The sequence below is a fragment of the Suricata suricatta genome, chromosome 2 (assembly GCF_006229205.1).
Source record: "Suricata suricatta isolate VVHF042 chromosome 2, meerkat_22Aug2017_6uvM2_HiC, whole genome shotgun sequence".
Classification (NCBI taxonomy): domain Eukaryota; kingdom Metazoa; phylum Chordata; class Mammalia; order Carnivora; family Herpestidae; genus Suricata; species Suricata suricatta.
In genome coordinates, this window is record NC_043701.1 from 11,850,422 (window position 1) to 11,917,894 (window position 67,473).

The window sequence follows — 67,473 nt, forward strand, 5'->3', positions numbered from 1 at the left end:
TAACTCCTACAATTTGGTCATGGGAATGGAGGGAATAATAATAATAATAATAATAATAATAGGAATTATTATGAAACTTCACAGTTAAGCAGTTCTTGCTAGTATCAAGATCACTCTGAAAAGGTAAATTGTTTAATAGCTTTAGAGTGGATGTTTTAAAATCCTGTTAAGTCTTTGTTTTCAAAATTCATCAGCTGACAGGAGGAAATATATATTCTTTCAAGTTGTATCCAAGATAATTTTAAAAAAGCGAGATTGTCTGTCTCCTACTAACTGTCCTTAACCTCACCCCATCCTATCACCTCTGGAATATGGTTTGTACCCAGGGAGCAGCAGACTCTAGGGGCTGTGTCTCCTACTGGTCCATGACTATACCAGCCTTCTTGGGGAAATGACTGATCTGAAGGTATCGATGAACATGGTATGGACAAAGTAAAGCATCTTAGATCCATCCCATTCCTGATGATTTCTTTACTATTGTCTAAGGACATTAGTTCCAATGAGGGCTAGTGTTCATCACACCACATTTCAGGGTTGTAAATTCTATTTGTAGGTTAGTGTCCCTTTTTTATTTCTGTTTCCTCTGTATTTTTGGCCTCTGTGTGAGTCAAGATTCCACAGAATACAATGAAGAAGAAATCCAAAGCTAGCAATTCAGAAAGGAATCCAAATAAAATGCATGAAGTCTAGGCTTATATGTAATGGCCAAGACTCCCCTACATTTTCACAAAAATTGCTTATCCTGGGAAATACAGGGCCATACAAGAGAACAGACTGAGGTTCTTAATTCCTTCCAAGAATTAAAAATATATTTAATCCAGCATTTTTAGTTATATGCAGTGGAAGGGATAGTCTGAAAAATACAAGCTGCATTCATTTCTGCAAGTAGAATTATGCAATCAAATAAATATTTGTAAACAAATGGAGTCCTAAGAACTAACACCATTTGCCTTTTAATTTGATAGATAGGTGTCAGACCACAGAGGAAGAAAACCATACACACAACATAAAGAGCATTTGTAAATTAATACTGATCTCCTGTCTGATGATTAATCATGCAAATATTTCTCTCGAGCCCCACTGTCTCTCTCAAGTGCCAAGTGTACATTTATACAGGCTTACTAGGTATTTCTATGCAGGTGTCCAAGGAAGGTCCACTAGAAATAGGAACTCAATTCTGTTCAAAACCCTCCACTCATTCTTCCAAATCCTCTCCTGTCGCCATATTCCGGGGGTAGATCTTAGTTTGTCACTCCCTCCTGCCAGTCCCTAAGCCTGTATCACTGTTGGTGTTTGTCTACCTCACGAAACTCTACTCATCATTTAAGTTTCATCTCATGGTTTGGCATTCTCTTTGAAGCCCTTGCTGATGTCACCAGACAAGACCGTGTTACTTCCTAGAGCCCACTCACATCTCTGATTAAAGCACACATGATATGAAACTTGATGACAGTGTTTGTCTTCTATTCCTTTTTCTCCCTGCTTGGATTTTATTATTCTTGATGGAAGGGACCATTTTCTGTTCATTTGTGTTTTCTAGTATTTGGTAAGAAGAGCTAGGATGTAAAAATAACATCTTTTTTTCTTTTGTGTATTTTCTTTCCTCCTCCTCTTCCTCCTCCCCCTCCTCCCCCTCCTCCTCTTCCCCCTCTTCCTCCTTCGACTTTCTCTCCCTCTCTCTGTCCTGTCCCTCACTGATATAAATATAGATAGAGATGACATAGATGTGGATCGCTGAGATGTCTCGCCATTCCCCGAAGCACATTGATGGCAGCAGTTGCTTTGAGTGTCTGGTGAAAGGGGAAGAGAGCAGGCAGATGAGGGCACTGAACCCAGAAAAGCCTGCCATCTGGTGGGGAAGCAGGGCTTGAGACACATTTCTGCATAGAGAGGACGTGGCTGTGCTTCACTGTGTCTCTACTGCTGGCGCAGAGATACAGAGCTGTCTGGTTCTTTTTCGCCGATGTCACAGTGAGAGGAAAGAGTGGCTTCTTGTCTCGAGAGGCACTGTAGCCCTCAGGTATGTCTCCTTTCTGAACATCAGGTACTACTTGTGAGTGGTAAATCAGTCTCAGCCCTTGCCCTGGGTCCTGTCGGTACCAGTACATGGAGTCGTGATTAAAATCCTGTTCACATTCCAGAGTCACGCCTTGTCCTTCCTCTCTGATCAGGTATTTTGGGGTCTGAGTGATTTCACCATCTGCTGTGCCTATGGAAGAAAGAGAGGCTCTAGCTCAGGAGGGTGCCTAATGCTGCTTTCAGGCGTGGAAGGACTTAGCTCTGGAGCTTAGCACCTTTGGACAGGAATTTGCTCCCTGACCCCAGGACTCACCTGCTCCAAGGAGACAAAGAGCCACACAGCAGATCACCTGGTTACACATAATGGGAACGGTGGCTCCCTGGAGTGCTAAGCACCTGCTGGAAGACAAATCAGGAAAGAAACTTAGCTCTGGGGATCCCCCAGCTTAATATGCAGAACTTGTCAGAAGGCTGGAATGGATAGTTGGAAAAGATCGCAGAGGTATGCTGGACGGGCTCCCTAACTTTGCAGATGAGGAGACTGACAGGGGACTTGAGGCATTTGCACCCCTTGGGACCTCCCTCCCCAAACTGTGTTCAGCCTGCCTGAGTGGGTGGGCAGGGCCAAGGATGCGGGGCCGGTGTTTCTCTGACTGGCCCACTGCTTTCACCTTCCCAGCTATGGTACCCTTTGATTACCTGGAACAGTGTAGACACTGGCCATACAAGAACCTAGAATTCATTTTCAATCCCATTGCCGGGGCACATACTGCCTTGTTCTTGTTCTCTTTGGTGGGTTTTAGTTCCGTCTCATGTTCATTTGTTTAGACATCCCATGCCTTTCTTCAATGCCTTCACTAATTTCCCATATTCAGATAATGTTTTTTTCTTTCTTTTCTGAGTTTAACCAACTTTTTTCTTTTTCATTTCTCTTTGAACTTCTGGTTGTGGCTGGGTAATCCTATCTTTAGCTGCTTGCTTGAGTGTATTGATTCTGTTTGAAGTTGTAGACATACATTTTCTTCTGACTAGTGACCATTTTTTGGGAGGAGTTAGTGAAAGGTGTGGGGGGGGTTTCCGCTACGGATTTTACTTTTCACTGTTCTGGCAAAGCCCAGGTTGATTTAATGGTCTGGTAGGTTGATTAGTTGGCTTTCACGGTGGGGGTGGGTCAGTCCCCTTTGGTTGTGACTCTTTCCGTCTGCAGGAGAACTCCAAGTTCTCTTTGAAACCTTTTCTTCTCTTTTCCTTCCTTACCCAATTGCAAGAGGATCCTTTACCCTTTCGACTTTTTCTTCCTCCTTTAGAAATTATACATTTGGAAGACTATGCTTTAAATTACGTGCCTGGTGCTTTACATGGATTGTACTGTGGAACCTTCCTGCAGTGCTGCTCAGGGATGCTTTTGGGGTGTCTCTTCAGCTCCTTGCCGGTGCCAGCCACTGCCATCCTCTGTCCTAGCAAGGTGAGGAGGGATAACCTCAGGAAATCAAAAGGCAGAACAGGGACAGTGCAGTGAAGTGACACGGTTTATACCTCATGGTGAGGCAGACTTCTTTGGCACAGATGCATTTAAAGTGACTGCATTCACCTTTCTTTTGATTTTTTGAAATTGCCTCATCAAAGCAAGTGATAATAAACACTTTTCTGTAGGTTCTCATTGCTTGTTGAGCGATGAGAATGAAAAAAAACCCCGATTGAGGGGCACCTGGGTGGCTCAGTCGGCTAAGCGTCCGACTTCAGCTCAGGTCATGATCTCACGGTTTGTGAGTCTGAGCCCCTCATGGGCTCTGTGCTGACAGCTTAGAGCCTGGAGCCTGTCTTCAGATTCTGTGTCTCCCTCTCTCTCTGACCCTCGCCTGCTCATACTGTCTCTCTCTCTCTCTCTCTCTCAAAAAAAACCCCTTTGAGATAAAAAGTGTCGCTTGGGTGGCTCAGTTGGTTAAGTATTCAACTCTGGATTTCAGCTCAGCTCTAGTTTGTGAGTTTGAACTCTGTCTCTGACTCTCTGCTGACAATGCGGAGCCTACTTGGGATTCTCTTCCTCTCTCTCTCTCTCTATCTCTCCCATACTCCTGCTGTCTCTCTCACTCAAAATAAATAAACTTAAAAAAAATCACTGAGATAACAAAAAATTGAGGTGCTATGTTTCTTTATCTTATTTTATTTTTTATATTTTAAAGAAACAGAGGGAGCATGAGCAGGAGAGAGGGGCACAGAGAGAGAATCTTAAACAGGTTCCATGCCCAGCATGGAGCCCAACTTGGGGCTCCATCTCATGATCATGGAATCATGACTTGAGCCAAAATCAAGAGTTGGACACTCAACAGACTGAGCCACCCAAGTGCCCCTGATATGTTTCTAACTGACAATATTTTGGGGCCTCACCTTTCTTCTAAACTCCAGACAAATCTATCCAACTCTATTTCCATCACCTCTGGGTCTCCTATAGCAGGAGTTCTGAATGCTGGCACCCATATACGCCTGCACAGGCATTAGACAAGGGACAAAACCCGGATTATTCCAGACTAAGAGGCAGCACAGCATGGTATAAAAAGCCCAACTACTTGAGCCAGACAACCTGGATTTGTATCTTTCCTCTCTCTCTTTTGAGTCTGAGGAAGAGAAATGAATTCGGCAACCGCATTTGCTTTTTGCTCATGTTGCAAAAGAAAAAAATATTTCCTTTGTCTGATCATCTTAGATGATTAAATGAAATTCCCTATTTAAAGCTTGCAATAGAGAACTTGAAAAAGAGTATAAAGTGAAGAAAAGAGAGCTTTCTTCTCCATAAATATTTAACCTGAAAAATCATGTCCGGTTTCAAAAATCTTCACCTTTTTCTGGTGACGGTCTTAGTCCCTGAGCACGGGCTGGGATGTTCCATGGTGCTTCTACAAGCATCTCCTATTTCCGTGCTCTCCCTACAAAACGCTTTCCAGCTAATTCGTTCACTAATCAAACAACGCGCCACTTCCCTTCCGCAGCCCATGGCGTTTCCGGGGCGTGGCCTGGAGGGAGGGTGTTCGTGCACTGACAGGATGGGGCTCTGCATTGATGTGGATAAGGAGCTGGCACAGAGGTACACGGCAGTGTCTCCCAGCTCTGCCGGCTGGATCTTAAAGACGCTGGGGCCCTCTTTGGGAAATTCAGCAGAAAAGCGTTGCGTCTGCATTCCTGAATCATCTATGATCCTTTCCTTCTGGAGGTAAACCATGAATTTCAGACCTTGCCCCGGGAGCTGCTGATACCAGTAAACATGATTGTGTCCTTTCTCTGGGCTGCATCTCAGCGTTGCCTCTTGTCCTGTCTCTCTGACCAGGTGTCCTGGGTTCTGGGTGATGCCAGCATTCATGGGACCTCAGAGGAGAAGAGATTACATGAGACAGGGTCATAATGGCAGAGGAAGTGAGTGCCATGCAACGCAGCAACCCAAGGCGAGTGCAAATATCCTTTAAGTCTCCTGTGTTCATGTAAAAAATCACATGAATTTTGCTTTTTGTGCCACGATGCAATGATGTGTTTTCATTTAAATGTCAATACCTTTCAGAAAACCTTTGGGCAACATGAAGGTCTGGGGCATATTTAAGATACACGGTTAGAGAGCCACAGACAAAGCCCAGTGATGCTGATCCATTAGCCCAGAACTCACCTGCCTCCAGGAGCCAGATGACTGCCCAGCAGAGGAGCCTGGTGCCCATGGCAGAGGTGGCATGAAGAGGTCCCATAGGCAGGGCCCTGGGGAGGTTGCTCACTGTAGTAGCTCAGGGAGCTACGTCAAACCCCCTCCTCTGAGGCAGGTCTTCCTGTGAAGTCACCATTTCCGGGAGACCCTGTTGTGTCTAGACCTAATCTTGTACGTCACTCGAGTGTGACATCTTTTTCTCTTTACTGTAAACACATTCCAGCCTAGCATGTGTTACTATGGGAACAGTGTTGTGCAGGGATGTGAAGTGATGAATACCTTCATGATTGGTCCCCTGGCTTTCTGAAACATTAATTTTTACCATTCCCCTCTCTACTTCTTGTCTTTTGTTCCTTTATTTTCCTTTCATTGTCTTGTATCATCCTTCCATTTTCTGTTGTTGAGTAGAGGCAGTGACCAGGAGTGGTGTCTAGCTACACACATTGAGAAACATGGAAGTGGAAGCCAGGGTTGCTGGGAAAAAAATTAGAAGCAGGAAATGATTTGATTCTGTTTCTTTCTTTCTTCCTCCCCCTCAGCTAAGCAAGGGTCACAAACATCTTCAGGGTTTATAACTCAGTTTTCTTTCTTTTTTTTTTTAAATGTTTATTTATTTATTTTGCGAGAGAGTGTATGAGTAGGGGGAGAGGCAGAGAGAGAGAGGGAGAGAGAGAATCCCAAACAGACTCCATGCTGTCAGAGCCCGATATGGGGGTCGATCTCACAAACCATGAGATCATGACCTGAGCCATAAAGAAGAGCTGATGCTTAACAGGCTGAGCTACCCAAGTGCTCCACTCACTTTTCTCATCTTATTATTATATTTGTTATTCTGCCTGAATTTTGATGTAAGTAATGCAAAGAAGAGCCATTAGAAAAACTATAGGCTGTCCCCCGATTCTGTTTATCTATCTGCATTATTTAATCATGGGTGGGATACCTGTTTTTGAGGGATCTTCCTTTCTTTTTTTTTTTTTACATATATATTTTTTAATGTTTTATTTATTTTTGAGAGAGAGAGAGAGAGAGACAGCATGAGCAGGGGAGGGTCAGAGACAGGCTCCAGGCTCTGAGCTAGCTGTCAGCACAGAGCCTGATGTGGGGCTTGAACCCACGGACCACGAGATCATGACCTGAGCTGAAGCTGGACATTCAATCGACTGAGCCACCCAGGCGCCCCAAGGGATCTTCCTTTCTTCCGTCCTTCTGTCTTTCTTTCCTAACCTGCAAGGTTAAATAAAAATCAGGTGGAAGCCTACTTTGTTCTAGGCATAGTGAAAGGAAGCTACAAAAAAGAGTAGGCACAGCCCCACTCTATCAGAATGTATAGGCTCCCTGGGAAATGTAATCTGTATGCCTAGGATACTTCAGGCTTTGAGTAATAAATAAGATTATCTTAATTTTTAGTGTCCACATCATTGTGGTTTGTGACCTTCTCTTATTGACAGCAGGATCCTAAGGCCTCCCTCAATGGGAGGCCTCCATTATTTTGGGAAGTATGTAGTAGACTTCCAAAATGGACAGTTGAATCAAAATCAGCTCAGAACCACCTATTTCTCCTGGAGATACTCCCGTTGTTCACCAATGCTATTGATGAAAACTCCCGACACTGAACACCCACACCCAGTCTGAAAGGATTCTTTCTGGGTGCTGTTAGACACTAATCCTCAGTCGGTGAGGGCAGCGTTGGAGTTTACACAGATGTAGGAGAATGAGTTGTCTCCTCATTGCTGAGCTGTCCTTGTTACTTAGGGCTCAAAGGAAGCTCTGCTTATGTGCAGAATCTCACCAAGGAATTTGTGAATGGTTCCGTCAGCTGCTAGTCACCATCTCTCTCTCATCTGCCCTCTCTCTTGGCTCAAATCCAATAGAAAGGGTTAGATAAGGAGCAGGTGCCTTACCGTTCCTTTTTGTAAAAAATATAATTTATTGTCAAGTTAGCTAACATACAGTGTGCTCTTGGCTTTGGGAGTAGATTCCCATGATTCACTACTTATTTTCAACACACAGTGCTTGTTCCAAAAAGTGCCCTCTTCAATGCCCGTTATCCATTTTCCCCTCTCTCTGGCTCCCCCTGCATTAATCCTCAGTTTCTTCTCTGTACTTAAGAGTCTCTTATGGTTTGCCTCCCTATTTGAAACTATCTTTTCCCCTTCCCTTCCCCTATGGTCTTCTGTTAAGTTTCTCAAGTTCCACATACGAGTGGAAACATATGATATCTGTCTTTCTCTGACTGACTTATTTCACTCAGCACAATGTCCTCCAGTCCCATCCATGTTGTTGCAAATGGCAGGATTTCATTCTTTCTCATTGCCAAGGAGTATTCCATTGTGTATATAAACCACATGCTCTTTATCCATTCATCAGTTGATGGACATTTGGGTTCTTTACATAATTTGCTTATTGTTGAAAGTGTTACAGTAAACAGTGGGATATATGTGCCTCTGTAGATCAGCACTCCTGTATTCTTTGGATAAATTCCTAGCAATGCTATTTCTAAGTCATAGGATAATTCTATTTTTAATTTTTTGAGAAACTTCTACACTGTTTTCCAGAGTGGCTGAACCAATTTTCATTCTCACCGTCAGTGCAGGAGGGTTCCCCTTTCTCCACATCCTCACCAACATCTACTGCTTCCTGAGTTGTTGATTTTAGCCACTTTGACCTGTGCGAGGTGGTATCTCAATGTGGTTTTGATTTGTATTTCCCTGATGATGAATGATGTTGAGCATCTTTTCATGTGTCTGTTGGCTGTCTGGATGTCTTCTTTGGAAAAATGTCTATTCATGTCTTCTGCCCATTTCTTCACTGGATTTTTTTGTGTTTTGGGTGTCAAATTTGGTAAGTTCCTTATACATTTTGAATACTAACCCTTTATCTGATATGTCTATTGCAAATATCTTCTCCCATTGCGTTGGTTGCCTTTTAGTTTCATTGATTGTTTTCTTTGCAGTGCAGAAGCTTTTTATCTTGATGAGATCCCAGTAGTTCAGTTTTGCTTTTATTTCCCTTGCCTTTGGAGATGTGTAGAGTCTTCCGTTCATTACTACATGTTCCAAACCAAATCTTTCCCCTCTGATCTTCTCTACCAGTCAATCATCTCAATGAGTGTCAATAGATGCAAGCTATAAATTGGGTGTTGGAATGTGAGGAGTTAAAATTCAGTGGTCCTGGTGTCCTGAAGAGTGATGGTAAGAGTGTGGTCATCGCTGGCAGTGCCCACACCAAGCTCAGCAGCTCCGAAGTCTGTCAGATGATCACTACAATGTATGTAATTGCCTTTGGCACCTGGAACTTACCAGTCAAACTTCCAGAACTTCACATTTAGCTCTTCTGACAAAACTGTAGGTACCTTCCCTCCCCATTGTGCACACAAAGGTTAAAGATTCATCCCAGAGTCTAAAGCCTCATTTCCTCTAATTTAAAGCCCTTGTAATGTGTGCCTGCCCTTCAACTGAGAGAGCACTACTTAAGAGGTTAAAAATTGGCTAAACTACAGACAGGTCAATAATAAAAGTTAAGGCAGAATACAAAATACAATTTAAGTTCACTTATCTGTCTCCAAGCAAGTAAATTATGGGCTTAGACATGTTGTCAACACTTTTGGATTTCCTTTCCACTGTTATTAGTATTTTAAACTTCAAAGTGGCTAAGACACTGGATCTTAATTGTGTTCATCACAAAAAAGAAATAATAACTATGTGACGTGATAGAGGTGTTAAGTAGCACAACGGTAATAATCATGCTATGATATATAAATGTAGCAAATCAATACATCATGCGTTTTAAGCTTACATAATATTTTCTGTCAATTATATCCCAATTAAAAACAGCTTTATTGAGGTATAATTGACATACAGGTAAACTGCACACATTTAAAATATTTTGATGTATGTATGCAAACAGGAAACTATCATCACAATCAGGATAGTGAACATATCATCACCCCAAAAAGTTTCTTTCTATCATGTTGTAATCCTTCCCTCCCAACCCTTCCCACACCTGTCCCATCTTTAGGCAACCACTGATCTGCTTTTTGTGAATATAGGTTCCCTTGCACTTTCTAGTTGTTCATATAAATGGAATAAGATAGTATGCATTTGTTGGTGTCTGGCTTATTTCCAACACTGTAATTACATGAGATTCATCTCTAGTACTATGTACCTCATAGTCTGTTAACTTCCCGAACTTGTCATACTTAAAATTAACATGCTTTTTGTATCACCTGGATTTAACTCATTAATAACAAATTAACCAGAGTCATCATTTGGTCTGACACACTAAGGATCTTGATCCCCTTTCTCATTCCTTCTTTTTTCCTAGGTTCTCTGTATCTGGCACTACTCGTTCGTGATTGACATCTATTGGATGTCCTGGCCCCTAACTGGAGGATTCCTGTCATTGAAATCTTTGATCCATAAGGTCAAAGTGATAGGTCTCCAGCTGCCTTGTTGTTCCAGCTGACCCCCTTGGCTAAATCGAACTTTACAAGAGCACGTTGTTGAGTAAAACAGAATTAATTTGTTTTCTGTTTTCAGGATTTGTGATCTTACAAGAGAGACAGTCAGGTTGGTCCTTCCCAAAGTACCTGGAGGACTGATATCTGAATCTATAATCTTCTGCTCTATGAAGATCAAAAAACTGGAAAAGACAATTTCTACTAATGAGGAGAACAATGGGGCCAACAAGGTGGAAAAAGAAATAAGAGTTGTCAAATCAACCATGTCACGGTCCCAAAGACTTCATTCCAGTTTGTTCCTGAGAAATTCCCGTGTTCTCGTTTTGGGTTCTACAGGACACACACACATTTAGCCCTGTGATGAATTCCCATTTGGCTTCAGCTGGCTCTAGTTAGTTTCTGTTATTTCCTTCTAAGTCAGTATGCCAGCTGCTTCCCTAGCCGGGCCCAGGATGTTTGTGTAGGAAGATGAGCTAATATTTAACCCTGAGGATTCACTGCGGGCACAGATACATGCCCGAGTCCTGCAGCTCCGGAGGCTGGGCCTCTAGGCTATGGGTGAGTTGCAGGGACACGTAGCAGAAAATCTCTCCTTGTACATCCCTCTTTTATCAAAGACAATTTCATTCTGGAAAGAAATCAAGAACTTGAACTCTTTTGTGGGGATCTGCTCATACCAGAAAACGTAAGTGTGTCCTTTGATGAGGACCCAATACATTGTTGCTTTCTGTCCTTTCCCCTTGACCAGGTGTCCTGGAGTCTGGGTGACTTCTGCATGGAGGGGCCTGTGAAGAAAGCAGACAGAAGTTGGAGGCTGAGCCCCGGAGGGAGTCTGGTGACAGGAACAAAAGGCTGAGAGGCAGGGGCTGAGGAGGTCAGAGCTGGAGCTTACCTTCACTCAGGAGACGAAGGACCATGGAGCAGAGGAATATCAGGCTCATGGCAGCATTAGGATGTGAAGAGAGGTGGGTGGCTTTCCCTGAGGCTTTGTCACCCCCCATTACCAGCTACTCTGTGATGTGATCACTTCGCAGAGCCCCGTAGTCTTTGATGTGCTGCTCTGTGCAAGTAAAACACGAAGTAGAGTGTATGAAACAGCTTTACTCAGTCCCTGGAGACAAGGCAGCTCGGGTCTGGGATTGTTCTAAAGCAAGAGAGAATGGGACAATGCCTGCAGGTGTTGAGGGGGAGACACCGAGCACGGCAAACTTTCCGAGTTGAGGAGACAGAGAGTGAACGTTAGAGGGAACACCGCAAGTGGACTACCGGGAGGAGGGAGATACCCAAAGAACCCTGGAAATATTCGCAGGGATCGTAATGTGTCCTTACAGGATGACACTTTAAAAAGACACCAGACGCGAACCACAGCAATGATTCACCAGCATCCCCGGAGTGGCCATGCTTTTGCAGGAGGACAAAATTTGGCTAGAGCCAGAGGTGGTAAATGACAGCCCAGGGATGGCCCCTGTTCATGTACAGTTTTACTGGGGTGAGACGCACTTCTGGAATGGCAGCACAAGATTTGAATCCCTTCTTCCCAGAGGGGAAAAAAAACCCTAAACTCTGAAAAGTTAGAAACAATGATTTACAGGGCACTTGGGTGGCTCGGTTGGTTGAGTGTCTGACTCTTGATTTCAGCTCAGGCACGGTTCGTGAGTTTGAGCCCTGCATCAGGCTCTGTGCTGACAGCATGGAGCCTTCTGGAATTCTCTCTCTCTCTCTCTCTCTCTCTCTCTCTCTCTCTCTCTCTCTCTCTGTTACCTCCACTGGTTGTGGTCTTCCTCAAAAATAAATAAAGTTAAAAAAAACACACAACAACCTAAAGCCTCTGAACATTGTCCCAAGAGCATACGGCAAATGAAGAAACACTTACACAAGAAAATAAAAATCTCAGTAGGGCTAGTGAGACTCGGTGGCATGTGAGCCTCCCTGCTCCTGCATCACCCTAAGCTCAGTGTGACAGAAGCTCTACTCTCCGTGGATGTGGCCGGGGACACAGGGCTCCCGCAGTTTTTCCTGAGGAGGCAGAGGCTGCCAGCAACCTTCATCCCCACCAGCTCCATGATGTAGAAACTCTTTTCTTAGCAACAGCAGCCCAGGGGTCTGGGATCCCTTTCTCCCTGGCACCCACTCATAGGGTAGACCGTCAATTCCAGACATGGCAGGCCAAGACAGCTGGGCTCCAACCTTCCTCAATCTGACTTGCTCATAGCATGGGGGTGCCACACTGAGAGATGCAAGTTGAAAAGACCAGGGCTTACCGCCCCCCACCAGTGGCCCCTCAGAGGGCAAGGGTGTCATTCCAGGGGAAGTGGGCCCGGTGTCCCCAGCCCCAGCTCTGGAGGCTTGGTGCAGAGTTTCTGTCCATGGGGGGAGGCAGGCCACAGAGCTGCACAGCTCTGCTTTGAGCCTGGGACCCTCCAGCCTTGCCGAGATTTGTCTGGAATTGTATTGCACCCCGAGACCTGCTTTACTTCTGGTACTGCCATCTCCCTCCCTTTTTCTTCCTCTTTTCTTTCTTCCCTCCCTCTCTCCTTATAGGAGTCAGATCCACATCGGGACCTCACGGCCTCCTAGCCTCCTCCCTCTTTTGTCCTATTTTCTCCACTAAATCTCCTGCATGACTGACCCAGCCTTGGAATCTAATTCTTGGAGGACCTGAAATAATACTTCTTTCTTAGGGGGGTTTGGGACCTCCATAGTGGCCACAGTCAATAGTAATCTCTGCTGAAGTAATGGTCGGTTCCAGAAAATAGTTGGTGCCTGTAAATCCATCTGATGGCGCTGGACCTTCACAAGGTTCTGCTCTTACAAGATGTCCTCATTTGGCTGCTGGGAAATGAAAGCCCTGAGCATAAGAGGGAGAGATCAGAGAAGGCTGAGGCTGGGATGAGACATAAGCCCAGAAAGAAAGCCCTCCGTCCTGTATAAGTGGGATTGTGGCGCACCTGTCCTTCCGCGACTGGCTTAGTTCATTCAGCATAATGGCCTCAAGGTCATCCACATCATCATATATTGCAGGATTTTGTTCTCTTTTAAGGCTAAATAACATCCCATCTTATGCACCAATGTACACCACGTTACACACAATTTTAAGAGGGTGGATCTCATGTTAAGTGTTCTGGCCACAGTGAAGTAAAACAAAAGAAAAGAAAAGAAAACAAAATGAAATGAAATGAAATGAAATAAAATGAAATAACAACATTCACTCTTGCTCCCCAAGTCTCTTCAAACTCCTAGGGAATCCAACATCCCCTTGTGTTTGTTTTCCAGCTTTTTCTATCAGATTCTCCAAAGATTTGAATTTCTTCCTTCCCTGAGTGTGCCCTCACACTGTGAGCGACCATACCTGCTAGAAAACCAGGAGATTCTCCTCCGCTGTTTCACTGCTGCAAATCCCACTCCCTTCCACCTCTGCCGCCCTCTGGGTGTAGGGATTAGCCTAGCCTTTCACCAGGAGCAGCAGAACAGCTGCATGTTCCGCCCCGAGGCCTCCGCTGTTATCTGAACCTGGGAATGGGGTGTCTTTGCTCTTCATTTCTCTCCTCCCTTTATTCAAGAGGGTGTTGAGGATCTACATTGCTTAAAGAAGCTCTAACCTGTCCCCGCCCACCTCTGGGTTGAATTTTTTCCTGTCATTTAGCTCAAGATGCATCAATTTTTTTAAGCCTTGTCATGGAGCCACAAATGAGGGAAGAGATCTGACCCCAACATCTCATTTTACAGAAGAAAATTTGAAATGTAGGCAGAAGCATAGAGATACAAGCTTCCATCACTTGTGAGAAACAGGGTATGGACGGTGGTGAGGAAAAGCAGAACACTTGTGATGGTTGGTGGCCCGGATGACAGTGTTTAACTTCTCTGAATTTTACTTAGTTATCAAGGCAGGTACTGGGTAGTACTTCTTGGCCTCTTGATTAAGGAGTTGGATGCATGTGGCATTGTTGATGACTATAGGAGGACATGTCATAAGTCGCTGCTTGGCAGGAATATCTTTGTGTTCTTCAGAATTAAAATGAGGACATCGTTCTGTCCTCTGAGGCAGGCATCGCCCAGCTAGCAGATGCTGGTTCTTTCTTGCACTGAGGATACACATATTTATTGGATCGGTTTTCATAAATATTTCAGTCTCTTAAAGGCATAAGATACATACTGGCTTTTAGAAAGCTATTCAGATACATTCCAGAAAAATCCCTTTTGCTTCAAACAAACTGCAGCACTTGATATTTTTTTATTAATATTAAAAACGTAGGGTAAATGTGGTGATTTTAATATATCTTTTAAAGCAGAGCTGCTAGTTTTTGATATGTGTCCTATCTATGTGCCACTTAAGTGGCTCACAGGCAAATCTATATCATGCAAAATAGCTAAACACATTGTGAATAATTCATGCTCCAGGCAATTCATTCATCTTCATATCTGGCGCAAGTTTTTAGCAGTTCTAATTTTCCCTACTCAAAAAGAAAACCATGAGATTGCAGCAGTGCCTCTGAGAGCACGTTCTTCCCCTTAGGGCAAGGATTCATGAGAGTGCCCATGCCTGCCCTTGATCATATTTCTAAGTCTCCAACTTATATTTAATTTAATTTATTTATTTATTTAAGTTTATTTATTTATTGAGAGAGAGAGAGAGAGAGAGAGAGAGAGAGAGAGAGCGCACATGACCAAATAGGGGAGGGGCAGAGAGAGAAGAGAGAGAATCCCAAGCAGGCTCTGAGTTGTCAGTGTAGAGCCTGACACAGGGTTTGATCTCATGAACCATGAGCCAAAATCAAAAGTTGGACGCTCAACTGACTGAGCCACCCAGGTGCCCCTCCAACTTATATTTTTTAAAAAATGGGGCCCACAAAGAAACTAAAGAAAAGTCCCTTTTTATCTACTGAAGAGAACAGAATGGGAGACTAAGGTGATCCCGGGAAAATACCACAAACTGAATGTTGGGTTAATGTAACCACTTTTCCACTCTTGGCATAACTGTCAGTGGTTTTTGTAGGTTTCTGCCCAACTTCTGTGTACAAATGGTGACAGCCATAAACCCACATCCTACCATTGCTGTAGGGTGGGAGGGTGGTCTGTGGAAGGATCTTGGACCTGGGAAACAGGTTTATGATCAGGGGAGAGGTAACACTCTAGCTCTGTGTCTTTACTGCTGGCACAGAAATACACTGCAGAATCCTCTAAGCCAGCCAAGCTGATGTCAAGAGAACAGAAAGAAGTGTTAGGTCGGCTGGATTTGAAGTTGTCAGACGTGTCTTCTTCCTTGTTAAGATTTGTATCATAGTAGTAGAGCAGCAGCTTTGGTGCTTGGCTCGGCTTCTGTTGGTACCAGTACATGGCATCATGATTCATATTCTGAGAACAGCCCAGAGACACTGCTTTTCCGATCTTGGTAACCTGGTATCTTGGGTTCTGGATAACCCTGGCACCCATGTGACCTGCAGAGAGAGAAAGAAAAGTTAGAGATAGAGTCAAGGAGACTGTTACTGTTCCCATAAAATAAAGGTATAAAACTGAGGACAAGATCGCTTTGTCAAAGATTTCTTTTCTGTCCAGGACTCACCTGCCCCAAGGAGGCAAAAGGCTACACAGTAGAGCAGCTGGGGACCCATGGCAGGGCCACAAGAGGCATGGGACCTCTGTGTCTTCTAGACTCTGACTCTGGGTGGAGAGAAAGGAGTTCAGAGTACCTGGTCCCTGATAGGTAGATCTGCCAGTGATGACAGTCTGCCGTTGGCTTCACCAAGACAAGGGTCACTCTTTGTTCTGATATTACACACAGCTTCCTGCTTGGCAGCGGAACTTGGGCTTGGCTGGATCACGTATGGGGCAGATGCCGTGTTAACCTCATTTGCCCCTTTTCCTACATCTGCCCCATGTTCATCCAGGCTTCTCTATCTCACTCCTCATTTCTTACACCCCATAAGCAGTTCAGAGTTTCCTCAACATAAGAACAGTTTTTGTTAAAGTATCATTTATAAACCTGTTGAGATAACGTCTTTGTGTCTTGCTGTCTCCATCACAGATGGGACTGATGGCTGTGAGCTATCCTCACCTTAATACAGAAGTGGAGCCCTGCAGTCCTCTGTTTACATCCACACTTTAGAGAGTACCAAAGACATTCTCTGCAGCTTTTGGCTATCAGTGGCACCATAATGCCTCCTTGTGGCCAGTAGAAAAGTATCTACAAGCATCCATCTTTCACTTCTTTTATTTCCAACTTGAACTTTGAAGGCAGGGAGCTCACCACACTCTGCCTGGGTCTTCTCTCCTGGGCCCCATCGTGACCTCTTTCCAGGTAGTGAGGTGGGTGGCCATCGTGCTCATATTGGTTGTTTCTCATCTCTTGGGCATCTTTTGTTGCCTGATTTATAATGCTTTGAAAACTGTTGTTTCATGTATTATGTTTGTTTTTTAGCTGTTTTGAGCAGGTTTAATCAGATTCCTGTTAATCCATCTGAGTTGGAAGCAAAAGTCCACTCCAAGGCCATAATGAGTTTCTTACTCTTTGGCCCCCAAGAGTTTCAATGGTTATAGACCTTTTTATTCAGTTTATGAGTGTGTGGTTTATATTTCACACAACAAAGGTAACGATTTATTCCGAAACATGTAAGACACAGTCTGCAATTTCAATTTCTCTGCTCACTTTTCCCTTTTGTCTAGCACTCAAAGTTCTGACCAAACGCACAATTCTCTAACTGCATTTCTGGGTCTTTGGGTTGCAATGCTTTTAGTCTGTGAAGGCTGTTTTGAGGCTCCAGGATTAATGTAGAAGATGTTATTAGGGGCCCTGTGTCATCTCTATTATATAAGCATTGAAAACCTAGATCTGGTGTGAAACCTGCTAAGTCCCTATATACTTTTAGCTCTTCCTTGCTCTGCCTATAAGTTCTCTCTTTTTTCTTCTAGCTGGTAAATTTCTTTTTCTTTTTAGATTACCTATGTATTGTGTAGAGGTGAAGGGTATTTCAAATTTAGAAAGGAAAATGGACTTAGAGAAGGGTAATGATCTTTTTTCTTCTCTTCCTCTGTAGCTTTGTCCTAAATAATCAATGGTACATTTTCACCACTTCTGCCTTCCTTGTACAAACATGCAAGCATATCTAAACTTAAATAAGGAGTTTTATTGATTTAATTTTTTTAAGTTAGCCTTATATACTATACATTATTCTACAAATTATTTCACCCTTGACAGTTTGCCTTGATCATTTATGCAAAATAAATAAACATCCTATTTGATTTTCTTTTAACTTCTTTGTGCCTATGAGGTGAAGCACATAGACATAAATGAGATCAGATTCTAGATAAACATATACTTTCTTAGTGTTTTTGTAGTCATCGAAAGTTTATGATTGGGGCACCTGGGTGGCTCAGTTGGTTAATTCTCAATTTTGGCTGAGGTCATGATCTCACAGTTTGTGAGATCGAGCCCCGTGATGGGCTCTGCACTGACAGCTCAGAGCCTGTTTGGGATTTTCTCTCTCCTTCTTCCTCTGCTCCTCCCCTGCTCATGCTCTTTATCCGAAGATAAATAAATAAAGTTACAAAATAGTTTAACTATGAATGAAACTAACAAGCAATAAAAAAGGACAATTCTTTTAATAAAAGTCTACAGGCCCCCTCTGTTCAGGTAGCTTTACAGACCTCAAGACACAGTCTAAAATTGTAATGCTTCTTGGTGAGCATAAGGAACCTTTTAGATTCTCTGTGACACTCAAAGAGACAGAGCAGACACCACCCCCAACTCCAGGGATAAAAAGTATTAATATGGTAGAAGGAGAAGAAGAAAAGTAAAACATAAAGTATTACAGTTCCTAATGGGATTAAAGAGTTGCCGTAGGGTAGAGCCAATGATGGGATAGAGGAGGTTGTGGGAAATAATAAGATGTTTGAGAGAGTGATTTTGGAGGCAATTCATCAAACCATTTGTAATAACAAGACTAGAATATGAAGAATGGAAGTGAGTGTCTGAGATACACTGGACGAGATGATTATTGAGGCAAGCAAATGAAGAAACTGAGTATCATCCGGGTGTGGTAAGACACCTGAGATGTTGGGAATTTTAAGGTAGGAGACACAAGAAATGGTTGAGAAGCAACAATAGGTAGCAAAAGAGATCTGAGTACTAATGAGGGTCACTACAGAAACCAATCATACCACTAATTATTACCAGTAAGAGAAACTAATTTCCCTAACACTCCATTTGCATTGGGAGGTTAGGATCTGGGAATGGCAAATCTCAGACTATGACAATAGATTTGTGGTCACAGGACAGTATTCACGTAATCCTAAATTTCCAGTGAAACTTCAAACAGATTTCTTAAAGCCAAATGCCGCCAAAACATTGCTGACTACATTACAATCATATGTGTACTGGGCTGCCATTGGAATAGCTGTAAAAAATAAAACTATGGAACTGGACAATTAGCACAACCAGAATGAATTGCAAGTCATGTCTATGAATATCAAGCAAAATCCAGAGAAGGGTATGTGGTCTTGGATCTGACAAGAACATGTCCAGAGAAGTCAGGGTGTACGTTTGGAACTGGTGGAACTAAGTATGTTGGAGGTGACATCATTGGGAACTTGATGCTTTTATGAATCCGGTGGCTGGCAGTGGATCCACAGCCCTCTGAACAGCTGACACCACATCACACAGCAGCAACAAGTAAGAACTATATTGAAGAAGCAGATGCCCAGTGGGATAAGGATACAAATAACTCAAATATTTTTAAAGAGAAGCATACAAAACCATTCAAAGAAAAGTATCTGAATGCACCGTGTTTGATTTTCTATTCTTTTGGTTCTTTGCACATGTGTCATGGAAATGATAAAGTGGAACTCCCCATGGTAATTGAAATCAGTAGATTAAAAGTGAATCCCTAGGAGTATCAAATAGTACAGCCACTCTGGAAAATAATTTGGGTGTGTCTTTAAAAAGTCAGAGCACTCTCGGGGTGCCTGGGTGGCTAAGTCAGTTAAGTGTCCGACTCTTGGTTTCAGCTCCCATCATGATCTCATGGCTCCCAACATTGAGCCCTTTGTCAGGCTCTGTGCTGACAGCGTGGAGCTTGTTTGGGATTCTCTCTCTCTCTCTCTCTCTCTCTCTCCCCCTCCCCCGCTCCTGCAGGCTCTCTTTCTGTCAAAATAAATAAATAAACTTTAAAAAAGTCAGAACACACTCACCATGTAATCCAGCTATCTCATTCCTGGGCATAAATGTATCCGAGAGAAACGAGAACTTACGTCCACACAGAATCCTGCACACAAATGTTTCTGTATAGCAACTTTATTTGTCATAGTCAGACACTAGACATAACCAAAATGTCCTATGATAAGTGAATGGTGAAACAAACTCTGCTACATCCACACCCACAGAATGAAACTCAGCAATAAAAGAAATAGACTATTGAGAAATGCAGCAGCTCGGGTGGCTCTCAAGGGCAGTACGCTCGGGAGAAGAGCCCATCTCAAGGGGTCACCTGCTATATGATTCCATTTGTGAAACAGTCTCAACAGTTTCAACATGACAATATTATAGATGTAGAGATTAGATAGATCAGTGGTTCCCAGGGGTTAGGGACAGGGTGTGTGTGTGTGTGTGTGTGTGTGTGTGTGTGTGTGTGTGTGTGTGAGAGAGAGAGAGAGAGAGAGAGAGAGAGAGAGAGAGAGAGAGAGAGAGAAGAGAGAGAGGGAGAGATTATAAAGGGAGATTTTGTAGCGTTGCAACAGTTCTGTATCTTGACTTCAGTGGGGGCTGCGTGAACCTACACATGTGACAGAAATGACGTAGAGCTGCTTCCACACTTGGGGCCAGTGTCAGCATTGTGGTCTTGCCAACTTTAGGATGGTTATGTAAGATCTAACCATTGGTGGAACTGGATGATGGGTCGCTGGACCGTTTTGCTCTACTTTGAATCTTCTTGTGAATCTACAGTTATTTTTATTATTTATTTCCTAAATGTTTTTTTATTTTTCAGAGAAAGAGAGAGAGAGCAGGGGAGGGGTAAAAAGAGGAGAACAGAGGATCTGAAGCGGTGTCTGTGCTGACAGCAAAGAGCCTTGATGTGCGGCTCAAACTCATGAGCCATGAGATCATGACCCGAGCTGAAGTCAGATGCTTAACCAACTTGAGCCACCCAGGTGCCCCACTACAGTTATTTTCAAATGAAAATTTACAATAAATGAGAGTGTGGAAAAGAATTTTACTACAATTAAAGACTGTTATGGGAAACTGAGAATGAGAAGGGTTGAAGAAATGGGAAGGGCCAGTAGTTCTGTGGGGATAACCACTCTGGGTCAACCATTGTGATGAAGGCGAAGGTGGTGGGTAGGGGGCCAGGGGAGCATTGATCACTAACTGAAGAGAACTCAGGCAATGTCATGGCACAGTTGTGAGTTTACTGAATCACTTGAAAGCCCAGTGGGTGACATTCACCCTCAGTCTTGGACTCAGTCATCCTCTGTGAGAATTTCTGAAGAATGTCAGAAATCAACCCCCTATTGTTTTCCTATCCAAAGTCTTCTAATGTGATCTGTTCTTGCCTTGCCCAGAGATATGTAGAACACCAGACTCATGTCCTTGTGCTGATAGCCGAGAAGCCTCGAAAGACAGTCAAGGACAGCTGGGGCTGGAGGGAGAAGGGGAAACCTGAGGGTTTCTGCACAGGGAGGGGATGACTCTGCAGCATTGTGTCTACACTGCTGGCACACAGGTACACAACTGAGTCCCCGGGTTCTGTGCGCTGGATCTCCAGGGTGGAGAACGATCTGTCAGGCATCTTTGCCAAGAAGCAGCCTTTGGGCATCCCTGAGTCATCTACAGTAGCTTGATTATTGAAGTGAATCAGCAGCTTGAGTCCCTGCACTGAGGTCTGTTTGTACCAAAAAAGTGCTACATGACCAGAAATAGGCTCACATCTCAGAGTTACTGTTTGTCCCATCATTGTCACCGTGTGCCTGGGTGTCTGGCTGACTCTGGCCTCTGTGGGCTCTGTGGAAGGGGACAGAATTTGGGGGCAGAATAAAGAACATAAATGGAATTGTAACTGGAGATATCTAAAAATGCAGATTGTTTATTTTTAGGAACTTACCTCCTCCCAGGAGACAAAGGGACAGACAGCAAAGGAGCCTGGTGGCCATGGCAGGGTGGCTAGAAGGAGGCTTCACCCAGATGAGGCCCTTGTGGGCAGGAACAGAGGGGCAGGGCATTCTAGCCCCTCTCATTCCCACACCGTGGAGAATGGCCTGACAGCGATATTGCTCTGTCTGTGTTCATGGGATCTCTTCCAAAAGTGAGCATTACTTCTCTACAGAAGATTGGCTGGACTGGACCATGACTACTGCAGGATGCGGTTGGCTCCTCCAAGGCGCCTTCTTCAATTACACCTCCCACAGCCGTAGGCCTCCACCACTCTCCCCTGCCAGAGGCCTCACATACCCACTGTCTGCTGGACATTTCTGCTTGGCTGTGCCACCAGGGCTGCAGATTCTAACATCAGTAAATAACTCTTCAGGGCTCCTGAAGAGTTCGTTGAGTGTTGAGTTGAGTGTCCAACTCTTGATTTCAGCTCGGGTCATGATTTCATGAATTAGAGCTTTGCATCCAGGTCTACACTGTCAGTGCAGAGCCTGCCTGTGATTCTCTCTCTCTCTCTCTCTCTCTCTCTCTCTTTCTCTCTGTTCCTCCATGTGAGTGTTCTCCCCCCCTCTCAAAAGTAAATAAATAAACACTAAAAAATAAATTATTTTTCAGATCTCAAGACTTTTCTTACTGCTTTCATTGGCACTCTCTATCTTGATACCAAACACAAAATCAAAATAATTCCTTGCTCAGTTAGGGCTTTCCCTCAGATCTCTCCCAGAAGCATTTTGACTTGGCCACAGTGCTCATGGGGAGGGGCTTACATGGAAGCCTTTTCCTGAGAAAAGACAGGATTGTGAAGACATATTCCCAGTGAAGACTAGAGACCAACACCCTTGTGTTGAGTGATCCTCGGCCCCCAGCCCACACCACGGTGCTTCTTGTATGTATGCATTTCCACACATAAGCAGTCCCATTTGACTTCTCTGTGGTGAAGCTCAAAATCGTGATAATCCTTCAGACACTGGTGTGGATTGTGTGTAATAAATGAGGGCTTTAGTTCTTCTTGAAGATCGACAATAAAGTAGTCCCTGATTAATCCCGATTTTTGCACACCCAGCAAAACTCCTAAAGGTTCTTCAATGATGATCACCTGTCTCTCTCCCTGCACTGAGGCAACCAATACCCACAAACCAACTCCTTTTGGGATGGGGGATGGAAATCTAGAAAATGACCTGGTTCTTGAGGTATGAATAGGAGTAAGATTTCTGTCCATGGAGAAGATGGAACACATTTGCTCCCAGATCTCTGCTGTTGGCACAGAGCTACACTCCTCCAGTTGTCCGAACTGGGAATATGTCAAGATGAGAGAGAAAGGTCTGATTAGCTACTTGGAAGTTGTGATAGTGAAACTCTCTTAACAGTAGAGAATCAGCGATGTTCATTCCCTGGTCCTGTGTTTGCTTGTTTTGGGGTGGCATCATCCTGCAGCCTGGGGGTGGAGAAGGCAGAACTGCATACAGACCATAGGAGGCAATATTAACAGAGATGCATAGAAAGCATAGCATTTCAGCAGGGATTTTCTTACTCCTGTGCAGGATCGATCTCTGGGAGACACAAGGTCATAAAACAGAGAAGCTGTGAGCATATAACAAGTTCAGAAAGTGAGTGGGCTAGTTCCTTCCTCAATGCTCTGATCTTTGGTGGAGAGAGAAGTCAGACCTAAAGTCACTCTAGGTCCTGGTGTTGTTAATATATTTGTGGGCTTCTGAAAGTCCAGAGCCCCTCAGACTCAGCACAGTGTGGCCAACCTCCTCAGGGCCCTTCCTTAACCCCTGCCCTACCCCCTCCCCAGCAGTAGGATGGGACCAAGTTGGGATTAGAGGACTGTGCATGCCAACAGCTTCTCTGATGTTCCTGACTCGGTTTTGTTTTCCTTCTAGCAGGACACACAGTTTTATCCAAACAGCCCCTCGCCCCCACATCCTGTGCTGCCTCAGAGGTGCCCACGGAGCAGAGACAGATGGCCTTGGGGACTCATTTCCTAAATCTTTTCAGTAACATAGCAGAGAGCTGGCTCAATGATTTGTACCAGCTTAGAGAACAACAAGATCCTCCGTTCTATCAAGGCACTTCTGCCACCAGGAAGGGGCTTCCGTTATTTCAGAGTCACAGGAATGTCCCCTGCCCTCCTGGCCCCATGCAGGGAAGGGGCCCACTCAATAGAAAATTGGCCATGATCTTTGCAGTCTGCCTCTGACCCACTTAAACACACACTTCTGTGGGTTCACGAGTCTTGGGTTGGGGGTGGAGGGGATGGGAATCCTATGTGCTTGTTTACTCCTCCAAAGTATTGTTTTCCCAAAACACATAAAAACTAGTTTAGTTGGGACCATATGGTGCTTCTGTGGTGAGTGCTTGTGGCCCCTTTGTATGGTGACCACTCAAAGCTTGCCTGCAATTCTATGCTCCCTATTGGTCTTAACCCATTTGCACAAGAATAGAAGTCTTTGGGTCCTTCCCTTCTTTCCAGCACTCACCTAGGGTCTGCAAATCAGGTTCAGGATTCATCTAGCAAGCCAGCACTTCTCACTGAGGACTACTACCAGGCAGTGCTCCCAGCTCCTCCCCAGAGCCGCTGAGCGGGAGTGGAACCACAGTGTCTCCTGGTGGCCAGTGGGGCAGGGTCACTAGAAACGACCCTTTTTTGGTCAGGACCCAAAGTGTCCTATACTGTGTTACATGGATACAGAAGTAGAGGGGAGTTATAGCTGTTGGTATTTTAAGGGTTCAGAAATAATTACCCCTGTTTCTAAGACTGAGAACATTTGACAGAGAGAGATTGATGTTAGATAAACTAAAATCCAAACAGCAGCTTTGGTGCAGTAGAGGTGGGATTGAAAAGTGCAGCGGCGTGGGCTAGCCAGCATTCCCCTACACTGAATGGCCAACCACTCTGGCTTCCTACTGAACGGAGTCTGCCTATTAATTTTACTATAATTTCAAGGCAGGAAAACAGGATGTGTCTTCTCCACTGGCAGACAAATATAAAGATCCAACTAAAGGCTCTGATCTGAGCCTGTTCAGTTCCTTTCTTTCAAAAGTCACCCTCGGGTAACTCTGCTCTCCTGCCACCCTCGGCTGGGACCCTGCTCTGGTGGCCCCCATAAAAGAGAGTGGTGAATAAAGGTATGTTGTATGCAAACACTTTGCTTGTGAGCAGCAAGCAATGAGCATCTTTTAGGAGAGTGTGCTCCCACCTGGAGGCAGCTCCCCCAGTCATCCCTGCCCCTTAGGAGACCCCCCTGGAACCACAGGTGTGCAATTAAGCTGGGCTTCGGAAGACAGGAAATGGTTCACAGCATTATAGTAATTAACTCCAAGTCCACAGTGGCTGAAAAACTGAGAGATAGCTTTCTATTCTCTTTTCCCTCCCCATTCCGTGCTGCCGTATTTCCCATGATGACAAAATAGAGGATCCATGCCACAATGAAATGACATGATAATGAACTACCAGTAATAAAATCCCAGAGAGGCCCTGAATCTGATATGTATTACTTTCATTATAAAACTCCTTGTAAGGGCCCAGGAAAGTCCAATCCAATTTTTTTTTTCATCAGCTGACTCTCTTTGCTCAAATATGGAATGTTCCAGACTGGAATCATATTTATTTCCATTACACTTTTTTATTGCTACAAGAATGATACAAATGTAATCATTTTATTTCCCTCTGCTCTTACCTAATCCTTTAAGAAAGATTGGGTTGAATTTCCAAGAGTTTAAAATGCTTTTGAAATTCATCCTGTGCCTTCTCAAACACAGTGATGTTAGTAATAATCACTGGAATTGAATATTTTTTAAAATTTTATGTTTGCACCCTGGTCCAAGTCATCAATCTTTCTAATATATTCTTGATGTTATCTCTGTGATCCTTCGTAGAGAAAGCTGTGACATTAACAATGTCTGGGTCTTCTAAGAGAAGCATTATTAAACAAATATTGCGTATCTTCAATTTCCTCTGCTGAGTAATCCTACCTACAAGGTACTCTCTCGTGTTTTTCTTGCTTCCCCTGTAAAATGCCCCATTTTTCCTAAGCCTTTCCTAAGATTCCTAATTTTATATTTATAATATATTTAAGAATATTTATAAATTTTACATGTAATAGGCATTTTCTTCTAGGCCAGACTATAGCTGACGCAGAATAATTTTAGTGTTTTCAACTGATCTTACAGGCATCCCTGTCAAAATTATCCACATCAAACGTAGCCATTCTTACAGGTGTGGTTCTCAAGGTCATTCTCGTCTTCTGGGGAGACATCCCAATGTGTCCTCTGAGGTCCTGTACTGTTTCCTTTATTAGGCTTCTTTGAACCCAATTATCTTATCTGCCCCAGAAACAAGAAAACATTTCTCTGATAACTCCTTTGAGAGCAACTGAACCCAAATGCTTTCCCCTTTCCCTTTAAATCTGTTTTTCCTGGCCCTCAGGACCCCCTTTTCATTTCACATGGGCATACAAAGTCTCCTAGGATTTTAGCACTTCTCCCAAGGAAATCTCTTTCTTCCTCTAGTTGAGTAAATCTGGAATTTTTATTTTGTTTGCAGTAATTTGAAAATGGTTAAAAAGACTTTGACCCCAATTTCTTGTGTTTGAATCTCCCTTCCATCATTTTTTGGCTGTATGACTTTTGGAAAATCACATTTCTTCCTCAGTCCTTGTCTATAGAATGGAGTGTACTAATTGACTGTTTTCAGCTTCTAGAAGGATGCCCAACATATAGTAAGATCCATATAAGAACTTTCTGCTATAAATCATCTTCCTTTGTTCCTATCCTGATGTCAAAGAGGAAGGACAAGATGTAATGTGTCATCCATGCTCTTAGCAAATTAAACTCCCTGAGACATTCCAGCCACAAGAGTCCTTTTAATTGTTCTGTAAGCCTTTGCAATAATTATGTTGATTGATTTGGGGTCTTTTGTATATATGTGATCTAACTTATTTCTCCCAGAGAGTCCTCCTAATTACTTTTTCTTTGAGAGAGAGGGTCTGGCCAATTATGTTTCCTATCGCATATGACAAAGTATTTCTGTCTGAGAGTTCACCAGTTACTGATAGTTCACCCTCTCTGACTTTCAAGAAGATCCTTGGAAATATAAATTATCACATGACAAGCCACCTAATGAGGCTATTTCAATAGATATCTTCTTGCTGTCTAAAAGGTTTAGTATTAGATTTGACCTTGTATTTTTAATGTCTTAACAGTAAATGGGGGAGCTTGTCATCAACCAGGATCTCAGAAACTGTCCAGACAAAAGTACTTGCCATTCTTTAGCTTTTTGTGTAATGGAGAGCCCAGGGCCTGGAGCTGTGTCATCCAAAATACATATTCTGTACTTGAATTGAAGAGTAGGGATGAGAAAAGTCCTATTACTAAACCCAAATAAATCTGTTGGATGTTGTTAATATATAAATTCAAATAATCTATATGGAAAATTAAAAGAGCATGCTTTTCTACATGTGAAGCCAAATAGTTCTTTATATTACATTTTTGGAAAAGGATTATTGTTGCATTTGTAATATGGTGTCAAAGAATTACCAGGGATAGATGAATTCAGTAAAAGCTCATGACCACACTTGGGCATGACTCAGAGGCCCTAGGAATAGTTCATAAGATTTAATACGCAAGCAGGAACTGCAGAGATCATGCTCTACTCCTTTCCTAGTGACATATGTCTCTGATCACTGACATTGGACACCTTGCAACATTTGGCTACTTCTTAGTTTTAGATTACTTAAATAGAGATAAATGATGGCAAATAAAGTGAAGCCCCTCTTTAGCACTCCCCTAGATTCCTTCTCTATCTCCACTATATAGCCATTATGGGAGGGTCAGTGAGTCTATCTCCCTGTTTTGCTTTCACACTTTTCTTGTGCATATGGGTTTTATTCAAAACCAACAGACAAAATAAACTGTTATAGGTGTAAAGCTTTTAGGTACTTTTTGTGGATTAATTTATCTCTTAAAAAACACCACGAGGCACTTATAATGATTATTCCTACTTTAAAAATGAAGACATTGAAATGATGAGACATGGAGTCATTGTGCGTGTGGTGGCATATTTATTAAATGTATAATCATGTATGTGAAGACTAAGTCACCAAGACTGATGGAAGGCTTCGTGGTAGAGAGAAGTGAAGGGGAAGGAAAGACATGATGAAAAGAAGTCAATGCAACACTCAAGGGTGATGTTCTAATGCCATATTGTGTAAAGGAGCTGGCTTTAAGGCAGACGAAGAAAATGGTCTGGGAACAGCAGGAAAGAGCCAGAAGAACAAAGAACACATGAAATCAGACATGGAAGCAGATCTGTCTTAGTGTAAACACAATAGAAACTGTATTTAATTTTTCTTTGTTTCCATCAAAAAAGTCAGGGCCTTGGAAAGGAAAAAGTGGGATAGCAGTAAGTGGAATTTGGCTGCATAGGGCAGAACTCATTCATGTAACCCTGAATTTCCTTGGGTAGTCAAAATACAGACATCTTTGCACCAGTTGCCAAAGATGCCTGCAGAAGCGGTGAGAAAGGACCAGTACATAAAATAAGACCATAGAAGAGAGTAATCATCAGCATTCTCAATGGAATGGAATTTTCTGGCATAAATCAGAAGAAAAATATAGGTGTGGGCATTTAGGATGTATGATCAGGGAGGAAAGCAGGCAAAATATGTATAGTTCTGCACACTTTTAGATACTTGGTGTGGAGTCCTTAGTTATTGCTTCAGAGCAGGCAGCTGAAGAGGCCCCATCCGGCCTCCACCTGGCACTGACCTCTGCTGTGCATCCTCTGTCATCAGGCCCAGGCTCTCCTTAGGCAGGACAGAGACAAAGAAATCCCATGATTTGGCTATTGTTGGAAGTGCTGCTATGAACATTGGGGTACCCGTGCCCCTATGTATCAGCACTTCTGTATCCCTTGGGGTAATCCCTAGCAGTGCTATTTCTGGGTCATAGGGTCGTTCTGTTGTTAATTTTTTGAGGAACCTCGACACCGTTTTCCAGAGCGGCTGCACCAGTTTACATTCCCACCAACAGTGTAGGAAGGTGCCCGTCTCTCCACATCCTTGCCAGCATCTATAGTCTCCTGGTTTATCGGGATGAGCACTTGGTGTTACATGGAAACCTACTTGACAATAAACTATAAAAGAAAAACAAACAAACAGACAAAAAGGAAACCCCAAGATTCCAGGAGTGGTGGCTTGAATTTCACAATGAAACTGTCTGCTTTACCCATATTTGCAATGTTCTTGAATGAAAAGGCCCCACGTAAATGTTAAGCTATATTAACATTAAGGAATGTCCACAATCACAGTAAAGAGGCTTCTGTTACAATCAGAACTTGTGGTGGGTGGCAAAATTCTAGAAGAATGAAGAAGCCTGAGGAGCTCTGAGGACACACATTAGCAGGAGTGCCTACCATTCAGATGGGGAAGGCCAAGGCGGGGGGTGGGCAGGGAAATCTACTGGGCAGGTAATTAAAGTTTATCTTGCATGTGTAGTGAGTTTTGAGCTCACTATCTGAGAGGAATCCCTGAAACCCATTTCCTACATAAGATTTTCTAGGTTGATACCTTATCATTTTCTGTCCTTATCATTTCTCAAACCTATTCATTTCCTTGGTGAAGGAGGAGCAGGAGAGATCGTTACTCAGGAGGGAGAAGGGGAAGCGAGGTTTCTGCACAGGGAGGGGATGGCTCTGCAGCGCTGTGTCTACGCTGCTGGCACACAGGTAAACAGCTGAGTCCCCGGGCTCTGTGCGCTGGATCTCCAGGGTGGAGAACGAACTGTTGGACATCTTTGCTGAGTAGCGGTCGTTGGGCATCCCTGACTCATCTATAGGAGCTTGATTGTTGAAGTAAGCCAGCAGCTTCGGTCCTTGCCCCGAGGTCTGTATGTACCAGTAAAGGGCAGCATGGCCTGAAATAGGCTCACATTGCAGAGTTATTGTTTGTCCTTTCCTTGTCACCTTGTGCCTGGGTATCTGGATGACTCCAGCATCTGTGGGCTCTGTGAAAGGGGACAGAATTTGGGGTCAGAATAAGAAAAATTTTGGAGTCACAATAGAGAAACCCAGAATGAGGATGCTAAATTTTCTGGGGACTCACCGAATCCTAGGAGACAAAAGACCCCAAGGAAACAGATGGCTGGAATGCTCATGGCAGGGTGACAAACACATGTGGAACAGCCCAGACCAGGACTCCTGTGAGCATGAGCGGAGCAGTGAATCTGGGGACAACCTATCTCCACAAGATGTGTCTTTGTCAGTGACGTCACTAAATAAGCCACTACCCCCAACTCAGAAGCTTGCTTGAAATGAATCAGATACACCGAGACCCAATTACAATTGATCTGAGAGACAGATTTACACATCCAGAAGCTCCTCGCAGGTTTGTTTTGAATTTATTTTCATAATGCCTTCTCTGTACTGTGTCTTCATTAGAGTCTGCCAACTATTCCCATTTGAACCAAAATTCCAAGTATTTAAAGATAACTGCATCGTCTCCCCGCAAGCCAGCTTCTCTGCAAACTCCCACACTCCTCTCACTGGTGGCTACAGGCTCCTGGTCATATACAGCCATGCTCAAAACCATCCATCAGTTACGAGTTGGGCTCTGAGCTCCCCAGGAAAAACAAGAATAGTAACTGCATCGTTAGGGCCCCAGGGGCTGAACTGATGCCCCCAGGACTGATTCAATTTGAAAGTTCTTATCCTCAGTGAAAAACCTGAGTTCATTAATCCTTGAGCTCTATTAAATTCTCAAACCCATCGGATCGAATCTCCCACGTTGCTCTGTCCCCACCATGGAATAAACGGAGGATTTTCTTGTTCTTGAAGACTTGCAGATAAAATTCCCTAGAGTTGATTTAATATATACTCTTACTTCTAGAAAAGCTCATTGTTTTTATATCACTAACACCCAAGCCTTTCCCTCCCAAAGGGGTCTGATGCCTCAATCCCACTTCCTCTCATGGTAGAGATTATGGCGAGCAGAGAGAAGCCTGTTTTCTCGGTTGGTCAATTAAGTTGTTTGTTAACCAAGAAGAAGGACCAGTTCAAGCCCATATTTATTTTGTGGTTAGCATAGAGACCTTCCGCTGAGTCCTCTGAACCTGAGGACCGTATACTAATTTTAAAGAGCAGATTGTTTACAGACTGGATTGTTACCTGAGGTATCTGTTTCCCTTGTGGGGTCTGTTGGACCCAGAACATAAAACTGTGGCCATTATTCTATTTCCAAAAAGATCATTGGTGGTTCCTTCCTTGTCACCATGTATCTCGGTGTGGTAGACACAATGATGGCCCCCAGAGATGTTGTGTCTCATCCCTGGAATTGTGGGTGTGTTATAATAAAAGAGGGAATGAAAGTTCCAAATGGAATTAAGGTTACTATCAGGTGAACTTAATATAGGGAGTGTATATTGCAATTTTCAGTTGGGCCCAATAGAATCACAAGGGTCCTAACTAGTGGGAGAAGGAGGAAGAGTCAGATCAGAGTCATGTAGTGTAAGAACAGAGTCGACCAGTCATCGCTGGCTTAAAAGATGGAAAGTGGGGGACACCTGGGTGGCTCAGTTGGTTGAGCGTCTGACTTCGGCTCAGGTCATGATCTCACGGTTTGTGGGTTTGAGCCCCGCGTAGGGCTCTGTGCTGACAGCTAGCTCGGAGCTTGGAGCCTGCTTCAAATTCTGTACATCCCTCTCTCTCTGACCCTCCCCTGCTCACACTGTTTCTCTCTATCAAAAGTAAATTTAAGTGCTCGCTTCGGCAGCACATATACAAAAATAAATTAAAAAAAATTTTTTAAAAAGATGGAAAGTGGCTCTGAGCCGAGGAATGGTAGTGGGTTAGAGGCTGAAACAGGCAAGGAAACAGTGTCCCTGGGGCCTCTGGAGCTCTGCGGACTCCTGGAGTGTAACCCAGTTAAATCCATTTTGGACTTGTGACTTTCAAAACTGTATGATAATGAACCTTTATTCTTTCAAGCTACAAAATGTGTGGTGGTTTGTTAGAGCAGCCATAGGAATGGAATACATCATAGTATCCATGAGCCTCGGGCGGAAGAGGCAGCGGCTGGATACAAGATACAGGCAGGGGAGAGGCTGATACACAGTCACATAGAAAGAACTTGAAATCAGACGGAGGGAAGTCCAGGCAAAGCCTTCTTATCTCTCATCCCCAGACATCATCTGCTTTCAAGGGACACATGGGAGTCTGGAGCAAATGGCAGAGTCAGACCTACATTGCGGCATCTTCCTGGTGAGGACAAAAGATCTTGGGGAGATATTCTGTTCTGGTTTACTCCAGTCCTTGCTTGAAAAGTGGATTTGCTGGTGGCGTCCCTGTGATTGGCAGCCCCCTGGGGCCCGGGGCCCTCTGATGTGGTGCAAAGTCGCACCTTCAGGCTTCCCTGCTTTATCGTCTGCAGACCGAAGAGCAGGTGGGCTGGCGGGGGCTGATTTGGGTCTGGCTCCCTAAGACTCCTCTGACACTCAGCTTTTCCCAGAGCCCAGAACATGCAAGCCTCACCGCCCCCAGCTCTGCCAACCTCCACCCCGTCAGCAAACCACTGCAGGCATACCTGCCACTCAGAGCCCAATTCAGAGCAAAAGCCATCTCCACAAACTAGAGGAAAAGGGCTTGGCTCTAATTCCTTCATTCTTAGCCAGCATTCAGGGCTTGTGCAGCTCCCTGAATCTAAACCCAGCTTCATGGTTTAACCCTCCTTCCAGGGAGCTTGTTCAGCCCCTCTAGACTCTAGATGGCAGTGAAGCCACAGTGTCTCCTAGCGGCCAATGGGTAGAAAAAACACCAGTTTTGCCAGGATACAAGGGGAGTTGTGCTTTGGTTCACAGAGTGCAGGAAGTATGGGTGTTATGATTTGTTTGCATTAGAGGGTCAACAAGTCTTATCGTGGCCTAAGATGGAACATCTGAAAGTTAGACATTGGAGTCAAACAGGTGGACATGACCATGTCCTTTCCGATTTGATAAATAATGGGAGTCAGATGTAAAATGGGCTGACTAACACTATACTGAATCAGAACTTAACTCATTTTCTCTCCCTTCCATGCTGCAAGCTACCGTGTATGGGAAGAAAAGTTCTCCACTAGTCCTAGTGCATGTTGAGAAAACACCAAGGAATTTACCTCTTCTCTAGGTACCAGGAGGAAGGCAAAAAGATGAAGAGATATTATAGAAAGATGAAGAAATTAAATGAGGTCATTTATTTCCCTTCCACAGAGAAAGGTTGGTAAGGAATAGGAAGATTAGAACAGGAGAATTACTTTAGGGAAGCCTCCCAAATTGGGGGATGTGGAATAAAGTGTGGTCCCAGGACACTGGTTTAAGTGGGGAAGACAGAGCCACTTACCATTTGTTCTCTCAATTCCAACCACTGGTCCTGGGTGTACTCATGAAAAACAACAGCTCAAGTGTGTCACGAAAGCACAGCAGTTAAATGAATTCCAAGTCCACTCTGTGCTCTCTTACCAAGTCTAAATATTCACTCCCTATTTTGTTTCCCATCCCACCACATGGTCCAAAGGCACGCCACAGGTTATGTGATAAAAGTAAAAAAGACTATAGAAATACTCCAATAATAAAATGACAGTTATCTAATGTCTCAACTTGATTATAAATATCCTTGATGTTCTTAAAAAATTCTCTGATTGAAATTCAAGTTTAAGTGTCACATCTTTATGCCATTTAAGTCAAATACAAAGAAATTACAGACTAAGATTCTAATATTAATGAATTTTTATTTGACATTTCAAATGAAATCCTTGACCTCAATCCTGTGATTACAAATAAGAGTGCTCAAATCAATCTGTCTGTTGTTATCTAAATAGATGAGTCAAATAACAACATCAAAAACCTCAGTTAATTAATGTTCTCCCAGTATAGTCAGGCTGGAACCTTCCAGAAGGTGAACAGCTAAAAAGAGCATAACAGCCTTTTTGCCTTTGGAGTCATTTGCTTATGAAGTGCTCACGAAGTGCTCACGAAGCTGACTCACAGGCCAGAGGGAAGTCAAGGTCCAGGATGTATCAAATGTAGAACAGAATCAATATAAAGATGAGCGAGAGAGAAATCTGTTCTCTAGGTGATCCGAGCCACCTCACGCCTTGACTTCTGAATCAGGGAGCCACAGGTTGTTTATACGCACATGCAATTGGCAGAAGCAAAATGAAATTCTCTCTGGAGAAAGATCCGTCCATCCTAGACAAGAATTTATTTCTATAAACCTAGTGTCTGGCACAGAGCCAAAGATAACCAGCTTCATAAGGAAAAATACAAACATCATGGCTGGGAAGCAGCAGAAAAAAATCAACAAAAGTAACCCAACAAAGACATTAGATGTGAAAATTATCAGATAGACTCTGGAGCAACTAGATCTCCTAGGTGTGAGCAGATAAAAAACAATCCTGGAAAATATTATTGGGGTAATAGTAACTATAAAAATAGCAAATGAAGAAAAAAATAGGCAAACAAAAACCAGACTCTCAAATATAGAGAACAACCTGGCAGTCATCAGAGAGGAGATGGGTGGCGGGATGGATGAAATAAGTACAGGGAAGTAAGATTACACTCATTAGGATTAGCACTGAGTAAAGTGTAGAATTGTTGAGTCACTAGTGCACCTGAAACAAATATAACCCAGTATGTTAATTATACTTAATTATATGTATGTATATATACACATACATACATACATATATATAATTTATGTATTTTATATATATAAATACTTGTAATATTATAAATATACATAAACATATAAACAATAAATGTATAAATATAAATATATAAAACAGACTAGGAAAAGAACCAAATAAAACCTCCAGCAAGGAGATGGTGGATAGCACCATTCCTCAATGACCAAGGTTGTGTCAGCCAAGTAAATTGGATGAAGATATGGGCAGAGGAGTTGAAGAGATATGCAGTAGATAAATGGACATAAATGATGACTTGCACCTTGGCTGAAAGAAGAAAAAAAGGGAAACCATCAAGGGCTGAGGGGCAGTGAATTTCAGGGAAATCTCGATAAGCTTATTTCCCAACCGTTCCAGCCAATGACTGAGAATGACATCTGGTATTATCTTAGAGAACCCAACAGAATTTATAGTAGAGGATATGAATCTCAACACAAAGGGCGTTAATTAGAGAGTTAATCCAAGGGCATAAGCGGATCAGGGGCAACTGATCGTTTCAAAAGTTCTTACTAAGGAATATTTAACGCCCGAGGGAGCTATTTTGATGTACTAAGGCAGACAGCTGGAAGCGCTCTCAAAACCCCTGAACTGGCCGGCTCAAGCCTGGGCACAGTGCTGAACTGTGTTGGTCGCTTTGAAGAGTTAGACCACTCTGGAGAAAGAACTCGTCTTAGAGCTACGATTTGGGACCAGATGCCAGGATATCCATTTGTGTGTATTCCTTTCAAGTTGGAAAAGGGCTGAATAGAACAGTTGAAATTATCATCCTTACCATCATCATTAACAACATCAGGAAAACAGGAAAAAATGTTTTCCAAGCACACATTGTGTTGAGACTTTGATTCAGAAAACTTCCCACAGCAGAGGAGAAGCTGCAGAGTAATTCCAATCATTTAGACGGATTTGAGAACCACACAGGGAGAGCCTGCTATTCACTACTCTCAAAGATCCACCATCTGTATTATTAAAGTTTATTGTCCGTGTTTGGTGATCACATATTTTTATAGGGGAACAACCATCATTGGCCCCTGGTGGCTGAGTGTGTGTCTAGTCACTTTTAGTTTGGGATCCTTGAGCTGTCGCCAAGAGGTGCTTCTGAATCCTGAGTCATAATATTTTCAGACAACATTTTCAGTCCTCATGTCTCAAATAATCTATGTCTTCCCTTTCTCTGAATCATAACTATCTCCGCAAACCTGCTTCTATCTTTTGCATAATGAGGAATAAGGTAAGGCCTGGGTTCAGAGCTTCCGTAAGCTGAATAGAGAGGAGAATCATAATGTTTTGCTCACAGAAGGGAAGTACCTCTGTGATGCCGTAGCGAAGGTGCTGGCACAGAAATACACACCCGAGAACCCCAGCTCAGGAGGTCAGATCTCGAGAGTAGAGTCTATCCCTTTGGGCCTCTCTGTAGAAAATCGATTCTTAGGCAACTGTGAATCATCTAACATGGCCTCATCCTCAAACTGAATCAGAAGCTCCAGGCTCTGTCCCAAGGTCTGTCGATACCAGTAAAGGCTTCTGTGGCCAGAAATAGGATCATACCACAAAGAGACGGCCTGTCTTTTGAGGGGGGACCTTATGTCTGGGAAACTGGGTGACTTCACCTTCTATGAGTTCTGTGGGGAGAAAAGACCTAATTTGAAAATGGGAAAAAGAAGAAGAAGAATCATCATCATCATTATCATCACTGGAAAGATAAAATGCAGGATCTCGGTATTCTCAGGATTCATTCACCCCCAGCCGAGGAACCTGATGTCCCTGGCAGGGGCAGGACAGGGATGGGAGGTTCACGAGGTCAGAGTCCTTGTGAGCATGAGCAGAGGAAGAGGGGCATCCCTCTGTGCCTATAAGGAAGTTCCTGTTGTGATATCACTGTCTCTGCAAATGCCCACAGACTTCGAAACCAAGTGTTATAAACTAAAACGTATCTAGAAGTTTATTTAACATGTCAGTAGACTGTGAGTACATTCATTCGAGTGTCTTCACTCATTGTTCCAGGGCATGGGTGATGGGATTGGCCACATCTCTGCATTTCCCTCCACCTTCTAATTCTGCAGGATGCTTCTACTCAGATGTGTCAAAGACAACTCAAATGTAGCGATAAAGTAATGACCTCTTTGTGTTATCTGCAATCATCCTTCTGTTTGAACACTTCTCTTCCACTAGGCTCTCCATTCTCCTAGTCACATGAGCTTAGACAGGATAGAGGCTGGACTAATAGCTACCATTTCATCCTAGAAGCACATGGAACTAATGGATACACTCAAATGTAAAGGGATAAAATGGTCCCTGAATACAGATTTGAGTTGGAAGCTTTTATTCCACCTGAAGCTCAAAGACTAGTTTCCTCCCTGCTTGCCCCAATCTCCATGGTGCCTTACGTACCAAGGTCTTCATCATGGACTGTCTGTACTTCTAGGTTATCAGTGCAATATCTTGAATCTTATCTGGGAAGGTTGGAGAAGTCTCTTATCCCTGAAAACACCAGAGTGGATATAGTAACACAATACAAAATTGAACAGACCTTCTGGAATCTTAAAAAACCTTACATTTCCCGAGGCACCTTGTGGCTTAGTTGGTTAAGTGTCCAACTTCGGCTCAGGTCATGATCTCACAGCTAGTGAGTTTGAGCCCCACATCGGGTCTTGTGCTGACAATTCAGAGCCTGTAGCTTGCTTTGGATTCTGTGTCTCTGCCGTTCTCTGCTCCCTCCCATTCATGATCTATCTCTCTCAAAAAATAAATATTTAAAAAAACTTACAGTTCTGGCTTAACTATCAAATTCAGTAGTTTGTATCTGGTTTTCTTCTTTTTTTTTTTAAATGGGGCAACATTAGATATAAACACACCTCCTTCCATTGTCTGAGTGGTGAGTTAGGAAGTGTTAGAGGATTAGAGAAAGCACGACAAGTTGATATGAAGGAGCAAAATGAGAAAACTTGTGTCCACAGAGGTGGAAGCAGTATGGCCATGTATATTAAGTTACGTTTCAAAAACTTAAGTCTTACATGTCGGGGTTATCAAGTGAAGACCCACACATGTAGAATTACCAGAACCATCTGTTTCCCTCATAAATTCTCTCTCATTGGGGTAAGAAAGCAGTTGATCTGAACCCAACTTGTGTTGGCACCAGTTAATAATTCTAATATGGAAAGTTTCTTCATGTCAAGATGTCACTGCTTATTCTGACCTGTGAGCAGGGGCGGGGGGAGGAGGGGAGGGTGGTTAAAGGTGTTGAGTGACAACAGCATTCAGGTAGGTGGAGACTGGGTGGCTACAGAAGGGCTCTATCAGGGCTACATACAGCATGCCTGAGACTGAGGCCTGCCAACTCCAGGAAAGAAAACCCCTGTGTATTCCCGGGCTCCACCTGGGAATTCCAGCCCCTGCTCCCCCAACCTCCTGGGCAGTTCAACCGATTTGATCCATGACAAAAGCCATGTCAGGGCATCACGCTGCTCGAGGAGGGGACACTGTGATCCTTGTCAAGAATATTTGCAGGGTTATTGCCAGCAATTTGAGACGAGCCCACACAAGTTCTAGAATTATCTACTCTCCTCCTGTGCATTTTCCTTACATCACCCTATAAAGCATCTAGGACACACAACTAGAATGGGCTGGGTTTGGGACACAGGGGCACATCTAAAGCTCTTCTGTTGCTCTCCCAAGGTAGCTGTTTTCCATTTGCCTGGGTTTCTGGGCATTCGAGGCTGACTATTGCCTCCCCTCTGTCTGTACTCTGTGCAGGCTCAGTGATTTGCTACAGTTCAGGTTTCATTGCCGAGCTGAAGCCACTTGCACCAATGAAGGAAGAAAAGTCTCTGTTTAATACCTCACATGTCACTGGACACTCATTCTGCAAACCAGCTAAATGTTGGATGAAGCCACATTTTCCCTCACTCAATGTCTCAGGCAGCACTAACCCAGCTTCAAAAGCATCTGCTTCTCCATCCAACCTTCAGTATGCATCCTGATGGCCAATGGTTCAGGGTCACGGGGCTGAGATCCTTCACCCATGGCTCAGGGAGCCTAGTGTAACTACACCACTTGCATTAGAATCAGGCTAGTATTGGACAGTGCTCATGAGGGACAGGGTCATAAGGGACACTGCTCATGAGGCGACAGTGTTCATGAGGGGCAGTATCTGTGAGGGACACTTCTTATGAGGGTAAATCCTTCCAGCTCCCTCTGATCTCTGTCCCTCCCATATTAGGCAGATGCATGCTGTTCAACCACAAATTGAGGACACACTTCTTTTTCCTCTGTCTACAGTCAATCAACTCCTGGTTTTGTGAGTTTTTCACTAACTTTTAGGGTGCGTAGACTCCCTTGGCACCGAGAAGTCCTATACACTTCTGAAAGGCCTCTTGGCGTTCACCACTGGCCAAATTTTGTACTCAGCTCAGAGACATAGAGTTGTTTTGTCCTCAAACTGTCTTGCCTTTCAGGATGTCTTTTCAATCATAGCCTGTCTCCTGTGGGGAAAGTATGCTACCGGGCTGGAAGAGGTCTTCTCTTACACATTTATTTTATGGTCACTATAGAATATAAGAGATCAAAAATGAATATGGGGCACCTGGGTGTCTCAGTCAGTTAAGCGTCTGAATCTTAATTTCCCCTATGGTCATGATCTCACAGTTCATGAGATCAAGCCCTGAGTCGGGCTCTGTGCTGATGGTGAGGAGCCTGCTTGGGATTCTCTCTCTCCCTCTCTTTTCCCCCTCCCTCTCAGTCCTAAAATAAATATAGAAACATTTAAAGCAATGAATATGATAAATACCTACCATCACACCAAAATAATGCCAATATTATGAGATCTTAAGGTTTTTCCTCCAACTTTTCACCTATGGGAAAGTTGAAAAAATAATAAAACAAACAATAATAAATGGTACACCAATACCAGTGGTTGACATTTCGTAACATTTGTTTTATCTTTTGTATATAATTTACCTTTAACTTGTGGAACATTTTATCCTTAATAATAGAAAGATGACATGTCCTATTTTATAGATTTTGACTTTTTTCCTGGGATAAAATCAAAGATCATATATTTCACTTGGTGGTCAGGTCTCTTTAGTCACTTGTAAAAGAGCCAAAAGGTGGAAACATCCCAAATGTCCATCAGCTGATGAATGGATATTCAAACGTGGTATGTCCATACAATGGAATATTATTTGGCCATAAAAGGAAATGAAGTTCTGATACTTGCTACAACATGAACAAACCTTGAAAGTGTTATGCTGAATGAAAAAAGCCAAACAGGAAAGGAAGAATTTGTATGTTTCTATATACATGAACTATCTAGAACAGGCAAATTCATACAGACAGCAACCAGATTAGAGGTTACTAGGGCTTAGTAGGAGGGAGAAGTGAATCGAGAGCTATTGCTTAATGGGTACAGATTTTGTTTCAGGTGATAAAAATTTTGGGAACACAGAGTGGTAGTTGTTGCACAATATTGTGAATGTATTTAGTGTAGTGTAAGAGAGTTTCCACTAGTCTATATTTTTACTTGAATTTAAGACTGTTAGTCTTTTGAAAATTTTCCAGTCTGATAAGTTTGAAGTCATAATTTATTTCAATTTTCAATACTTTGATTCTAAGTAAGGTTGGGAATCTATCCACATGTTTGGTGGTACTCTTCTGTGAATTACCTAGATTTTTTTCAAAGTTTATTTGGAGAGAGAGAGAGAGAGCATGCATGTGCACATGATTGGGGAAGGGGCAGAGAGAGATGGAGATAGAGGATCCCAAGAAGGCTATATGCTGTCAACACAGAGCCTGACATGGGGCTCAATCTCTCAAATCATGAGATCATGACCTGGGCTGAAATCAGGAGTTGGACAATCAACTGATTGAGCCACCTCTACCACCCTGCTAATTACCTAGATTAAGTATTGCCATTTCTATTGGGTTTTCTTTCTTATTAAGTCATGAGAATTCTTTATTCCTTCTGCATACTATTACACAATCTCAACTATGCTACAGGAAAAAAAAAAAAACAGGTCCTAAAATTTCACAATTGTTTATCTCTGTAAAGTTCTATTTCCTGTGACCACAAAGCCCAGTGTGCCATGAACAGATTTCTTTAGTGATTGTCCACCTAATTACAATCCAGCGAACCAAACTGCCTCTAATACTATAATTAGACAATATATAACTTGTACCTTCCAAGTTCACCATGGCATGGGAAAGAGCGATGAAGGCTGTTTGCAATGAAAACAGTTAACACAGCCTGAGATGGTTATGCTCGGAAAGCCTGGGGATAAGATGAGCCTTTGATTGGCATCTGGGAACTTAGCTGGTAAACAGTTACCTGCACTGATCCAGCTTTTCCCAGCTAAGAAGGATGGTTCACTGTGCCTAGACTGTCAGTGGAAACACATGGTTTATGCTGAACACCATAAACTTCTGGGAAACTACATTTTTAGTATGTGGTGGGCAGTGCTGCCTATATAAACAGCCACCAATAAAAGCTTGGGCATGGGCAGCTGTGTGAGTCAGTCAGTTAAGCATTGAGTTCTTGATTTTGGCTCAGGTCATGACCCCAGGGCCCTGGGATGGAGCCCCACCTCAGGCTCTGAGATAGGGGTGGAGCCTTCCTGAGACTCTCTCTCTCTCCCTCTCTCTGTCCCTCCCTTGTTCATAAGCATATGCATGTACTTAAGATTAAAAAAAACAAAAAGACAAAAAGACATTAAACAAACACACTAACAAACTTGGGCATTAAGTTCCTGAGGGGCTCTTGTGGCAGAAACATTTCTGTCTTTTTGTTGGGGAGAGTGGGGGGCTCTGTGTGACCTCTCCAAGGAGGCAGAGAGCTTAAAGAAATTTGCCTGGGAATTCCTTCAGACTCTGCCTGTGTCATTTCCTCTTGTGATCTGCTACTGACTATTTACTGTGTCACAATAAGTCTTAGCCCTGACTGCAACTACATGCATCTCTTGTGAATCCTTCTAGTGAATCTCCAAACATGGGTGTATACTTGGGGACTCCCAACACGGTGCCACAGGATGTTTAAAAGGCGAGCTTTGGAATTGACTTAGATCATTTTTATACACATCCCATTGTTCAGAACCAGGTTGTAGGTCCCCACCCCCCCTAACTGCACCCACAGAGAAGCCATGGGGATTTGGTGAACAGGAATGGCGTCCATCACATGGATTCTTTATCATTTGTTTGTACTTCTCATGTCTTTTCCCAGTCTGTGCCTTACCTTTTGATTTTTATGGTGCTTTTGGATGTAAAAGAGTTTAATTTAATGCAACTGAAATTATAGTTTTCTTTGTAGTTTGTGTTCTTTTGTATCTCCACTTTAAAAAATCTTTCCTCAAATAAATGCCTAAAATATCTTCTTAATTTCTTCTAGTAAAATTTAAGTTTTACTTTTTCTAGTTAAAAGAAGACTTGAAACATATTTTTCATGTGAGGGATGAAGTGGAGATCCAGGAATAAGAGAGAGGGACATATGCTTAGGGAAGAAATAGCCTGTAAAAAAAAGATCCCTATGGAGGAGAAGAACCTGGCATATATGAGGAAATAACTGAATGTACATGAGTCTGGACTGGGCAGAGAGAAAGCCGGGGGGAAAATTGTCCAAGGGGATGGTGGAAGAACAGGGGAAAGGCAAATGTTATAGGGTCTTGTAGGGCTACTGCCTCAGAGAAGAAAGCCTGCCAGGAGCAGAGACCATATGAGTGAAGGTCTATGACTCATAGGCTGAAGGGTAGTAGAGGGTAGGGAAAGGAGTGAAGAAGTCACTGAAATCCACAGAGGGAGAAAGGAATGTGGGGGCTTTGAGATTGTCAAAGGAATCTTCGTGTATCTCAACTAAAGGGGTATTTTTCTTTCTGCAAGCAGAAATTGAGACCAGAAAAAGAGAGAAAGAGCAAGCCTAGGATGTTAGGGTGACTTCCAGTCACGGTGAGAATGGCCGAAGGATGGATATCGACCCTGGATACAGGGATCTGGGCCAGGCCTTGTGAACACAGGCTAACTCAGTGTTTCTAACTACCTTTATGTGCAGAGAGGAGGCAGCTGTGTGGCACTGTGGAGTAACTATTGGCACAGAAGTACACAGATGTTTGGGAGGAAGTGGCAGATTCCAGGATGAGAGGGAAATCCTCCATACTTGTTCTAGAGACCGTGTACCCATCGGGGACATCTCCTTTGTTAATGCTGTCAAAACCGTTTGAATAATAGATCAGTCTCAGCCCATCCACCGGGTCTTGTCGATACCAGTACATATAATCATAGTTATCAGTCTGGCCACAATTTAGAGTCACCCTCTTTCCTGTCCCGGTGACCTTGTATCTTGGGCTCTGGGTGATTCCAGCATCCATGGGTCCTGTAATGGAGAGTGACATAGACTGATGTCATCTCTGGAGGAAGGCGTGTGATGAGGTCTCAGGGATTCCAGGGAATGAAGCCGTCCCGTACTCACCTGCCCATAGGAGACAAAGAACAGCCCCAAAGAAGAGCCTGGGGACCATTTCTGGTGAAGGGCAGGATCCCCTGTCTTCTGGTTTTGTTTTGGGGAAATAGAACTTGGGCTCTCAGTCATTCCATGACGTCACTCTCCTTGACACATGCTTGAGCTGCAGAGCTACCTTGCCCCACCCCTTCCCACAGAAGCAATTCATTAATATATACAAAGTTGAATGGCTCATAATGGGAAGGATTTGTAAGTCTGCTTTTTGAAGAAATCTTACAGGTATATATATACTTTTCTTTGGCCTTTTAGTAAGGAAATGTGTTCCTCTATGAATAATGATATAATTCCTTATTTGTATACTATTACAATTTTTCATAATATTTCTGTAGACTTAGAAATATTATTATGATGGTCTTGGTACGTTTATGACTTTTCTTCTCAGAATTTGCCTCCAAATACCTTTCACTAGTTTTTCTCTTTGCCATAACTCTGGACAATTGGATGTCACCCTATGGTATTTTTTGTTTGGTTTGGTTGTTGTTTCGTTTTGTTTTAAAACAACACTGCCCAGAAAGTTTTCAAAGTCTCAAGTTCAGGGTCATTGGAATTTGAAGAATTCTGTTACACATTGTCTCACAATTCACTGATTGATGGGAGCCCTGCCATCTGTGTGTGGGTCTCCGTGCTGTCATGAGTTAAGAGTCCTCCTTTGTTTCAGATGAGGCCACGGAGCACTGGGCCACTTCCGTTCCATAGCTGTGCTTTCCATGAAAAAAGAAGGAAGCTCATTAGCCACATGGATGAGATATTCATCCTGAGGTACACATGTTTGATGCCACCAGGGTCACAGGGAAATGTTTTGTCTCCATCCAGAAGGTCTTGCACCCACCCCGTGGGTGAATATTGATGGAATCCTGAATTTGCTGTAGTGTAAAACAGCCAGTCAATATCAGTACATACTGTTATTTCATATGTAGGTTGTTCTCTGTGTGAAGCTTCCCTATTTCTGTGACTGCGTGTCTTGATACAGTCCTGATGGGTAATTCGTATGATCACACAGTAGTGATAAAGGACATGGAATCAGAAATCAGACACAGGGAGGAGGCTGATGTAGTACCTCACAGAAAGGCTTCTGGCTGGGGCCTGGCGAACCCAGGAAGGACTTTCCCCTCTGTGCCTAGGACTCAGTCCCATTAGACTAAGAATCACACAGCAAAGAAGCAGACTCCCCATGGCTGGGTCAGTACAAACAGGGGAGTTTTTCCATTAGGACTCATAATCTTTGCATAGGGTACATGGAATCCCACAGATCTAAGGTTTATTCTCACAATAAAGTATGATCTACCCAGAGCATCAGTATTCTCAATGATTTCTAGTTTCTTTAGGGAGTTAAGCATTTACCAGGATTATGTCTTTTCAAACTTATTTTTAAATTAGTTAAGTATTGAGTCACAAATTTATCATAAAATTTGCCAAAACATAAACTTCATCTTGAGACTTGGTGTGTTTTTTGTTTTGTTTTGTTTTGCTCTGGTGTTTCCCAAACCCTGGAACCCTTCCTACACACGGTGAACAGTGAAGGGTGAGTTGTCCATGAAGTTAGTGAATAACTTCAGGCCCTTCTCATTTGCCCAGGACCTTTCTAAGACTTAAAATTTCTGTTCTTTTTTTCAGAGAGCACCCTAAAATGTATAAGGGTTAGGTTCTATAAAACCCGGATTTCCTTTGCACTGGTATTCAATACATATTGGTTGAATTCATGAAGAAAGTCCAGGCAGACTCTCCTCCTATAAACATAACCCTAATCTATTCAGTTACAGATAGCTCTGGAGCTTCAAGGGAGTAGAGACCCATATAAGTCTGTTGGGAATTCAAAATAAACCAAAATGAACTGGGAAAAGATTCGTTCATATATGTTACTATAAGACTCTGGATGGATGGCAATATGAATGAAAGAAAAATGGCGGTCTCTTCCAAAGGGAAAGGTCTTGTGATGGTCATTTCATTCCAGCACTGTCAGAGAGCAGGGAGGATGAAACAGGGAAGGAAAAAATCAGGATAAAGGTACAATGTTGAGGATGTGCTGGGGCAAGAGGAGATGGGTTGCACTGGGCTTCTGAGAAGCCCATGAAATCCCTCCTTACATTTTCATCCTGAATGCAGACACTGGAGCTTTCTGGGCTCCTGCCCCTCTGGAGTATTAGCACTCCTCCAGCTCTGGCTGCCCTTCTCTACAGGCTAAGCAGGCTCCCATGATGTCACAGACGGCCCCGGGGCAGAAAATAGAGGAATCCCGGGATGCATAAGATGGGTGCTGTCAGCACAAGGTGAACAGAAGCAGACTTGCATGAACGTAGTGTGCACAGTAGTGGAGGCTGAAATCAGAGGTGGGGCAGAAGGCACTTGAGGCCCCGCCATGATGGACTCTCTGGAATGAAACTGTCCCTCCCCCCTTTATGTTTTAGCATTTATTCATTCCTGAGAAACATAGTCAGAGCACAAGTGAAAGAGGGGCAGAAGGAGAGAGGGACACAAAGGATCGGAAGCAGGCTCCAGGCTCTGAGCTGTCAGCACAGGGCCTGATGCAGGACTCCAAGTCATGACCTGAGCCAAAGTTGGACACTTAACTGACTGAGCCACCCGGTCACCCCTGGAAACTGTCAAAACTGTCCCTTCTGCCAGGCCTTTTGTGTGATCACCAATCGCACTGAGGCCACAACTTTCTGCACCACACCTTCTTGCATAACAGACTTAATATCAAACATCAAGGGGGGTCACAGGCCTCATTTTTGTGTTCCCTTACGGGGCGCCTCTGGGCAGTGAATTTCACATAATAAATGATCAGACAACCGTATTTACATTTCAGATGACTTTGTGTCTGGAACATAGGTGAGTCAGGCAAGAGTAACCCGTGCCTGTCTTTGATCCCAGAATGGCACCCAGTAAATAACTGTGCTGGACCGGAGATTTATCCGACTTAACAGGGGCCCTAAGACTTCCTGGGCCTCTACTTTGTCTTGGGGAATTTGTTTTAATTTTTTCTTTCATAAAGTCTCTGCAAGACACATATTATTGGCATCAGTTTACAAGTAGGAAAACCCCCCCAAATATTTCCCGAGGTCGCCAGTCCAAGGCAGGTCAGAATACGAGCACCAAGAATCAAGCGTCTGAAGTCCTCCCAGAAGAAAGGCGAATAAAGTGTCAGGGCCAGTGTTTCTGAAAGGCACTTTTGGGTCAATGTTCCCCTCGTGAAGAGGTCGCCCTCTACCAAAATGCAGAAGGGAGCAGCGGTAGGGTCGGCGTGGCCTAGGTTTGTGTGCCAACCTGCTACCTGTGAGCTGTGCCTCCGTCAGCAAATCGCCTAAACTCTAACAACCGGCGTCGTCACCTGCAACGTGGGTAAATTGTTCTATGTCACATGGGTCTCAAGAAAACTAATTGAAATAATGTACTTAAATATAGGGCACACTGGGGCCCCTGGGTGGCTTAGCCGGATAAGCGTCCAGCTTCGACTCAGGTCATGATCTCACGGTTCAGGAGTTCAAGCCCTGACATTGCACAGCCAACCTGAAATTCTCTCTCTCTCCCTCTCTCTTTGCCCCTCCCCCACTCGTGCCTTTTCTCTCTCTCTCTCAAATAAGTAAACTTAAAACAAACTAATTATAGGGCACAGAGAAAATGGGCAACACGTAAGGGAATTTTCAATAACTTCACATAAAAGGAGCAGAGTTAAAAGGGAATTATCAATAACTTCACATAAAAGGACCAGGACTGTGTTCGCTAGTAGACCTGGACCTGCCAGCTGTAAATGGCAACGCCGCCCACTTTCTGGCTGTGATTCTCTGCTGTTTTCTGCAGTTACCGACCTGGGAAGAAGTCACAATTTCAGCTTTTCTGATCGAAAGTGCTAGGCGTTAGGGGGAGCTGCAGGCTCCAGACACCTCCTCGCCTTCCAGAACCTCCAATGGTTTAAACACACTCTTCCCCGTGTTAACTCTCATTCTGCTTGAAATTCCCAGAGAGCTCCTGTTTCCTTGGCTAAATCCTCTGATAGGCTAGAAGCCCTCTAGTCACCTAGCTCCTATCTTGGGGCTACCCTGACTCTGCTCTAATGGAACTAAGACAGGACAAACACACATTCTCTGGCTTGAAGCTAGTCCTAGAAGTGGGCAGGCAAAAGCTACAGTTACCCCACATCATGACGTGTGACCTCCCTACACAGTTCAGCTGATCCTGAAATGGAAGAGATGGTGCTCTGCTACGTCATATGGACTAAGGCCCAGGAAAGATCATGGAATTTTAGGGAAATGTTGATTTCAGAGGCATGGAGACATAGACTTGGCTCCTGCCTCTGCCACTTGAAATATGAAATCTTTGGAAAGTCCATGAGCTACTGTTTCTTGTCTATAATATGACATCCGAAGATCTTCCTCATCTGTGAAATGGACACACTACTGTCTACCTTGTGTTAAAACACATACCATACACAGACACTCTAGCACAGCGCACGAGTTCCTGACACTTGCTAAGGACCGCGAGAATATTCATGGAATCTGGGCCCCAAAATGTTCAGGAGTGTTCCGGCTGAGCTCGGCAAGGCAGAGTGTTGGGAAAAAAACTAGGAGCATTGCTGGAAGTTGGCTCAGCCCCCCTCACCTCTCCCTTTTACATCCTCAGCTGGGACAGGAATGTTTGAGTACAGAGAGTCGGTCTCGCCGCAGGGCTGTGCCTAAGCTGCTGGCACACAGATACGAGGCTGAGTCTCCCAGCTGCAGGGAGCTAATGTTCAACTGGAAGCTGTAGTCTCTGAACTGTTGAAAGGAGAAGCGAGTGGGGACGTTTCCTTTTTCTCTTGGCTCCTGGTCATAATACTCAATGAGGAACTGGGGCCCCTGCCCCGGGGCCTGCTGGTACCAGCTCACACTTCTGTGTCCAGAGATAGGATGGCATGTCAGAACCGCCTTTCCCCCGCTGCCTTTGACCAGGTGTCTGGGGCTCTGGGTGACCTCAGCACCCACTGGCCCTGTGGAGGGAGGAGAGAGTGGCTGACGACGTGGTCCAGGAAGGAGCTTGAGATTCTAGCGGCAGTTCAAGGGATGTCCCACCTGAGCTCAGGACTCACCTGTCCCCAGGAGATAGAGGGCCACACAGCAGAGCAGCTGGACGCCCCTGGCCAACTCAGGCAGCACAGGATCTGCCATCTTCCTCCTCAGGGCTCTGGTCTCCTCCCTTTTCTCTGTTTGGAGGGCTTGCCTGTGATGTCACTGCTCTGATGTCACTGTCCTTGTGCAGGGTCCCGCAGGCACTCTGCACTGCATGGACAGGCTCAGCAGATGCACGCCCTCCTCCATCCTGTCTACAGGCCTATCGTGCAGGGGTGCTGGCCGGGCTAAGCCAGGCTGGGCAGCGTTGGGCCAGGAGGCCTTGCCCATAGCTTCTCTGCTTTCCTTTGGGATCCTCTCTCTGCACCTGGTTTGGGTTATCCAGGCTGCCCCCTGAAACCACGTCACACTCTGTACCAGTGGAGGCCCTGAGAAAGGACTTTACACCAAGAAACGTGGAGTTTGTAGCTCCCTGTTGGCAAACACAGCTGAGCATCATTCATGCGAGAAGACTATGATCAGCCCTTCCCGGGGGGCCAGCACTGACTCTGATGCCTCCAGACCAAGACACTGCCTCTCCTTAACCCTCCCTCTCCCAGCCGCTGACATCGTGGCTCACTCACTGGACCCACAGCGCCCTCAAGTGGCCCAAGCAGGCCAGGTGCTGTCAGCACTGGGCACCGGGATTTGCTAGAGCCGCCCAGCTCTTGGGGATTGGACACTCACCTGTATCAAGCTCACTTTTTGCACATGTTCATGAGGGAGGCATGAAGCAAACATTTTTCTAAGAAAAGAATAAATCTTCCAAATCTCATCAATTAGTGTTCTAGGAAAGGGGAGATGAGGCAGTCATCAGACGCCAGCTGCCCTGGGGAGGGATAGGACTTTGGTCAAAAAGTGTCGCAAGTGGTTGACCGTAGAGTTCTAGCAGCAAAAATTCTAAGCAGCTGAGGAAATAAACCCATCAGTCCCATGAAGACGGAAGTGCCTACTTGCACACGCACATGCACGCATTCAATACCTGTTCACATCTTTTGCTCTATTTAAAAAATGGAGTTGCTTGTCTTTTTATATTATTGACCTCTAGGAATTCTGTTCCTTGTGATTACCTGTCCTCTCTCAGATAGCCATCTGTCTATCTTAATATCTTTTGAAGAACAGAATTTTTAACTTTTCGATAAAGAAAACCTTACTTTTTTCAAGATGAGAACATTTTTTGTGTCCTCTTCAAGAAATCTTTGCCCACTTCAAGGTCAGGAAGAGAATGCGGTGTGTTTTCTTTCAGAAGCTGTATAGTTCAGAAGCTGTAGAGATCGTTGTAATGTTGACCCAGCTCATAATGATTTTTCTTTATGGGAAGGGCCAGCAAGCCTTGTCTGTTAGGGGTCAGAGAGCACACGATGTCAGAGTGCTGCCCTGAGGGGTTCCTTGTCACCACTTGTCCCGCCATCTTAGTGCAAACACAGCCGGAGACAAAACGTGAAGCAAAGGGCATGGCTGGTCCTCCACCAAAACTTACTCTATGGATACTGAAATTTGAATTTCATACAATTACCATCTGTCACAAAATATCAGTCTTTAAATTCTTTTTAACCATTATAAATGCAGAGACCGTTATTAACTTTGGGGTCATATAAAAGCAGGTTGATGAGGTGCCTGGGTGGCTCAGTCAACTGAGTGTCTGACTTCAGCTCAGGTCATGATCTCACAGTCTGTGAGTTCCCGCCCCTCGTTGGGCTCTGTGCTGACAGCTCAGAGCCTGGATCCTACTTCAGAATGTCTCCATCTTTCTCTGCCCCTCCCCTGATTGCTCTTTCTCTCTCTCTCTCTCTTTCTCTCACATACACATAAACATTTTAAAAGGTTATAAAAATAGCAGCTGACTTAGGCCATGTTTGGGCTGTGGGCCTCAGTTTACCCAATCTGAATTTATGGTGTGAGATGAGTGTTGAGATTCATCCTTTTTCCATGCGGACATACAGCTCTTCTGGAACCATTTGTTGGACAGACAATTTTCCTCTATTTGTGCTACTTTTAGTGTTTGGTCTAGGGATTACAATAGGCATCTTTAACTTATCATCGTCTACCTGAAAAAACCGTATTTTTTAAATTCATATCCTTTATTAGGAGAAGGAAGTTTCTAAGTCTCCTTATTTGCGAAGAGATTTTATCAGCAATGGACGTTGGCTTTTTCGACTGTTTTTGAACATCTGTAGAGGTGATCATATGATTGTCCCTTTTCAGTGTTTGATATGGTAAATGACATTGATAGTTTTTTAAAGTTTGATTTGGATTTTGACTGAATTTTGAACACATAGGGTATAGTTATAGCAACTGTTTTAATATCTTTGTCTACCAATTTGTCATAAGGTGGCTTGTTTCTGTTCACTGATTTTTCTCCCCCTTATGGGTCATATTTTCCTGCCTCTTTGCATGCCGATAATCTTTGATTAGATTCCAAACATTGTGTATTTAACCTTTTTAGATGCTAGATGTTTCTATACTTCCAAGATATTCTTCGCTTTATTCTGTAATTGTTAAATTACTTGGAAACAAAACGCAAATAATTCCTAGCAGGTATTTACTCTTGAAGAATTTGACAAACTTATTCTAAACATGTATGAAAAACTACACACGGGTCAAGAGTGGTCAAGAACTCTTAGTAAAAAGGAACAAGGCTTGAGAAATTAGACTTCCAGATATCGAGAACTATTAAAGCTATAATAATCCAGACAGTGTGTTATTTGTGCAGGAACCGACAAAACAGGTCAATGTAACAGATTAGATATGTAAGAAAACAGACCCACACATATACAACTACTGATTTATGACAAAAGCGACATTACAGAGCAGTGAGGAAAGTATTCTTCAACAAATAGTATTGGGTCAGTTGGAAAAAAACATATGGAAAAACATATTGATTCCTTCCCCAATTCATATGCGAAGAATTAACAACAGTTGGACTGCAGATCTAAATGTAAAAAGGTGTAAAATATAGAGAATTTAGAAGAAAGCATGATCATTCTGAAGTAGGAAAAGATTTCCTAAACCAGACACCAGAATACAAAATGGAAATCAAAAAGGGGCAAAATGGAATGATTCTTGATGAAAAATGTCTGTTTATCAAAAGATACCATTAAGAGAGTGGAAAAGTAATCACAGTGTAAGCATGTGTGTACGTGTGTGAGCATGAGTGCCCATGAGTAGGTACACGTGTGTGTGTTCATTTATATGTAAGCATGAGCACGTGTGAGTGTGTGCACATGTGTATGTGTACATGTATGTGTGAACATGAGAATGTGTGAGTGTGTGCACGTGTGTGTACATGTGAGCATGCGCACATGTGAGTGTGTGCATGTGCGTGTGCACCAGCTGAAACCCTCCTATACCTGTGGTCGGAGCATCACTTCACACAGCTCCTCTGGAAATCTCAGAGTCCCAAATGGCTGATAATAACTGTCATTCAGATCTTCTTTGAATCACTTCCTTTTAACACCTTCTCAAGGGGAGGTATGTGTTATGAAAACCAAGCTGGGCCTCTATTAAAAAATAAAAAACACTAGCAAAGAAATTAAACACAGAATGACTGCAAGATTGTCAAGAAGTAAAAATGCAACATGTGAACATATTAATGTGCATTGCCGCGGCTGACGGTTGTTCTGGATAAATGATACCAATGAAAATTGTTACTAAGGATTCTAATTTATTTCTCTTTAGGGCTGGTAGCTACATATGGCCTTAGCAGTGTTCCATATTGGCCGGCCCACTCCTGGGCAGAGCGTGGCCTGAATTAGTGACACTGAGTAATAGGAGTTTATTATAAATGTGCTGAAACGTTATCGTTTTACAAGAGACTATTTCACTATACCTGAGTCTAAGCTCTGCTATTCTATCCCAATTATAGAATCTTTTTTAAAAAAGTTTATTTATTTATTTTAATAGAGGGAGAGAATGCTAGTGAGGGAAAGGGCAGAGAGAATGCGAGAGAAAGAATCGGAAGCAGACTGCACTGTCAGCACAGAGCCCAGTGTGGGGTTTGAACTCACGAACTGTGAGAACATGACCTGAGCTGAAATCAAGAGTCAGATGCTTAACCGACTGAGCCACCCAGGCACCCTTAGAATCTTGAACTGTATAAAGGAATCCCAGAAGCACCTAAGCCAAAATTAGTGTAACTCCATAGAAGTTCTGGTATTGTGAATGTATTCAGAAGAAGAGCTGAAGTCCCAAATCCACATATTACCCCTGGTGAAGAGGAATCAGGCAGTTCCCTTGTGTGGGGATTTTATGAACTATGAGAAGCGAGCACCTGAGGTTGGTGCAGAGGAAGGCGGCGGCTGTGCCCCACTGTGGTAGGGCTGCTGGCACAGAGGTACACAGCCGAGTCCCCCGGCTCCGCTCGCTGGATCTGCAGAGTGGAGTAGGTCCCCTCCGACCTGTTCGCCTGGAACCGACCATTCTTGGGCATCCCTGTTGTGTCTAGTTTGTCCTCGTCTTGGAAGTAAATTAAAAACTCCGGGCCTTGCCCTATGGCCTGTCGGTACCAATAAAGGACACGGTGACCAGAAATTGGATCACATCTGAAGGTCACATCCCAGCCCCTCCTTGTGACCTTGTGCCTGGGGGACTGGATAACGCCAGCTCCTGTGTGACCTGTGGAGACAAGGTTGGGAACAGTGGGGAGGAAATCAACTATAATCTTTGTACATAATCATCACGCACACTCACAGACACACACACACACACACACGCACACACGCACACACTCCCTGAAATTCCTTGGTTTTCAGAGGCCACACCTGCCCCCAGGAGACAGAGGGCCGCACAGCAGAGGAGCCTGGTGCCCATGGCAGGGTCTGGACAGGACTGGGATGTTCACCACATCAGGTTCTCCTGAGCCTGAGCAGAGAGGAGGGAGGTCCCTCGTGCACAAGGCGGTTCTCTTAGTGACATCACTGAGCTGCACATTCACCTGCTACTAATGAATTAAATCTAAGGCGCCAGCCATTTCAAGATGTACCATTCCATCATGACCCTTAGGGAAGAGAAAAGATGAGTGTCGTTCATATTCAGAAATGTTAAAGGAAAAAAACTGCGAGGCATAAAATGAATGGAAACTGGTCATTCAAAAATAGATTGTCATGTACACAGACTCTCTTAGGTCCGCTGGTCGTGAGCCCTCTGGCCCCTGCGCTCAGCTGCTGGACCCCACACTGGGTGTCTGGCCTTCCCCTTGTCTGGTGACTTCTCCTTGTGTGTGTGTGTGTGTGTGTGTGTGTGTGTGTGTGTGTGCACGGCACTTCCAACCTGAGGGCTGGAATTCTGGCCTCATCACTTCCTTCTGCAGCTTCTATTTCGACCCCAGCCCTGCTTTTCCCCTGGTCGAAGCCACGGTTTGGGTACAGGACTTGTGGGGGCTGGGCGGCCACATCTTTGTCCTGAAAGTTGTTCGAATTCACAGCTCAGAGCTGTGAGGAATGAGACGGTGCCGCTGGCAGGTATTGGTCTAAGTTGGGGTTTCTATAAATTCTGGAGTTTAAAAGAATTCCTTCTAATCAGTTCATTAACCTCCATACTGCTTTTTATCCTCAGCTCCTTATCGTGGTGATTCTGGTGTTTCTAAGTCCCTTGTAAAGTAAATAAATGTCCCAAATGTCCCCTGGAGAAGGGGTCAGGCTGTTTTACTCTTGCTATCCTGGTGAGAGGTAGGCAGTAAAGATGGGGGGGGGGGTAAACTGATCCGTGGGGCCCCAGCAGGCTGCACTCTGACCAGCTGCTCATTTTCATCCTGGGCATGACTTTCGAAGCCTTATCGATGGCCCCCTCCTACGAGGAACAGTAGCCACAGTCCTGTCCAAACCAAGGTAAGATGTCTCCAGCCTGTGAGGCCGGCAAACCGGCTTGCTTCTGGTCCCTGTGCGTCTCCTTGCACACTGAGTGATTTATTAGGGTACCCCCAAACTAGTCCACCGCGCCCCCTTAGCCGCACCTCCAGCTTTCCATCTTTGCCACTGGCCTTCATGAGGAAGAGGGTAGTGGAGATGTTAGCTTCACCTTCTTTGTAAGTTTTCCCATTTTCCAACCACTTACAAGGCAAACTGATGAGAATCAGCTTGGATTGGAACGGACATCGTTTGCCGATCTGTTCCGTATGCATGAGGTGACCACTTAGTTGCCTCTCCCCTGCCCTCATTATAACAATCACTTCTCACAGATTCCCCTGTCTCCATTTATCCGTCCCTGTGTCTCTGCTGTATCTCGGGTCAGGAATGGTTTTCCCAAAGCTCAGCTCTCTGGGGCCAGGCCACTGACCAGCTGCTCCTGGGGCCTCTCTGTGGCCCGTGTCATGATGTCAGACTCCACAGACCTTCCTAGCCCTGGAGTCCAGTCTGAAGATGGACAACCCTGTGGTTCCTGCCCCTCCTGCACGAATATGAACAGACTGTCCTGTATCATCTGGTCCCACCATGTGTTAGCTCAGTCCATGCACGAGGCCATCAACCTCTGCAATCCTGAGCCCCCTCATCTGTAAAGTGAGGTCACTACCCCTTCACAGTGTCTTATGAGGAGTAACAGACATTGTGTGGTTTCTAGCAGGTGTAGCAAGTGTCCATCCCTTTCTCCCTCTGGCCTCGACCTGTAAGGGACTGTGGCCAGAGCTCTCAGGTCTCCAGGACTATGAGGGATGGAAACACCCCACTCATGAAGGAGGTGGAGTCTGAAGAATGTGGAAGCTTCAAGAGGCTGCTCTGTTCCCGGTCAGGGAACCCTTTCTTCCGGGGCACCTGGGCGGCTCAGTTGGTTAAGCAGCCGGCTCTCGGTTTCCCTTCAGGTCATGATCTCATGGTCAGTGAGTTCAAGCCCCACATTCGGCTTTGCACTGACAGTGCGGAACTAGCCTGGGATTCTCTCTCTTTGCCCCCACCTAAAAATAACACACAGATAAACTTGTTTTTTAAAGAGGCTGTCCAATCACTTCGGGAAAGATCAATCAGGAAAGGTGTAAGACAGTGATGACAGAGCCAACATACCTGTCACCCGCTTGTGCAAGCTGAAGCACCGAAGAGGAGCCAGTTCGGTCTATGTCTACCAAAGTGGACAAAAAAAGTACAAAGTAGATTCAGGGCGGAAAGTGTGCATGTGGCAACGAGTGTGTGCGGGTGGCCCCACTCTTTGTAGGTATATTTGGGTGGACAGGTTTGCGAGCCCAGAGAGAGCTGGTGGGAAATGCACGGAAGTGTTCATGCTGGTGTCCCACCTGCGACAGGGACAGACAGAGGTGTGCTTGGAAAGGAGGGAACACTGTTAACCTTTAATATCTTCTTTATACATTGTTGGTTCTTATGTTACAAAACATAGATTAACCACACGACAACTTTATATTCAGACCCTTGACTGGGGTGCAAGATATGTGGGGTCTAAACAGGCAAAGTCCAGAAAGACACGTCTCATGGAACACTCATAAATGCCCATTTTCTGTGACGATGCCAAGGGGAAACTTCCATAAAAGAGCACAAGCCCTCGGTGCACATGAACGGCCTCTCACTGGTGAGGAGGGTGAGCAGGGAGGTTGGCACATGTTGCCTTCAGCTGGTGCAGGCTATGAATTTACACGGCTTCTATCTCTGGAAGACTGACCGCCGCCAAAGAGGGGAGGCCCTGACTCCTCATTACAGAACTAACGTCACGGAATCCCATGACTTGAAAAGGAAGGGGCACGAGCGCCCTCTAGTGCCTGCATTTCCAAACTCAGTAAAAAGAAGTTGGTATTTTCATAGGCTAGAAATGCTTGTCTTTTCTTTTCTTTTCTTTAAATCCAAGTTAGTTAACATAGTGCGTAGTAATGGTTTCAAGAGTAGAATTTAGTGATCATCACTTACACAGAACACCCAGTGCTCATCTCTACAAGGGCCCTCCTTCATGCCCGGCTTCTTCTAGCCCACCCCCTACCCAACACCCAGTGGCAACCTGCAGTGTGCTCTTTGTTTCTAACTCAAGCAGCTTTGTTACCAGCTGACTGTGATGTTATCCCAGGGTTTGTCAACAGGTCACAGCTTCTGCAAAAATGGTCCTTGCAAACAAGTGGGAAGACATGCTGTCCCCGGGGAAGATGTTCTGAACTCAGTCTTTGTAAGGTTTGACGCTTTGAAATAAATAGTCTATTTCTGGTCTTCCCCTGCCTGCGGAGATGAAACTGCATTAGTCTTTAAAGCTTTGATGTGAATCATTCAGGCAAAACAGGGGTTTCAGTCTCTCCTTGGGCCATCCTAGGCAACTGTTTCATTATTTCCACCGAGAAAGACTCTTACAATTCTTCAAGGACTAATACATTCTTCAAGGATGAATTCATGGCCTCTCTCTATAAATGGAGACTCTGAGGTGACAAATAGCCTTACTTATCTGGCAAGGGAGGGGGAGTCGGGAAAGTCCTGCACCCCGGTCCACACCACTCTCAGGGGGCCAGTTGGGGGATGCCAGCGAGGAGGGACCCTCAGCTCTATAACTCTGGTGTTGCCCAGGGATACATGGGCGTGGACTTTATGACATGGGTCAGGGTACCGGGCTAGTTACTTTGGCCCCTAACATAATCCCATGGTATGTGTGTCTTGGGAATCACCTGCCCGCCCCCAACATAACATAGGAGCTATTTTTCTTTCTTCTCCATCACCTTTGAATACCAGTGTTTGACATCCTGTTTCTGATCATTTTGCCAATTTGGGAGCCCGCCCCCGCCAAATCCATGGGGCCTGCAAAGGAAGGAGACAGAAGGAAGAGAAAGTGGAGGAAGCTGGTGGGAAGGTATAAAGCTTCAGCCCTGCGCTAGGGCTCCGGATCCACTTACACAAGCCCGTGATAGGGGATTCTCATGCGTTTCCATGGCTCACTTGACCCCAGGAGCCACACCACTGGAAAGCACCAGGTGACGTAGGCAGACCTCTGGGGAGCCCTAGTCAAGCCCCCAGGTGGTCTTCCCTCTGCTGTTGGCACTGATGATGGCACGGGGAACAAAGCCACCCACAGTCCCTGCACTGCTGAGCTCTACGGCCTAGAGAGGGAGAAGCTTGCCATTAAACAGTCACACAAGTTGGCGTGCGATGCCAGCTGAGTACCGTAAGCTCAGAGCACCTGCACGAGGGGGCGGTAGTACAGGTAGTACAGGTACCTGTACAGGTAGTACAGGTAGTACAGTGCTCCCCAAGGGGAGAGCTGCAGCGAGGAGAACGTTAGGCAGGTGCACGGCCTTTTGCTGGAGAGCAGCTGGACGCCGTGGGGAGAGCAGTGAGCAGAGGCCAGTGGGTCTGAGACCGAAACAAAGATCCAGGGGCCCAGAAGGACAATGGGAGCACACAGGACAGGACAAAGGCTTGAGTCTGAGACAAAGATGGTGTGGGGCAGACAGACTCCTAAATGGTGAGTGGGGACAGGAGTCTGGACCCATCATCTCAAGACTGATGTCAAACAGCCTCCCCTTTCTGTAAGCAGCCGGTTACAGGAATTGCTCTGGGAGTGCAGGACTGTGGCAGATAGGGGCGGGGACCAGGGTAGGGGTGCAGAGAGAAGGCTGTGCCCATTCGGTGGACGGTGTCTGGGCACTGCCTCGCCCAGTGCAAGGCAGCTCCATGCACGGGGCTGCTCGGAGCCCTGGGGAGTCCAGGAGAGGCTGCCTTGGGAAGACCTCCCTGGCGGGGGACAGGCCCACCCATGTCTTCCACCAGCCTGTCTGTGCAGGGGAGGTGGCTGTGAGGTGATGGCTGGAACAAGAAGACATAGAGGTCAGGGACAGACTGTCAGACCTGAGGACGACATCTTTGGCCATGATGGAAAGCCACAGGCCCGCCGGGGATTTCTCCTTCGTGGGTGCGACACTCTATCAGCTTAGCCCCGTTTGACAGATCCTATTGACACCTGTGTATACAGCCATGAATAACAACCATATGCATTTCCATGTCCCTTTCTGTCCTGTTCTTGTTACTCTGGGGGTCTGGGTAGTTCCTGTGTCTGTGGCATCTGAGGCTGAGAGAAGTTGGAGACGGTGTCAAAGAGGGACCCCGATAAGGTAGACTCAAAGCAATAGTCTAGTGTGCCCCACGACACGGCTTTAGAGAGCTCACCAGCCCCAGGGGACAAAGGGCCACACAGCAGAGGAGGCTGGCGGCCATGCAGAGTCAAGGCAGAACGGGGGATGGAGGGGACATTCCTCCAGTCTGGGTGGTGGGGACATGAGTTGGCTCTCAGTGGGGCCAGCCAGTGACTCCTTCATCCACTTCCGACCTCTGTCCTCCCTCGACCACCCTCCACATCCAGTCACAGACCTTCACTCATATGGTCTCTGCTCCTGGCTGCCTTTCTTCTATGAGGTAGTGAGAGGACGCAGGTCTGAACCAAACTGACTCCATGACTAGCTTTAAGTTTCCCCTCTGACCTTGAAGGCCTAAGTGTCGGTTTCCCAGAATCATTAGACAATAAAAAGGCACAGATTGCTCAACAGGTGACCACCCTAGTCACACCCAATCAGAAGCAGCCAGCTAACAAACTTAACATTCCTAAGGACAGGCCTAGAGATAGAAACTATAGATAGTCACTTATTCCTTAAGGCTAGGTTAACCAGTTATACACCCCACGTGGAGGTCCTTGGTCCACCCTGTAATTGGTTATTTTTAAGGAAACACTAAATATTGTGATTGGGTCCCGCCAAAAGTAACGAACACTCTGGACAATGTGTATGGTTAAAATTGTTGCAAATGCTGTCATACAATAATGATTGGATTACTGTGCCTATGACATAATTTCCTGTAAACCCTCCCTCCTTTCAGACCCCATAAAAGACCTACCCAGCCTTTGATCAGGGCTCTCAGCACGGATCCACTGCGTTGGTGAAGTCTGGGAGCCTGAGCTTAAGCCCGAATAAACGCCCTTTGCTTCGGCATACATGGATCGGTTTTCCTGGTGGTCTTTGGTTTTTGGGGATATTGCAATCTGGGCATAACAGTAGCAGCGCTACAGGGTCCTATACTGTTTGCGCCACCCCCCTTCCCCCTGGCTCTCTCGGCCTCAGCCACACTCAAGTGCTTCCAGTTTTTTCCTTGCACCTGCCTGTGTTCCTTCCGTCCCTTGGAGTCTTTTGTTACAGGCTATTTCTTCTGCCCAGACTGAACATATGTCCCTTTGTCTTATTCCTGGATCTCTGCCCCATTCCTCACATGAAAATATATTCCAGGTGCATTTAGTCTTTCTTGTGAAAAGTAAAATTCTAATTTTCCTAGAATAAATCAAGGCAAATACTTTTAGACTTTCACTTAAGGAAGAATTTGTTTAGTGGAGCTACCAAGAAAACTGCGATTTCAACTGTATCGCATTAAACTTGCATAGAGCGAAGCTCACCATAAAAATGAAAACGTAAACTACAGATTAGGAGCAAACGTGAGGAATGCGTGCAGATGATGAGGAACCCGTGTGGGATTATACGGAACCGCCATGGAAGAGACCACGATGGTCCATGAACTTTCCACGGCCGCCCAGCTGGACCGCAGGGTGGGGGCTGGGGGTGCCTGGGCCTTCAGCTACTGAGTGTCTCCATGTAGCCCAGAGGCTATGGACGGAGGAAAAGCAGGTGGGGGGAGCTTGGACTTGAGAAACACCATCAAGCTGGCTTCCCAGTTCTGCTGCTTCTAGACCATGAGACACTTGGGAAATGACCTTGCCTCCTTACCTCTTTTCATCTACAAATGAGGTAGAAGAGTATTTGGTTTGCATGACTGTTGCAAAGCATTAATGCATAGAATATATACAAAGTCTCTCCCACTTGCTGAGGGCTCAGTTGCCCCTCCTATGATGGAGTCCCCAGGGACTTGCCAAGTGCCTGGTACTGCGGGGACAGATGTGGAAACAGTGCACGTGCATGCCCTTGAGCCTGGGTTCTGCGTGGGTCGTGCTCCGAGCTCAGCGGGATGCAGGAAATGTCTTTGAAATGACAGAACACCTCCCTGAAGGTGTGAACCCCGGTGGAAACCTGTGTGCTCTCTCACTGTCGGAGCGAGGCAGGGAGTTTGTGCGCGGAAGGCTGGTGACTCTGCAGGGCTGTGCCAAGCTGCTGGCACACAGATACGTGGCTGAGTCCTTCGGCTCCAAGGAGCTCACGTTCAGCTCAGAGCTGTAGTCCTGGAACTGATGCCCTGAGAATCTATCCGGGAAGTCTCCTTTTGTTCTTTCTGCATATTCATAAAACTCAAAGATGAGCTGAGGACCCTGATTCAGGGCCTGTTGGTACCAAGATACACTGAAGTGCCCAGACATAGGGGAACATCTCAGGGTCGCTTGCTGTCCTCTTGCTTTGACCAGGTGTCTTGGAGTTTGGGTGACTCCAGGCTCCCCTGGCCCTGTGGGAAACACAGACGTAAGATGAGCCTGGGCTCGAGCCTGATGGCTTACCCAGAAGGGAGAGCGGAGAATTCGGGAGTCAGCAAGCTCGGACGATCAGCGCTGGCCTGTGTCCATGGGACTCACCTGCTCCCAGGACACAGAGCACCACCCAGCAGAGGAGCCTGGAGCCCATAGCCGTGCTGCGTCTCTTGTGCTCAGGGCTCTGGTCCTGTTGGGCAAGAGCTGAGCTCTCGGACTCCCTTTCCGTGGCTGGAAGACTGTTCGGTAAGGGCACTGCACTCACCCTGCGGACAGGGCTGCCCTGCTCACCAAACTCCCCTCTGGGTCTGCAGGCAGGAAGGCGGGCCCACGCAGCTGCGCTGATGTTTCTCTGAGGCTGGCCTCCTCTGATGCACCTGCCCAATACCCCCCACACCCCCGCCTACCAGGATGCCCTCCCCACCCCACCTCTGCTTGGGCTGGAGCTCGCCCACCAGCACATTGGCTGGGGTGATGGGCTGTGAGTGAACTGTTCCCACCCTCCCTGTGTGGCCTCGAATCCTCTCTCGGATGTTACCGGTTCAAACCAAGCTTTGTCTTTAGATTTGCCTTTCCCCAACAGCATCCCCAGCACCACCACCCCCCCCTTCCTGCCATGTCCTGAGTAGCTGGTGCTGCAGAGTGACCACGATCCATCTGACTGGATCCAAAGGGGCCTGGATTGCCGATAAATTATTAGGAGTGAAGATTTCCCAGAAACCATTCCATGACTTTATCGGCTTACAGCACAGGCTTAGCCACCTCTGGGTTTCTCACCCCCAAGGCAATCCCAGGAGTAATGTTCTGGCTTGTTTAGTTGATGTTTATCCCTTCAGATCCGCCCTGTCCTAAGAGGCTGACCTCTATGGATGATATTAAAGGGGATCCTTTTTTTCTACCTTGCAGTCAGGTTCTGAGTATGGGAAATAATAGCTGGAGAGAAAAGGAGGCAGAGTCACCAAATGTCTGTAAGATCTGTCCCCTCAATTCCCTTCTTGGGGCTGCATCTCATGGTCGGTACTTTTCCCTGCACCAACAGCCTGAGCCACGGTGTCCAGGGACCCACACATCTCATTTCCTTGGGCCCAGTTCGCTCAAGGACTAAGAGCTGCCCACTTACCCCAGCCCTAGGACGCTTCTTCCTTTACTGGTCTCCCTTAGCCCTGCCACATGTGTTCTGATAGACACAAGGGAGAAGGAGGCCTAGAGACTGTATTTTGACTTAAAAAAAAAGAACAAAATCCCAAACATTCTGCAATTAGCACTGCTGAAATACTCAGCAGAATTGAAGAGAAACTTGAACATGAAAATGAACAGTGTGACTTGGGGACAAAGAATCCAGAGGATTCGAGGAAGAGTGACTTCATTGCCCACCTACTGTCACCCAGGCAAGTTCAAGGCGGGCAGCTTTTTCACGTCTGTGATGGACAACATGATGCTCTGTGCAGATCCCTCTTCAGGACCCTCCCTCTGACCCCTCCCCACCACGGTTGTTGCCCCTCCCTGGACAGTCCCTTGGCTGCAGCCATCTCTTTTGATTTAAACAGCAAGAAGAAAAGAAATAGGCAAATTTTAAGGTGGGTGAGAAAAGATTTAAGTATTAGAAATACTTTGGATATTTGAAGGCTGACGAGGGCACTGGAATCACAAAGCAGGGATGTAAAGGCAGGTAAGGTTAGTGACCATCCATTTATCATGATACTGGTTGGTGGAGGCATGTGGCTCATTAGGACAGCACTCAGCTGCCGCTGTGAAAAAGAGACATCTGCGCCCTCACTCTGCTTGGTTACACTCTGAGTGTAAGGGCAATATAAGAAGATCCCAGTGGGAAAATGAAGATGGTCTGTGAGGTTGTATCAAAGAATGTAACATCATTGAATCTACCCTAGTGTGAGGTCATGAAACTTTGGAAGGACTTCAGGCAATAGGAAGGAAGCATGGATACCAATAGATAGGACACCCCAATAATGTCAAGGAACAGGAGGGATAAGAAGCTGTGGGCAGAGAGGGGGGTCATTGACTTGTGACTGTGGAGGTGGAGCATTTTCAGCTGGTAACAAAGAACAGGGAACGGGGCAACCATAGTAGAGCAGAGCAGGAACTAGAATGGAAAGACTCGGGCCACCTGGTGGTTCAGTTGGTTAAGCGTCCAACTCTTGATTTCCACTCAGGGCATGATCTCATAGTTCATGGGATCAACCCCCACATCAGGCTCTGCACTGACAATGTGGAGCCTGCTTGGATTTCTCTCTCTCCCTCTCTGCCCCTCCTATGTTCATGTTCTCACTCTCTCAAAATACATAAATAAACTTCAAGAAATAAAAAGGAAGGAAAGACTCAACTTTGGGGTAGGGAAACGTGTTTCAGACAGGATGCAAAGGGCATGAGATGTGACAGTAAAAAATTATATAGATTTCTTTTTTAATATGTTTTATTCTATTTTTGAGAGACAGAGAGACAGAGATAGAGAAATAGAGATAGAGATAGAGAAAGAGAGAGAATGTGAGTGGGGAAGGGGCCTCTTCCTGACCCAAAGCAAGCTCCGTGCTGACAGCAGAGAGCCCAATGCAGGGCTTAAACTTGTGAACGGTGAGATCATGACCTGAGCTGAAGTCAGACACTTAACTGACTGAGCCACTCATATGCCCCCAAAGTAAAAAATTGTAGATGAGAGTTTACAAACATGCAAGACTTGAGCTCACTGAGAGGCAACATTAGACAAATGCAAGGGCAAGCCACTCCAGGAGACAGACTCAGCATATTCAATGGTCAAAAGACTCCTTTCTAGAACATAAAAATATCTCTTACAAATCTATAGTATGAAGACCACCCAATTTTTTAAAATGAACAAATATAAAAGCAGGCACTTTACAAAAGAAAATAGAAACATAGAAATGTCCAAAAAGCAAATGTCATTACTCAATGGTGAAATGTAAATGAGATACCACTACATTCCCCATAGATTGGTTGACAATGAAAAGACCGAGGTCACCAAGTGTTGGTGAGGATGTGGAGCCAGGGGACCCCCAGCCCTCCGTATTGTAAATTGGCCACTTTGGAAAACCGTTCAACTGCTTCTAATGAAATCAGATGTGTATCCGCCCTGTGAATCAGTAATTCATTCTTCTGTCTACACCTGCGGGAAATAAATGCAGTTAGCCACGGTTATTTGCACAAGAATGTTCAGAGCAACTGTATCCATTACTGTTGAAGACTGGTACAAACCAGATGTCCTTCCACAGGTGAATGGATAAACAAGTCTTGACACATTTATACAATGGAATACCACGCAGTAACAAGAAAGAATAAACTGCTGATAAACAGGAGTACATTTCAAAAATACTAATTTTTGAGAAAATGAAGTCAATTAAAAAAAGGGCAATCACAAAGCACCTGGGTGGCTCAATCAGCATCCAACTTCGGTTCAGGTCGTGATCTCCCAACCAGTGAGTTCAAGCCCCACATTAGGCTCTGTGCTAGACAGCTCAGAGCCTGGAGCCTGCTTCAGATTCTGTGTCTCCCTCTCTCTCTCTGCCCCTGCCCCGCTCACATTCTGTCTCTCTCTCTCAAAAATAAATAAAAAATTTTATAAAAATTAAAAAAAAGAGCATTCATTAGGTGGTTCTATTTATGTGAATGTCAACCTAAATAAAAAGGAAAACTGAGGCCAACTCAAAATTGTCAAAAAGATGAGTTTTGGGAAACAGCAGAGAAGTGCTATTCAGGAGAGGGAAGACCGAGGCAAGCTCCAGGGGGTCCGTTGAGGGTTTGAGGTGGGCTCTTCTCATGGGCACGGGACAGATGGAGGAGAGAGCTCAGTTAGGTCTGTTACAACTGAAAAGCAATGGAGACCAGCTTTGAAAACACAGACAAAAACCAGTCCAGTCAGACAAACAAAGCTCAATTCAGCTTATTTTGCAAGACCAACATGACCTGGGTCATTTCTTGTTTATGCCGCTGGAAACCATAAGCAAAAGTTTCCTGAGGGAGATATGGGGCAACTCTGACCAACTTCCTATTATTTAAGAAAATTCCAACATTATCATTTTCTATAAATGAGACATTTCTGGGAAATTAGTCTCTCAGTCCTAACGTTTTGTTTTTCTGAGGGCTCACATGCATGAGATTCTTTCATTTTATATCCTCGGGTCCCATTTTAGATTGAAACGATTTCACATGAAATTCAAGTATAGACAAAACTATGGTGATAAAAATCAGGAAAGTGGTTAGCTCCAAGAAAGCAAGTGATTGGGAATGAACATGAGGAAACTTTTCTTGGGTGATGTACATGTATCCTGTGTTAATTTCAGTATTTTACTCTCTACTAATTGTACTTTAATCAAGTGTTACTAAAGATAAATAAGTTTCATAAAAGGCGGGAGACTTGCACAATTTTACACTTGCATTCCATATAGTCCAATTTGGAAATGAATCACACATAAATAAGAGAAGATAAGAACACTCACATACATGAAATACTGAAAATGTTAGATTTTCTCCAAGACTGAAATATGTAAGCATCCAAATTTGGCATCAAAATGAGCGGGGCTAACAAGTTTGCTAAGAAACAGCTGAGGACCAATGTCTGGGATTTTAAGGGTCAAAAACTTAAAAAAAAAATCCTCTAATGCTTTAGAAATCATTCCATGGATCCTGAACTGCTGTAAGCCCCATAGTTTGGCAAATTGATTATTTGTTAGTTTCGCCATCCAGCACTTCATTTAAGCTTCCAGCGGATTGCCCCATCAAACAGCCTGCCCCAATCTGTGCCAGCAGGCCGTGGGGGAGCCCGAAGCAAATCACAGGTTCGGTCACCTTGTTGAGGGTGGATGAGGGCAGCTCAGGACCGCACGCTCATGGGGTCTGCACTTCCTGTACACCCCACCGTGGACCACTCAGTGTTGGAGCTAATGGATCGCAAGTCAGGCAGCATTGTTCTTGGGTTCAGACTTTTCCCAACAAGGGGCCAAGGAGGGAAATAGACGGTGGGAAGAATAAAATTATTGCCCAATATCATTTTGTAATATTTTACAAGGAAAAAAAAAACCCCTGAGGAGTTCATGGGTTTCAGTCTAAGCCAAAGAGATGGTAAGAATTCAGTTCCTTCCTTAAGAATTCGAACACTCCCGAGCCCCAGAAGACAGAACACTAGGTTATGGTCACGGACAGTGACCTAGTTTGTAGTCTCTTGGGCTCTAACGCTGATGTTCGATGCACTGACCGTTTCCCCTGAGCGGCAAATTTCCCCTGGTGTGTTTTATAAATTATTATTAGCAATTTCTTTTCCTCCAGAGAATTTTTGCAGGGTAGGCAGTGTTTCTGAAGCCCAAGATTTTATGTAATCATTTTAGATCTGGAGAGTCCCTGACTCTCAGGGAGTTTCAAGTTGCTTCACTGCTTTCTGCTTTGTTCCTCTGCACTGAAAAGACAGTGAGATATAAATTTCATGTTAGATGCTACTGTGTCTGTGCTTGACTCGATTACCAGGATATTCCAGATTGAGTGGAATAACATTACGTGCTATTTGCTTCTACTTACACACCCCGCCTGTAGTGATGGAGCTCAGTTCACACCATGGGTGACCCGATGGAAAGCCCCACGGCCTGAGATCACGTTGCTGGGAAGTCACACGAAAGCCGCTTCAGGGCAGTTATTCCCCCTCTTGAGGCGACGCCTCAGGCAGGAATTTCCTTCGTGCCTGTGGCGGAGCTTTCTGTGCAGAGAGCAGCTGTCTGTGCAGGGCTGTGGATTCACGGCTGGCACACAAGTACAGAGACGTCTGGTTGGTGCCGGCGGACTCCAGGGTCAGGGGGAAATGCTCCTTCTTGTCTCGAGAGACGCTGTACCCTTCTGTCACATCCCCTTCAGCAGTGCTGCCGGTACCACTTGAATAATGGATCAGCCCCAGCCCCTGTCCTGGGTCTTGTCGATACCAGTACATAGCAAAATGGTTCATATCCTGAGAACATTCCAGGACCATCTTGGTTCCTGTTTGTATAATATGGTGTCTTGGCGTCTGGGTGATTGCAGCATCCACAGGGCCTGTGGGAGAGGGAGACGGAGGGTCAAGGCAAGGCTGAGGGTGTGACCTGAATCTGCAAAGAAAAGGGAAAGGCTTGGAGCTGGGACTTGACAACATCGTGGCCCAGGGCTTTATCTGAGTCCAGAACTCACCTGCTCCCAAGAAACAAAGAATCACACAAAAGAGGCTGAGGCTCATGGCAGGGGCAGAGTGAGAAGGGCAGCAAAATGCTCTCATCTTTAGGACTGGGAGAGGGAGCCTGGAAGGTCTTCAGTGGACAAATGGGTCTCCCCAGGATGTCACTGCCTCCCACCTCTGCAGACTTTTCAGGGTCCAGGGTCCTTTGTGACTTGGCTTGGCTAGGGAGGGGTCAGCTGCTCCACACATAGAGGAGCAAGGCTTGCAGGGGTGAAGGGGTGTGGCTGTGGTGCACTGAGGGTAGGGTGCACCCCACGCCCATGGTTTCCCATACTCCTCTTAGACAGTTGCTTCTCAGTCTGCACCTGCCTGTGGCATCAAGCCTGCATCATCCAAATCCTTCAACTGTGGAGCTCATTAAAGTTTAGAGGGACCTCCCACCTCTTCCAGAGCTGTAGGTAGCCTAGCAATAACCGAAAACTTCAACATCTGCCTGGGACTGGATCCAAGCCTGGTTTCTTAACCCTCTCTCTCCCTACGCTGTTCTCCCAGACTTCCCCCTGAGCCCCTTAGATCTCAGTGGCATCACAGTGCCATCTTGTGGCCAGTAACTGCAGTTTCATCATTGTTTCTTCTGCAATGGCCCAAGGGATCCTGGGAAATGTCTGCAGAGTCAGCAGGGAGACTATTCCAGAAGTAGCACCTTGCAAACTTTTTTTAAATTAAAAAAAAATTTAATGTTTATTTATTCTTGAGAGAAAGGGAGAGAGACAGAGACAGAGCGTGAGCAAGGGAGGGGCAGAAAGAGGGAGACACAGAATCCAGGCTCCAAGCTGTCAGTACGGGCCCAATGTGGGGCTCGAACCCATGCACCTTGAGATCGGGACCTGAGCTGAAGTTGGACCCTCAACTGACTGAGCCAGCCAGGTGCCCCAGCGTCTTGCAATTTTATCCTCAACTTCCTTAAGCCCTAATCCCAACACCAATCCTAACCTGACTCTATTCCTCTGAGTTGCCATGCTTAATCTCCCGCAATCATTCTACTTAACTGCTCTCACATATCTGACAGTGAGAGTCCAACCAAAATCTTCTCCCTTAAAACTACCTCCTGTGAGGGAGAGGGACAAATGGGAGGAATGGAAGAAAATAGTATTTAGTCTAAGATAGGAAGAAAAGTCAGGAGATGAAATATAAGAAGGTTCATTTATCTGTTACTAAAAGTAAACAAAAATCACCCCCTTCCAACGCCGAATGGGCAATCCACCAACCAGACCTCCAAAATACAGATCGGCTGAGGACGAGGAGTATAATGAGGTTACTGTCACAATGGGGTTCAATGTGGGCAAATAAAAAGTAAACCTG

General features: G+C 44.9%; 1 protein-coding gene, 1 long non-coding RNA gene and 3 gene segments (V, D, J or C); all 5 read right to left on the reverse strand.

Annotated features, from left to right (window-relative positions):
• Positions 1–1,691: 1,691 nt before the first annotated feature.
• LOC115274366 lies at positions 1,692–5,859 on the reverse strand. Its single transcript, XM_029917823.1, has 4 exons — positions 5,672–5,859; positions 4,857–5,379; positions 2,333–2,415; positions 1,692–2,209 (listed from the first exon to the last, which is right to left on the reverse strand). Exons 1-4 carry the CDS (start codon positions 5,745–5,747, stop codon positions 1,692–1,694), a joined length of 1,200 nt encoding a protein of 399 aa, XP_029773683.1. The 5' UTR covers positions 5,748–5,859.
• A 4,982-nt stretch (positions 5,860–10,841) lies between these two features.
• LOC115277927 lies at positions 10,842–13,705 on the reverse strand. Of its 2 annotated transcripts, XR_003902600.1 has the most exons (4): positions 13,513–13,705; positions 13,112–13,284; positions 11,056–11,223; positions 10,842–10,948 (listed from the first exon to the last, which is right to left on the reverse strand). It is a non-coding gene; the product is annotated as an uncharacterized LOC115277927 (long non-coding RNA). The 2 variants fall into 2 exon arrangements; XR_003902599.1 differs by lacking the exon at positions 13,112–13,284.
• Positions 13,706–15,206: 1,501 nt separating this feature from the next.
• LOC115274377 lies at positions 15,207–15,772 on the reverse strand. The segment is given in 2 exon segments: positions 15,207–15,598; positions 15,724–15,772. Coding segments are annotated over 2 exon segments (441 nt in total).
• A 31,315-nt stretch (positions 15,773–47,087) lies between these two features.
• Positions 47,088–47,806, reverse strand: LOC115277909. The segment is given in 2 exon segments: positions 47,088–47,473; positions 47,573–47,806. Coding segments are annotated over 2 exon segments (429 nt in total).
• A 17,459-nt stretch (positions 47,807–65,265) lies between these two features.
• LOC115277902 lies at positions 65,266–66,341 on the reverse strand. The segment is given in 2 exon segments: positions 65,266–65,993; positions 66,126–66,341. Coding segments are annotated over 2 exon segments (477 nt in total).
• Between the last annotated feature and the right edge of the window lie 1,132 nt (positions 66,342–67,473).

What these genes read in the sequence shown, in the direction of transcription:
- LOC115274366 (XM_029917823.1), bottom strand. Translation starts at nt 5,747, where the DNA reads ATGGGACCTCTTCATGCCACCTCTGCCATGGGCACCAGGCTCCTCTGC. An exon ending in CATCTGGCTCCTGGAGGCAG is followed by an intron (nt 5,380 to 5,671) that starts GTGAGTTCTGGG and finishes TTCTCCTCTGAG; the next exon opens with GTCCCATGAATGCTGGCATC. An exon ending in TCTTTGTCTCCTTGGAGCAG is followed by an intron (nt 2,210 to 2,332) that starts GTGAGTCCTGGG and finishes TTTCTTCCATAG; the next exon opens with GCACAGCAGATGGTGAAATC.